General features: G+C 35.7%; 6 protein-coding genes and 4 pseudogenes across 13 annotated transcripts in view; 3 read left to right on the top strand and 7 right to left on the bottom strand.

Annotated features, from left to right (window-relative positions):
* LOC132181411 (uncharacterized) overlaps nt 1-941 on the top strand; it is a 2,803-nt gene extending 1,862 nt beyond the window's left edge. The window contains exon 5 of the mRNA XM_059594618.2: nt 506-941. Coding sequence (XP_059450601.2) covers nt 506-605 — 100 coding nt within the window. The 3' untranslated portion in view covers nt 606-941. The remainder of the gene's footprint in view (nt 1-505) is intronic.
* A 3,602-nt stretch (nt 942-4,543) lies between these two features.
* Nucleotides 4,544-10,245, bottom strand: LOC132183413 (zinc finger CCCH domain-containing protein 18). 2 transcript variants are annotated; one of them, XM_059596843.2, is made up of 8 exons: nt 10,055-10,245; nt 7,890-8,856; nt 7,638-7,805; nt 7,371-7,547; nt 5,970-6,046; nt 5,684-5,857; nt 5,467-5,593; nt 4,544-5,057 (listed from the first exon to the last, which is right to left on the bottom strand). In XM_059596843.2, exons 2-8 carry the CDS (start codon nt 8,840-8,842, stop codon nt 4,985-4,987), a joined length of 1,749 nt encoding a protein of 582 aa, XP_059452826.1. In that variant the 5' UTR covers nt 8,843-8,856; nt 10,055-10,245; the 3' UTR covers nt 4,544-4,984. The 2 variants fall into 2 exon arrangements, with proteins under 2 accessions (XP_059452826.1, XP_088372602.1); XM_088516476.1 differs by lacking the exon at nt 10,055-10,245 and having other exon boundaries at nt 7,890-8,922.
* Nucleotides 10,246-15,724: 5,479 nt separating this feature from the next.
* Nucleotides 15,725-16,585, top strand: LOC148585185 (uncharacterized). The gene has a single exon (XM_088516345.1). It carries the CDS (start codon nt 15,725-15,727, stop codon nt 16,583-16,585), a length of 861 nt encoding a protein of 286 aa, XP_088372471.1.
* A 2,198-nt stretch (nt 16,586-18,783) lies between these two features.
* On the bottom strand, nt 18,784-28,354 carry LOC148585184 (receptor-like protein Cf-9). Its single transcript, XM_088516344.1, is given in 7 exon segments — nt 18,784-19,385; nt 19,733-19,853; nt 23,257-23,844; nt 24,279-24,468; nt 25,748-26,988; nt 26,990-27,255; nt 27,391-28,354. Coding segments are annotated over 7 exon segments (3,972 nt in total).
* Nucleotides 28,355-37,423: 9,069 nt separating this feature from the next.
* Nucleotides 37,424-39,892, bottom strand: LOC132180626 (receptor-like protein 9DC3; annotated as a pseudogene).
* Nucleotides 39,893-44,269: 4,377 nt separating this feature from the next.
* On the bottom strand, nt 44,270-46,882 carry LOC132180623 (receptor like protein 27-like). The gene is made up of 2 exons (XM_088516915.1): nt 45,609-46,882; nt 44,270-45,314 (listed from the first exon to the last, which is right to left on the bottom strand). Exons 1-2 carry the CDS (start codon nt 46,876-46,878, stop codon nt 44,377-44,379), a joined length of 2,208 nt encoding a protein of 735 aa, XP_088373041.1. The 5' UTR covers nt 46,879-46,882; the 3' UTR covers nt 44,270-44,376.
* Nucleotides 46,883-50,776: 3,894 nt separating this feature from the next.
* On the bottom strand, nt 50,777-53,230 carry LOC148585183 (receptor-like protein 6; annotated as a pseudogene).
* Nucleotides 53,231-54,635: 1,405 nt separating this feature from the next.
* Nucleotides 54,636-59,896, top strand: LOC132180290 (Tetratricopeptide repeat (TPR)-like superfamily protein). 7 transcript variants are annotated; one of them, XM_059593059.2, is made up of 7 exons: nt 54,636-56,839; nt 56,924-57,141; nt 57,253-57,295; nt 58,059-58,199; nt 58,888-59,202; nt 59,352-59,427; nt 59,614-59,896. In XM_059593059.2, the coding sequence occupies exon 1, from the start codon at nt 54,895-54,897 to the stop codon at nt 56,467-56,469; it is 1,575 nt and encodes a 524-aa protein (XP_059449042.2). In that variant the 5' UTR covers nt 54,636-54,894; the 3' UTR covers nt 56,470-56,839; nt 56,924-57,141; nt 57,253-57,295; nt 58,059-58,199; nt 58,888-59,202; nt 59,352-59,427; nt 59,614-59,896. The 7 variants fall into 7 exon arrangements, with proteins under 7 accessions (XP_059449042.2, XP_059449041.2, XP_059449044.2 ...); XM_059593058.2 differs by having other exon boundaries at nt 54,636-56,491; nt 56,881-57,295; XM_059593061.2 differs by lacking the exon at nt 57,253-57,295 and having other exon boundaries at nt 58,071-58,199.
* On the bottom strand, nt 59,223-63,509 carry LOC132180608 (receptor-like protein 7; annotated as a pseudogene).
* Nucleotides 63,510-63,761: 252 nt separating this feature from the next.
* LOC132180620 (receptor-like protein Cf-9) lies at nt 63,762-66,569 on the bottom strand (annotated as a pseudogene).
* Between the last annotated feature and the right edge of the window lie 5,022 nt (nt 66,570-71,591).

Genomic DNA, 71,591 nt, shown 5'->3' with positions numbered 1-71,591 from the left:
ACACCATCATTATTAAGCAGAATCTTCTATTAAGCATAGTTCACTGGGGTACAAATTCAAGTTTTACTACAAAGGGTTTGTGAGTATAACTGATTGTAGTTAATCCTCGGAATAATTTTGCTTTTGAAGAGTTCTTCAAAAGATTTCTACTTCATCATCAAAATCCGTGTGTTTGATTGGTTTTTTGCTTTGGTTGATTTTGGTGATATTATGTGGTTCTTAATTTTAATTTGCCGATATTTGTTACGCTCGTATCGAAAACACTGATTCATTTTTTGCTAGGGATTGTTTGGGGTTGTTGGGCGTAATTTCACGTTGAAATTAAAACTGATTACAAATAAAAGTTTGAAACCGATGACTAAAGGGATGGGTTCTACTGTTGTTTTAGGGTTGTATATTCAGATGTCTGTCTTATGGAAACATTCTTCAAATGAAATGTTCATACTGACTTGATATGATTTCAAGGTCAATGTTGATTGTTGAAAAACACCTTGGGATTTTGTAGGTGTTATACTGTAGCACTCCTCGAGGACAGAAAGTATTCTACCTTAGCTCCATTTGGTGGCTTTGCATTTATTGCTGCTTGGGCAAGCTTGCTTTTCTAAGGATTCAAACTTCCTTAGTTGGTACCATCACTCGATGCTGCACTTATGATTTTCTCTGAGATCTTGGAGAACATAACTCCCACATGCACTTTCTCTTGGGTTTTGATAGTTACTATTGAACTTTATTGTCATATACCACTTTCCTGAGTGTCTTATCAATGTTTGGTGTTGTAAAGATCAATGTACTTATTCTGCTACTCGGTTTATATTTCGGACAAAGATTCAGTGCAATACCCCTGCCCTATTGCACTTGCATAGATCTTTATCCTTCAATTTCATATCTTGTACTTGGGATATTGGAATCATATAATAAATTGATAGTACGTTTCTGCAGAATTCTCTTTGTCCTTACTTGGAAGAAAGTGAAGATCAGCTAACTTAATTTATCAAAAATTAGAACAGATCCTAGTTAATATGTTCATGAATATCTATAGCTATATCTGAGAAAACCAAATTGCCACAAATTGTAAAAAAAGCACCAGCTCTTAGGTTGTGAATATATGATGATCATGCCTGAAAGCCCAAAATCCCATTCACAGAGGGCTCCATTTCTATTTTTCATCTGTTCAGTCTCATTCCAGTTTCATCGGACAAATGTTCCGTCTGTTCCCCATCTTCATAATATGTGATTTTTTTTTTTGTGATTCAGGGTGCAGATATTACTTGATTATTTATCAATTGAATCTTTTACGTATCAAGTTTTTTGGTGAGAACTGTATTATAAGATTGGGTTATCTAGAACTTCAAACCTCAACATGTTTGTTTTGGCATGCATTATCCGGGGGATTCAAATCACTAATCGGAAAAACAAGTAGGGGGCAAAGAGAAAATAGAATGCTTCCACTGTGATAGATATGGAGAGGCTAGTTGGCATTGCGATGAACTTTCCGAAAAGACCAACCAAGAAGAAGATTCCAGAGCTGGCGAGTCTCAAGAACTCACCAAGCTTGTGTAATCTGTCTCTCTAGAACGTTGCAATGAAAGAGATTCCAGTTTTTCGAGAAGGTGGGAATATAATTGAGCATCGAAGGAGGTGAGCCAATGCCGATTCACCCATGTAGGAGCAAAAGCATTGGAGCTAATGCTACATGGAGATTCACGTTGGTGCAATTCTTTAGTATGCTATGCCCCCTTAATAGAGAACGAAAATGCTTCAACCCAAAGAAAATATAGGCTTTCTATAAAGAAGGTTAAAAACTTCAAAGGTCCTTGATAATTACACTTTGTGCTTAGACTATGCTTCACTCCCATTGTCATGTGTTGGATTGAAGATAGTGACCATTGGGTGGATTCCTAAGGCGAAGTTTATTAATTAATTAATTTATTATTATTATTTTTATTCAATAATGGGACATGAGTTACAAGGGTACAAACAAACAAAGTGGGGTGGGTTTCTCAACAACAAGACTCAAAAACAAAAGACACTATAGAGAAGAACACAAATACAAACAGTAACAATAGGCAATGGTTCCAAAAAGGTTTCGAACCTCTCTAAAGGCCGCACAAAGCGGTATACAGGTGCAAAGGGACTCGGTTAGGGGCTCTAAACATAAAAGTTTATGTGACACTTATCACGTCAATCACTAAACAATTAAATTTAATTATGACCCACATCAGGCATGAAAGTTTATGCGACACTTGTCACGTCAGTCGCTAAACAACTAGATTTAATTATGTCCAGCGTGACACTGCCATATGAACCATAATAAAAACCATAATACTCCAAGAGTTTTCCTTGTAAACAAACATATATAGTCTAGTTTTGAACTTAGCTTTTGCATAAACCATTATTGAGAAAATCAGAGAGCGATGATCACATTGTCATTGTCACAGGGCATATAGGTATGCTGGTGATATGTGGCTCGCAGGGTATATTTTGTATTTGTCATTATTGTCTACTTTCGCTTTCATCCTCGGCAGAGTGTTTCGGGCTCTGCAATATGTGGTGAAACATTGAGATTTAAAAGACCTAGGAAGTCAACGTTTTCTGCTTCTGAAGTTTCCCAAATGACAAGCTTCCGCAGACAGAAACATATTATTATTATTATTCTATAGAGACTGCAACGGGTGAGGTGGGCTGGCTTTCTTGTTATTTAATATGATGTCTTTGATGTCACTGTCCCTTCTTAATTCTTATGCTGGTACCATCATGGGACAATAACCTGCATTGCTTAACCGGTCTCCTTTAATATTTATAAATAATTCTTTAGTCTTCAATTGCCAGCAAAATTCCCATGCTAAGTTGCTGATTGATGGTCTATGTTGCCCAAATAATTTGGATTTTATAAATCTTGAGAGTAGTGTTGGGTGGGAAGATTGATAGTTCGAGTCATGTTGGAATACCAGTCAATCCAAAAGTTTAAGTTTATAAATTTGAGCCTAATTTTACTATATTAATCACTCATTATTGTAACATCTTTCTAATCTTTTTAACGCTCACACGTATATATTCAATAATCTTTTCCTCACACGTGAGTTCATCATCCCATTGCTACACTTCCCCTTAAACGGAAGCTTTTTATCAATCTTATAGGTTGTCTTTAGGACCACTTGTGAGCTATGTGAATTTGCCGGCGGCATACACCTTTGCCCCTTCTTTAGGAACTCTTGTTTGTGCCTATGCTATTAACCTTTGTCTCTTATTCTTGGACTCTCGTTTGAGTCTTTTAGTGAGACCAAAAGCTTAAATTTATGGATTTATACTTAATTATGCTATATTAACTACTCACTATTGTACCTAATGTGAGACTCAATCTTTTTTGCACTTGTGCTTGTATACTTAAAAAGTATTAACAAGTACTATACAACATACATTAAAGAAATATAAAGTTTTTCTCCAAATTAAGTAGAAAGAAATTTCTCTAATCTAAACCGACATATATCCTTAAGAACATGTAATTCTTACCTGCCATTTTAATTGTCAAGTACATTTTTAATGGAGCATTTAAACAAATCCATAAAACTGTGGAGAGCCTCTAGTAGCAGAGTGATGATGGCTTAAAAAGGCCCAAATTATGGTATCCACTAGTAAAAAGTTTCCATTTAGAATCAACTGGAGGATTTGATTTGGAGAAATGGGTTGCTGCACAAACTTAGCTGTAAAATTTCCCCTTTCCCCCTTTGAATAGAAAAAAACAAATTTAGCTGTAAAATACAAGTTGATGATCATATTAATTCGTTCACTACCTAACAGAAAAGAGAATGCCATCAGGGGTCCACAAATCTGTGGCAAAATCAAAACCAGGTCCACAACTCTCATCATATTCATCAAAGCGGCTTTAAGAACATGCATTTCCTGCCCTCACTTATTGAAAAGTACAATACCTTATTGGCTGTCAATGGACTTTTATCATTATACAACAGCTAGACTATGATAGAGAGCCTTTGGTTGGAACAGACAGAATAATTGTATGCAAAAACAAACTAAATTATTATTTTTTTTTTGAAAAAAGGTGGATTAGACACATACACACCACACAACAGACAATAATTGTGCACCTTTGGTTCCAGCATTTCAGGTTCCTAGTACAAAAAATAGTTGGGAGTTGGTGGACCCTTACTGCCAAAATGATTTCTGTTCTGCAAAATTGTTTCTGTAGAATGTATTTTGCTTATGTTGGGATAGTTTCTTTGTTATGAATATTTTCAGAATAATTGCAGACATGATTTGAGAACTAATTCTGGCTTATCGCTATTTATGTCAAATTATCGGATGTTCTAAAAGTTTAAACTCCTTTTTTAAGCCGATAAAAAAGGGTAAAATTGAATATGTACAAACAAAAATTATAAAAAATCATTTTGACACTGTAAATTGTTTGCATGTCTTCTGGGAAAGGAGTTAGTAGAGTCATGCTCCCCACTTTGGACATGCAAAAAGAATATCACCTGGTCGGTCGAAGAAATCAACAATATCCATGGCACACCCAAAAAAAATCTGCTAATGTAAAAAGCTGAAACTATGTATAGATAAAATTTATTAGCATTTGTGTCCCAGTGTTGCAGAGATCTTTACACCTTTCTTCTTTCTCTAAACCCTGATTTTGCTTTTTATTTTCTTTTTCTCTACTTCCTTTCTTTCAGCTAAGGAGACTACATTACATAATCTTCTAAAGACCCACAAGCACTCTTGCTTGCCTTTGTGATTACATTGAAAATAAAAATAAAAGAAACTTGTTTATATATTAGCTTTTCTGTATCGTTCTTTGCAATCTCCTCCACCAAAAGTTAACATGGAGAAGACTTCTACTGTGGCTCTCACTCTAATGGAGCTGACGGACCCATCAAAGTTGAAAAGAAAAAGTTAAGTCCTGTTGTATCAAACCCTTGAATTAGTCTTGGAACTCATTCACTCTACTTCTATACTTCCTGTGTCTGAATCTCTATATAACTGCTGAAATGCCACTTCCTATAGCAGATGCAAAAGGGCTCTCTGGAAGGTTAAGTCCTTGGGTGCTGCAAGGGGTTAGTTAATATAAACTTTCAGGTCCAATTACTTGAGCAATAAATTAATTTGCCACTCTAACACTGAATATAAATAGATAAATGTTATTTAATAGACTATTATACAACTAAAATGACATGACAGTAAAAATCACCCGTTAATTTTTCTGTGAGTAATGCTACTCTTCACACCCATTTATCACACTGATTTCATACCAATCGTAATAGAGTGTTTTAAGTGGCTTATCAAATCAGCTACTTAAAAACGCATTACATTAGCTATTGTGAAATGGGTGTGAAGAGTAGTATTACTCTTTTTCTTTTTACAATCTCTTGTCATCCTAATTATATGACAACTGTATAGCAGTCTACTAAATAACATTATTCATCTAAATATAACCAAAATAATACGTCTTCATACCTATCTTGGTCGTTGTAGTTGGTGTTTATATGCCTCCTATTGTCCTCACTGGTGGAACCATTGTTCAAAACATCCAGCAAATAATTAAAATGTTCAGCAGATGGAAACTCTGCTTGTTCTGCACAGGCTGCAGTGTTGCATAAGAGAGTTTTTGTCATCAAGAAAAAAACAGGAAAAGGAATTTGCTACATGTATTATGTACACAAAGAGATTAAACCTTCTGAGAGCTTCAATTCATCCATTGAGTAACCAAAATATGAGTGATGGGACAAGGGTTTAGAAGTTAGTTGCAACTCTGAGAGACGCCTGCTCTCAAGTTCAAGCGCTTGCTGCTCATGTCCATCAATGAGCTGCTTTCTGAGTAGCCCTGAATTATCGCAAACTCTTGCCACTAAACGGAACAGGGAAATTACACCAAACAAATTCTCTCAGACATAAGGAAGATCATGACGCAACTAAAAACGGAATATAGATTACTACACTTGTCTGAGGGATTTACTCACTAGTGTTAAGCTCACCATCTCCATCTATGAAATGTGGACTGTAATACACAGGCTGCTGCATTTTATCTGTGTACTTCCTGCACAAAAAAAAAAAAACACATCTTTCAGTACCATTGGTTGGCAAACTCAACTAGGAGATAACATGGGAAGTACACCAGAAATGCAATTTAAAGTTGAATACCTCCGACACGTTACCACTAATGACACCAATAGAGCGTTACAATACATGTTATAAATTTTTAATTTCCAACTCAGCATTCGAAAACAATTATTAATTTCATAGGTTTCAAAGGCAGGAAGCCAGAGAAGGGATATTCTCTACATATAGACCTCCCTGAAATTGTAAAAAAGTCATAATTTTGTCATAAAAAATACTGAGACAGTGAGAAGAAAATCAACGTTCAAACCAAAATAGCCTTTATCCAATGATTTTTAAAAACAGATCGGTATTGTTATTTCAACAGGAACCAAGAGGAAGCAAATTATTATTGTGAAGAAAGGGACACAAGCCAGCTGGAAACCCAAAATGATGTAAACTTCTTAAAGGTGAAGGAGCTTAGTTTATTATTGATGTTGATGACTGCAAGAAATGCAAAGGAATCAACATCGAAATAAACTATTAATTAGTGCAGGAGTGCCCAACATTTCTTTTTCTATAAAAGAAAGCTTTTTACTTTGATGTTAGTCTAGATTATCTCCTGATTTAAGCCAATACTGTAAGTGCTAAATATTAAAAGGGCGGACCCTACCGCAATTGCAATACCACCAACTATAACAAAGATGCTGTTGAATGAATGATGAGAAAATTCAATGAAAGGCTAATTTAAAATCAGCAAATTCAGGAACCAATGTAAGTAGCCGACAAAGATTAAATGATAAACACCTATTTAGAAAAAATTCAGACATGTTCAGAGGAAATCAATGGTACCAGCGGTGACACCTGTAAAACAGATGTCTTTACAACACAATAAAGGAGCTGACGTTGGGAATAAAGATCGAAAACATGTCCATAATCAAGAGGACTTAAGGCTTCGGCAGGCCCCATGTGTTTATCAGAAATGACCCCATGTGTTTATCAGAACTGATATTGCAGACCACAACCATCCATGAAAAATAACGCAATAACTATTATGTTTTGCTGGATCAAAGGAGATGTTCAAATAGTAATTAAATCATTAAATCAACAATTTCTTATCGGCTTAAGTCTTTGGAATAAATGTGATTTAACATAGTATCAGAAAAAAAAAGTCGTGAGTTCGATCCTTGTCTCTTAAGCTTTTGGAATAAATGGTAGTTTAAGAGGAGATGATAATATAGACGTATAAAGAGCCAGGAAAACTGAAAAAATCTTATCACAATTAAAGACATAGCTAATTCTTTAAACAAGCAAAAACGTTTTACCTGTCAAGCCTTGACTTTTCCCGGTAAGGTTTCACCAGAACACGAGCCCCACATACAAAATGAGGATTCCCCTTAGCTAAAATTTGCTTGACAGTCTCCGCATAAACAAAAGTGACAAAACCAAACATCCTCTTCTGCTGGCAAGGAATTCTAACATCTTGGACAGGCCCAAATTTGCTACGAAATAGAACACCAAAACATGGAAAAATTGATACAATGAAAAACTATATTCAGAAAAGAAGTTCCCGAGTAACCAAACTTCCTTACTTGAAGTAGTTAGAAACATCTTGCTCTGTGAAAGTACTCTCAGCCGGAAAGGTAAGATAAATCTGTCGAGAACCGGCAACAATTCCACCAGGATCATTTCTCTCACCAATATACTCCAAGTATTTCGGGATATCTTCTGCCAAGATTACTGAGTGCTGCCCATGAGGCCTGTAACTTAAACAACAACACTTCAAAAGTTAAGCAATGAGGTAACTACGTGTGAATTAACACATAAAAGTTGAAAAAATTGACCTGTCAATGAGACGAATGCTGGTCTTCAACCGAGCAAGAAGCTTTGTCAGACTATACCCAGCCTTACCATGCCTCTGGCTTTCTGTAAGGTAACCTTCAGCCTGAAGGGTCCTCCCAAACTTCTCATAATAGATCATTGGCAGTGAAGCAATTGAAACAGGAAACCCTCTTCTTGATTTCAAAAGCTCGGTTAACTCCATTTCAAGCTTTTCAAGAGACCTAGGAGAGAAGACATTGTCTTCAAGAGGAAGCTCATTTGAACTTGGACCTAGAATCTGAGAAAAGCTTTCTGAGATGGGATTGCCATGGAAATACCTACAGTTGTTTCCGTGTTTACAAAACCCCTTATTGAAGTAATGGCAGACCTTGACAGGAAATTCAGGCAAGCTCGGAGACCTTCGAGTATTTCTAACATCAAATGCAGGTTCTTGGTAATAATAATTGCTTGAAATATCTGAACCAACAGAATTAGCAGATTCTATTTGATCTTCCAAAGTCAAGAACTGCATTTGATTCTGAAGACGATAATCTTCAACAGCAGAATCCGAGTACGCAGGTGGGACAAAGTCTATATTATGCAATGGTTGCTGCTCTGCAGCCACTTGGGGATCCCAGTACGAGTACTTTGCACCTCGGAGAGTCGCCGGAGACGAAATTGGACGTGACAAAGCCGGCGAGTAGGGTGTGAACTGTAAAGGCAGGTCTGAAATGGGTACTTGGTTCACCGGAGATGGTGAGATGGGAGTAGAAACCGGGGGTTTGGATAAACCAAGCTCAGTTTTGGCTTTGTTGATCAAAGAGTGGATCACATTGTCAGGGCTGAAGGCCAACCGGATCATTTCGCGCTCACCATGATCTTGTAATAGAAGATACCCAATAATCTTCGAGACGTTTTCAGGCTCTACTCTCTGAATTCTATTGTAAACAACTTTCGTGGACTCAGAAAAATCCATCTCAATCCACTCCCCTGGAAATGCAAAACTACTTGTTACAAATCACTATGGAACATATATGGAAATTTGAGTTACACCCTGATGACAACCACAAAAGTAGATATTATTCAAAAAAACAAGAACCCCCTATATATATATATATATATATATATATATATATATATAAGAGGAAAAAATCAAAACGTAACCTTGCTGGTTCTGACATTACTATACTTTATATCCTTTACATGCACTTCACTATCAAACAGCAAATGCATTAACAAAGATAAGACAATAATCTGCAACTCCATAGCCAAAAAAGGAGAGACATGATCTAAAGAACATTTAATCCAAAAAGGGAAAGGGAAAACGGCAGAGCAAAGGCCTAATTCAGCATTAAAATAAAATAAAAAGGAAAACAGCAGGAAAATCACCAGTTCTAAAGCAGCAGCATAAGCAGTGGAAACAAACAGTTGTTTTTCGAGATAGCGAGAGAAGTAGAATGAATTATAGCCACAAAGAGCATAGATATAAACCATCAAACAGAAGAAAAATCATGTTATTTTCTGCTGACAAAAGTTGAAAGCCATTGTTAAATAAGACAAGTAAGTACCTTTCTGAGAGTTAGAACCAGAAAATAGAGCTTGTGATCAAATTTGATGGGAAAATGACCCAAAGCGGACATTTTTTTTTTTATGTGAAACAGAAAAGAGGATAAGTTTTCCCCAAAATCAACCTCAAAACAAAAGTTCATAATATATTCAACCAAAAAACCCATGTTAAACAGTTCAAGCTTTTCATCCCGAATTTTTTGTTACATATATTATCTCCAGCTAAGTTAATATAAAAGCATAAGCAAGGGATACAAAGTTTTGACATCATTTCAAAAAAAATCTAAACAAATCACTTCTTAAGCACTGAATTAAATGCTTTAAAACCATTATGCATGAGGCAAGCCTATAATCCAATATCAAATTTATTATGAAAAAAAATTAACCACTCAAAAGGCACAAGCAACATAATACCAAATTTACACATAAGAATTATAAAAAGACTCTAAATTCAAACTCAAAAAGCCATTTTTGAGCACTGAACAAGAATTTGCAACATCTCTGACAAAACCCATCTTCCCAAAGTCAAAAAATTCACCACATTGACTACCATCACAAGGGAGCAAACACAACAAGAAAGGGACTTCCTAGCCATTATAGAGTAAAGATCTGAAATACCCACCAAATCCAACAGTACTCTGAAGATGAAACAAAGTCAGACAAACCAATCCAAGGCGTCAAACTCCTCCATAGCTATGATTGATTTTTCACTCTCTTCCTCTCTCTCTATGCTTTTTTTTGCTATTTTTATCCTCTCCCATGCCATTCAGTATCCTATTTCTCCCTCAAAAAACGACACCATTCTTAAAAAAGCAAAAATGACAGAAAGGATAGCTTTAAAGGGCGCTTGTCTTTAGTTCAAATCAATCAACACACTAATTTATGCAAACACATACAACACAGCCTCATCACTAAAAAAAATATTTATATATTTATTTATTTTTGAAAAAACAAAAAACATATATTTATTAATTATATAATTCAACAGACATGTTCTCACTCTCATCTTTGATTTCTTCAAAAAAAAAAAAAAAAACAATCGTAAAAAACGTGTTCCTAAAGATTACAGCTTGGACTTCTTGTTACAGAAAATTGAGGGAGTTTTTATAGGCAACGTGAGCCATTTCCGAAATTATCCTTCAGTTTGAAGAAAAAGTCAATACTCAGTTCATGTTACGGATTGGCTTTACTATCTGACAAAATTAACCAAAATCACTTCACCGTTGGATCAAATCAAAGTTCTTTTATCTGCATTACATGGGACAATAGATACACATTCTGGGCCCACTAAAGGTGAAAGCTTGAGTGAACTGTGGAAGGGCCCACTTCCATCAGAATAAGCTTAGCGGTGGTTGTTAGAGCAAAATCTATCAACGACTTCGCATGGAGGACACGTGTCGATTCGGCAGCGAGCTCACGGAATTTGTTTTTATTCCGGTGGTTGCTAATCCACGGAAAGATTGCGAATCACAACTGCAGTCTGCAGCGAAGTAGTAGTGCTCTGCTACTACTACCATCATTTTCTCTTCTCTTCTTATATTTTCAGATGGGTACCACGTCATCCGCACTCATATCCTATCTGGATTGTTGTGGGTCCCGATGACTAAAGGAATTAGTTATACTTCTTTCTTATTGGTGGTTGGAATAATTTTTAGATTTTTTATTGTTATTTTAAAGCAAAAATAGATTTTTTTTTTTTTTTTTTTTTCAATCTGTAGTACGAATATGTTGTTTTCTATTTTGAGAGTGCTCTTGATATTTTAGGTTTTACAACATAAATAAATAAATAAATATATATATATAAATATATATAAAATTTTGGGGCAACTAGCCTATGGCTTTGGGGTTGAAAGTTCCGCTCGCAATTTATTACGTTAGCCGCAATTATTTGTATTTACAAATTAATATGACAGTTCATATAATATCAATTTATAAGAAATTATAATAATACTTATAGTATTCTAAGTATTTTCCATAACCAATATTATGAGCGCAAATCTTCTATATCATGTTTAAGCAATTCATAACACTAAAACCAATTATTGGATGGATTTTCATATGTAATAAAGTTAGAAATATTTGACTGTATAGTCATCAAAATGAACCACTTTTTTATTGTGCATACAATTTTCCAAACACTTATTAAGGTAACCAAACAATAATATAATGTGATATCATGAAAAACAGAGAAAAAGAGAAAAAGAAAAGGAACTAATTAAATATTAGCAAATATTATATATAATTCATTCTTCGATATGAATTAAAGGGAAATTCTTTGGACACTAATCTATTAAACTGATATTTATTCTTAAAATATTTAATTCTTACATAATTTTTTAATAAAATTAACTGGATATGTCATCTGTTCTTATAGTATTAGACTAAATTATAAGAATTTCCTTTATCTCAATTTAAAAAAAAAACTAATTCAGTGTTTGCTCAGCAAGCTAGTCAGCATGGTGTAGATGTATTGACCGGTTCAACCGGCGGGAAATAGGAGCTAGATATCGCCGGTTACCGTAGTTTGCGTTGTAGTTGTTGTAGTTTGCAAGTGAAAATAAGACGAAATTAGCCAAATGTTAGGTGCGTTTTAGTGTTGACATTTGAGCTTATCCGGTTGTATATGATTTGATTGTTGTAACTTGTAGCACGTAATGAATATTTTAATTAGATGATTAGATCCCACTAATTGAATTTAGGATACTGATAAGTACGATCCTTTCAAGGACTAGTTATTAATTTCTTTTTTTTTTTTTGGGTATTTTATTTTAAATTTTTATACACTTGAATGCCAGCAGGACTTAATTAAGTTGTATGTTGGTAATGTCGACATTGGAGCTATATGATTGGTGGGCCCTATTTTAGAGAAAACCATGTTTAAAATGGACATTAGAATAATTAATGGAGGTTTGAATGGGTTTTGATGCAATCAATTTTAAAGGGAAATTGCTTCATAGAATATTAACAAAGAACTTGCTCTTTGTTATTTTTTTTTTTAGGAAATCTTTCATATTCAATCTTTGAAAAGCGATCAAGAGCATAAATCTCTAATAAATCATAATCATAGCTATGATGTTACAACATCATAGAGACACATAAAAATTTTACAATCTAGTCCTATTTATGACTTCAAACATTTGCTAACTCATGTCCAAACTTTAGTTATAAAATACATTTGTTTCAGGCAGACTCAATCTAATACATCGGTAGCCAATATTCCTAACTTTTATTTTCTCGATCATGGGAGTAAAATCCTCATACCAAGACTAATCTTCCTCGACCCAAAAAGCCATAATAAAAACCTTCACAAAACATAATAAAAAACTAGCAAACAACTACAACAGCCGGCGCGAGAGAGGCGAAGCGCACTGGCTGGTGTGTGGTGGACAAGATGGAACGAAACCAGTTGAAAAGATTAGATCTAGATTTGTAAAACTAGATCTAAAGCCCAACTAATTTCGAGGAGGTGAAGAGTGGCGCAACATAGTGGAGGGCGGACAGACGCAGTGCAACATAAGTAAAGGGATAGCTGGAACAACTAGATTAGTCGAAGAAAAAAAAAATGAAAGAAAAAAACAAGAAGGGGAGAGGGAGGAAAGAAGAGGGGAGTACAGGGGAGGGGAATGGAGGAGGGAGCAAGCTAGCTCCTTCCTCCCCGCAGGTTTGTTTTCTCTAGGTTTTCTCCTACTTGCTCTTTGTTGTTAGGGTGACAACTTGTTCTTTTTGTATTTCTATGCCAATTTTAATAAAGTTTTCCTTCATACTGAGTGAGAAGAAATTTTTCCCAGTTTGGAATATTTTTATTTTTTATTTTTTTTTTGCCATAATAAATAGAAGGTTTTAAATATGATGAAGAGCTAAAGAACTAGCAAAATGTGATTCTGCTCCTTTTTTAATGTATCTAAATCAAAGCTCAGGGCCATTTTTATTTGGAGGGAAAGGAGGTTAGTTTGGAAATTTTAGACATATGGACCTATTTTATAATTTGAATTGGAATTTGGAAGGTTCATTCAAAGGTCAGGAGCTCAATATATACAATGTTAACTAGTATTTCAATGTTATTAGAAAAAAATAATAATAACAATAAAAAAAACTAGTACTTTAATGTTTTTTTCGTTAGTTTATTAATGTTAAATACCTTCTTCCTTTCTAGCTAGAGTTCATTTGCATTGGTACACCGTTGCAATGATCAACTTATACATAATCAATTAAATGGGAAAGAAGATGACGTCGTTGCATGCTTTTCCTTCTTTGTGATTCTCATCACAATAATACGCATTAAAATAATTTTTTTTTTTTGACATGGCATTAAAATAATTTAGAATTATCAATATCACATTAGTGAACTGTGCAATATGCTGATTAGTGTTAAATAAAGATTACATAATCATATTGTGTTTATTTCCTTTTGAGTAGACTCGTATAGCCATTTTATTAGTGGGTCTCTAATGGGTTAGGCCATTCTCTAAGCACTTGAGGGAAGCATGAACTCTCACCCTAAATATAATTAGAATTGGCCCATTAAACTTGGCCATCAAAAAAATTAAGGTTGAGAGACTGGTCTCCTCTACACACGCGCATGTAGTGATATGGCTATTAATCATAGCTAGAGGGAAAACCCGTTGTCTAATAACGGATGTACATTTATCTCTTTCATTTGTTTATTACATGCTATGAAGAATAAATTTATTTAATTTAATTCTAACAAATCATGCTTATGAACTCTGACTTTGTTGCTATACCTTGATAGATTTCACTACCGACATAAAGAAATCACGAGATTATAAAATTATAATCCCGAAATTCCGCATCCATAAGGCACCACTGAAGAGGAAATCTACACCTATGAGGCAGCGCGTCCAATACACAAGGTGATTCACCTGTGCGCATATACCAGCCTTGCAGCAATTGAAGAGGTCCCTTGTTTTGAGATGCGCATGGGCACAAGAGTGGAGCTGGGGGAGGCACTTCAAAATTGGCTTCACAGAGGATGAAGTTTTGAATCAGATTTTTTATTTTCAAGGTTGTTTGAAATAAGGAAAAAAAACAAAAAACAAAAACACATACACAAGCAAACTCACGCATAGAAACAGAGTTGTGTTTCTACCGAGCACCATATAATAATGATAGAAACATAAACATTTGTACTTTGTCTATAACATTTTATTTAACTAAATTCAAATTCATAACCTTCTCCAATTCACCATTCTTCAAGTTTGCAACATCTGTCTAAAAGTCTTCACAAACCAATCATACTTCATTGCAATCATAATTTGACCAATTACAACTCCTATTACAAATCCACATCCATACCCTATGACAACCACTTTCCAACCAAATTCAAATGAGGATTATGAACTTTGTTTCCTTTCAAAGGGGAGAAGGTGGAGTTGGTGTGTACTTAAAATCTCTACATTTCTTTGATAATGGGCTTCCACATAATTTAGGATTGCCTCCAAATGAACTATTTTATGTGTCAAATTAATTTCCATGTGGTATAGGTCCGGTGAGACGGTTGTTAGAGACATTAAAGGATTCAAGGAAAAATAGTTGTGTTAGTTGTGGAGGTATCTCTCCAATCAACTTGTTTTGTGAAAGGTCCTTTGATTCTAGATTAGTTAAGTTCTCTATGGAGAACAGGATATGACTAGTGAGAGCATTATTAGAAAGATTTAGCAAATGAAGTATCAGCCAACTCAAACTCAATTGAGAAAGAGTTGGATGTACATGTTCAGTTGTAACCATTTTTCAGTTTTAAGTTTAGTTGGTTATTTCAGTTTCCTTGTACAGTTAGAGTTAGTTAACTGTTAGCTGCAGATTAGTTGAAGTAGTGGTTAATATCTGTTATGTAGCCGAGTATATAAAGAGGTTTGATTCCTCATTGTATCTCCTTCTTCTTCTCTTCTTTTCTGCATTGCACTCACGGATTGCATGCTTGACATGTTATCAAAGCCATAATCACGATTGTGATTCCTCTGCAACTTTTACTTTCTCTTCAATGGCAGATCATCCATCCTCTTCCGCTTGTCCAAACATTCCATCTGAATATTCAGTTTCAATGGAAAATCAACCACCAAACAGTCACACTCTTCCAAATAATTTGGAAGAGAATCCTCCAAACAATCTGAACAGTTTACCAAGAAACTATCCAAACACTTTCTCAGATTCTTTTGCTAATTCTCGCCCCATTGATCCTTTTAGTCCTCTTTTCCTCCATAGTGGTGACAATCCAAGAATTATATTGGTTCCTCAACCACTGACAAGAGAAAACTACAGCCCTTAGAGCCGATCAATGCTTGTTGCATTGAGTGCCAAGAACAAGGTGTGCTTTGTTGATGGCTCTTTGCCAAAACCATCAGTTTTTGAAAGTTATTTTAATGCTTGGGTTCGATGTAATGATCTTATGGTTTCATGGATCCTCAACTCTGTATTCAAGGAGATTTACAACACTATCATCTACATCACCTCTGCTAAGGATATGTGGCAGGATATTAAGGATCGTTACACACAAAAGAATTGCCCGAGAGTATTTCAGCTGCAAAAGGCCATCTTTGTTGTTGCTCAAGAGAATTCCTCTGTAAGTCATTACTTTACCATAATCAAAACCCTTTGGGAAGAACTCAACAATTATAGACCTGTTTCTATTTGCAAAAAACGAGTTCTACAATTTTTAATGGGTTTAAATGATTCATTCTCTGCTGTTAGAGCTGAAATCTTACTAATGGATCCTCTTCCTCCCATAAACAATTTTTTCTCTCTTATTATTCAAGAGGAGAAACAAAGAGAAATCTGTGTAAGTTCTTTTAGTCATGACACTTCTTCTGCACTCATGACTAGATCACTCATGCCTAAGCCAACTTCTGCACCTCCCACATTCATTCATAAACTTGCTGTATTCATGACTAAAACCACACCAGGGCCTAGGTTTTCCAAGCCAAACTATAGGAGAGATTGTCCTGTTTGTTCTCATTGTGGAGTGGCAGGTCACACTGTTGAAAAGTGTTATAAGGTGCATGGTTACCCACCTGGTTTCAAGTTCACTCGAAGTAAACCTGCTCCACATTCAGCAAATCAAGTGCAGCAGCCTGACTTGTCTAATTTTCACCGGTTGAATATGAACAATCCTCCTCAGTTGAGAGAGATTTCTGAGTAATGTCCCAATTTAATTTGTACCTACCAAACGGTGGGGCCTTCCAGTGTATCGGGGTGATTATAGTATTGGCCTGAATTGAAGTTGGTGCTCATTTGCTACTGAGAATTGACGTAAAGCTTCCTCTGCATCCAAGACAACCTTATTTGGGTGAATTAAAAACTCACCATGCAAGACCCCATTTCGGCGATGCCAAATCTTCCATGCAATAAACACAAACAAAGCCAGCTCTTCCCCTTCACATCGCAAAATCATTCCCTCCATTATAGCCATGAATGAAGGCCCCGTAGCTGAACTCTTTTGGAAAGCACAATTATCCCCATACATCCACTGCAGATGGACACTCCCAAAGAATGTGACTTACTGTTTCTCTACACAATCCACAAATAAGGCATAAATCATCCGTGACAACCCTTCTCTTGAACAAATTATCCTTCGTCAGTAGAATATTGCTACAAGCTCGCCAGAAAAAAAACTTTCGTAGCATTTGGAACCTTTAAACTCCAAAGCGTTTTCCAGAAAGTATTATTTCCAGACTGATTTGAAACTTCCCCCATTGCTCTTCCCATTCTTTCTTTTTATAAGTGATAAGCACTTCTTACAGTGAAATCACCTGTTTTAGTGGCCCTCCAAATCAGACTATCTGGAGAATTGTATTTACTAAAAGGAAGATTGCGTATAATTTCAGCTTCAGGTGCTTGAAAAATAGTATGTATTAGTGCCACATTCCAGCCCCCAATGCCAACATCAAATAGCTCACTCACCGTGGCATCCTTTCTCAACAAGCTATGTGGAGATTGTATAGCATAAGTTGTAGGTCGAGGGATCCATTTATCCCCCATATTCGTACAGATTTTCCATCCCCAACATGCCATAACAAGCCTTCCTGAACCAATTCCCTTGCTGCCAATATACTCCGCCATACCAAAGTAGGCCGACTCCCCACTTTCGTCCCTAACAAACGTTCAAAATTACTATCAGGTAATGACACACAAACGTTCAATTTCTATGAGATTGTCCTCATTAGTTACTGATAAAAATAATAATGTATACACAATAACATTTATAAGAATAAAAAATCTTTCAATGAGTATTATATAGGGCTGACAATTTAACCCATGACCCACAAAGAATAGGAAAGACTGCCACATTGTATTTGTTGCTTTGTTTGCTAAGATTTTGCTATTTTGGTTAGGTTATAAAAAGTTAAAAACTAAAATTACTTTACATTCGTGTCGGGTCGGGTCATGTCGGGTCGTGTTGGAACCTATTAGCTCCTAACCATGTTGTGTTCATGGGTCGTGTCGTGTCAACCCGACACGACCCGTTTATCTAAACAGGTTACACGTGTCGTGTTGTGTTATCTGTTTAAAAAACGTGCCGTATTCAGGTTTGGGTATTCGACATGTCTAGCTAAACGAGTCGTGTTCGAGTTGGGCTTAAACATGTCATGTCGTAAACGGGTTGGAAACGAACATGACACATGAACACATTTTGCCAACCCTAGCACCATTCAAAATCAATGAAATGATAAGATATAAATTGCGTATTCGAGTTCAAGTCATTGGAGGCTTAGCCTAATTAATTTGAGCTGGTTAAAAATATAGTTCTCTTAGCTCGACTCGGGCTTTAGTATTATACCTAGCCAAACTTGAGCTCGAGTTTGGTTACAATGCCCGTTCGATCCATTATTTGATAGCTTGACTTGGTTCATGCTCATGAATGTATTTTTTTTTTTTTTTAAATGTGTTAAAAACAAAAATTAATAAATATATTTTCACTTGCTCTCATTAATTCCCAACTCCTCATGTGTACATAAAATGACCCTTTCCATTTCAAATCCTCTCTATTTCCTCTATTTAATGCATTTTGGAGGGTAGTGCATTTAGATATTTATGAATGAATTTTAATTTGAAGGACACAAACTATATAGGGACAAAGCCAACAAACAAAGTTACTTAAAATAAGGAAAAAAAAGAAGAAGAAGAAGAAGAAAGAGAAGTGCAAAGTACTCACACACACAAAGAGTAAGATTACATTGACATTTTCATATGCTTACAATTCCATCAAGCAGCATACACTAATTATAAAACTTAAACAACATTTATACTTTCTTAAAAGCATTTTATTTAACTAAATTCAAATTTATGACCTTCTCCGATTCACCATTCTTCGTGTTTGCTACATCTTTCCAAAAATCATCACATAGCACTCATATTCCTTGAAATCACAATTTGCCCAATAACAACTCCTATCACAAATCCACATCCGTACCCTATAGCAACTACTTTCCACCCAAATTGAAATGGAGACTCTGAGCTTCGATTCTCTTCAAAAGGAGTAGGTAGAGTTGGTGTGTACTTAAAATCTCCACATTTCTTTGATAACGGGCTTCCACACAATCCTGGATTACCTTTAAATGAATCATTCTGAAATGTATCAAATTGATTTCCATATGGTATAGGTCCAGTGAGACCATTGTTCGAGACATTAAAGTATTCAAGATAAAAGAGTTGGGTTAGTTGTGCAGGTATCTCTCCAAGCAATTTGTTTTGGGAAAGGTCCATTGATTCTATGTGGGTCAAGTTCCCTAAGGATGATGGGATATCACCGGTAAGAGCATTATTAGAGAGATTTAGAAAATGAAGCCCTCTAAGACTCCCCACAAGTTTTGGAATTTTTCCTTCAAATCTATTGCTTGAGAAATCAATGACCCTTAACATGTCTTGGATTTTCTCATACTCCAACTCTATGCCTTTGCTAGTCACACTAACCTTGAATAGGACATCTGAAACCCACCAGACTTCGTTAAAAGAGGAGAAACAAAGAGAAATCTGTGTAAGTTCTTTTAGTCATGACACTTCTTCTGCACTCATGACTAGATCACTCATGCCTAAGCCAACTTTTGCACCTCCCACATTCATTCATGAACTTGCTGTATTCATGACTAAAACCACACCAGGTCCTAGGTTTTCCAAGCCAAACTATAGGAGAGATTGTCCTGTTTGTTCTCATTGTGGAGTGGCAGGTCACACTGTTGAAAAGTGTTATAAGGTGCATGGTTACCCACCTGGTTTCAAGTTCACTCGAAGTAAACTTGCTCCACATTCAGCAAATCAAGTGCAGCAGCCTGACTTGTCTAATTTTCACCGGTTGAATATGAACAATCCTCCGCAGTTGAGAGAGATTTCTGAGTAATGTTAGCATTTGATGGAAATCCTGAAACATTGTCAATCATCCCAATCACAGTCTCCATCTCCTGCTGCAAATTCTGTTGCCATCATATCAGGTCCAACTCAATATCTTGATCCTAAGTACTCTGTTTTTTCTGTTTCTTTTATTAATATTGTGCCAAAACAGAAATAGAAAAATGATTCTTGGAGTATAGATACTGGAGCAACAGAACACATGATTAGTTGTTCATCCCTTTTCACTTCCATTACTGCTATTGTTTCATCACATGTGAAATTATCTAATGGTTCTATAGCATCTGTCACACACATAGGTACTGTCACACTTTTTGAAAATCTTATATTGATTGGAGTGTTGTGTGTTCTCTCTTTTACCTTCAATCTCATTTCTGCTAGCAAGCTTATTAAAAATCTAAGATGTTGTCTCATCTTCCTTGCTGGATTTTGTTTTATACAGCGTTTGGGGTGGCTAAGGAGGAAGCTGGATTGTTTTATCTGCTGGAAGATAGCAAGGTTTTTGTTTGTGCTTCTTCTCAAGTTGTTCCCATTCCCGCCTTTCATCAACATGCTTCCTTAAGCTCCATCAAACAGCCGTCACATGATGTTTGGCACTATAGACTAGGGTACCCTTCAGCTTCTAGAATTAGCTTGTTACATGAATGTATTCCTGAAATTTCATGTAAACCAGAAATTGTTTGTCCAATATGTCTTATGACAAAACAACATAAGCTTCCCTTTCCCATTAGCATTTCTATTTCTCAGTCACCTTTTGATCTCATTCATTGTGATATTTGGGGCCCTTTGGCCACCAAGTCAATAAATGGTTCAGTTTTTTCTTGACAATTGTGGATGATTATTCAAGGTTTACTTGGGTACGTTGTTATGCAACACAAATCAAAAACTAGTTCCATTATAAAATCTTTTTTTCAACTTGTTCAAACTCAGTTCAACACTAAGATCAAATGTCTTAGATCAAATAATGGTGCTGAATTCAAATGAATGATTATTTTTCTGATCAAGGCACCATCCATCAACTTAGTGTAGAAACTCCACAACAAAATGCCATAGTTGAGAGAAAACATCAACACCTATTGAATGTTGCAAGAGCTTTACGTTTTCAGTCACATCTTTCGATAATTTTTTGGGGATATTGTATACTTACAGCCACTCATGTCATAAATAGAATTTGTACACCTCTTCTTTCAAACAAATCACCACATGAGTTACTGTTTTCTGCTATACCATCTTATTCTCACCTTAAAGTCTTTGGTTGCTTAGCTTATGTATCAACTTTATCTGGAAATAGAACAAAGTTTGATCTAAGAGCTATTCCTTGTGTTTTCATTGGATATCCATATGACATGAAAGTTTTCAAATTCTTTAATCTACATACTCATTCTGTATTTGTTTCTAGACATGCCATCTTTCATGAAACTATATTTCCATATGCATCCCATTCAGATCTTTCCTCATCTCCATCTCATGATAGATTTTTTTTTTTTTTTATTGTTTTTATTGATTTTTTGTTTTTTCAGTTTCTAATTCAAATATTGATTCTGTTCCAACAGTGTCAATTCCTTCTTCTTCTCAGCCAGTTTTTGTTTCCCCTTCTCATAAAATTACATCATCACCTTTAGTTCCTCCTTCTCAGTTAGTCACAACACCTTCTCAATCACAGACAACCCTATTACCTTATGTTGTTCCAACAAACTCTCCTAAATTAGATGTTTCATTAGGTTCTACTTCATCTTCTAAACCAATGGACTCTAATCAAATCCCTTGTCCTCCTCTTAGAAGATCAACTAGGGTCAAAACTAAACCTGGTTACTTGCAGGATTTTCATTGTCAATTGGTTTCCTCTTATCCACCCCAATCTTCTACAATGTCTACTAACTCAGGTAATGCATACCCATTGTCTTCTTTTCTTTCTTATGATAACCGGTCCTACAGCCCTAAACAATGGACTCTAATTAAATCCCTTGTCCTCCTCTTAGAAGATCAACTAGGGTCAAAACTAAACCTGGTTACTTGTAGGATTTTCATTGTCAATTGGTTTCCTCTTATCCACCCCAATCTTCTACAATGTCTACTAACTTAGGTAATGCATATTCATTGTCTTCTTTTATTTCTTATGATAACCGGTCCTAAAACCCTAAACAATGGACTCTAATCAAATCCCTTGTCCTCCTCTTAGAAGATCAACTAGGGTCAAAACTAAACTTGGTTACTTGCAGGATTTTCATTGTCAATTGGCTTCCTCTTATCCACCCCAATCTTCTACAATGTCTACTAACTCAAGTAATACATATCCATTGTCTTCTTTTCTTTCTTATGATAACCTGTCATCATCTCACAAACACTTTTGCCTTTCTCTTTCCTCAATCATTGAGCCTAAGTTCTATCATCAAGCTGTCAAAGGCATTCATTGGCGTGAGGCTATGCAGGCTGAGATTTCAGCTCTTGAAGCAAATCAGAGTTGGGTGGTTTCTGATTTACCTCCCAGCAAAAAGGCCATTGGTTGCAAATGGGTGTATAAGGTAAAACAAAAGTCTGATGGTAGTATTGAGAGGTACAAGGCTAGATTAGTAGCAAAAGGGTACACTTAATGTGAAGGATTGGATTATCATGAAACTTTTTCTCCAGTTGCAAAAATGACTATAGTGAGGTGTTTTCTAGCACTTACAACAGCCAAGAATTGGATTCTACATCAATTGGATGTAAACAATGCTTTCCTACATGGGGACTTTGATGAAGAAGTCTATATGACTATGCCTCTTGGTTTTGGTGCTTTCCTACATGAGGACTTAGATGAAGAAGTCTATATGACTATGCCTCTTGGTTTTGGCACTAAGGGGGAGAAGAAAGTTTGTAGATTGATAAAGTCTTTGTATGGTTTGAAGCAGGCATCCCGACAGTGGTTTTTCAAGTTTTCTGCTGCTCTAGTTGAACTTGGTTTTTTACAGTCCAAGGCTGATTACTCCTTATTCACAAGACTCAAAGGTTCCTCTTACATTGCTCTTTTAGTCTATGTTGATGATTGTTAAGTGTCAAAATATTCATATTTTAACCCTTAACTAACAGTTGTTAATCCTTTAGTTTTGATTAAATTCTGTCATTTTAGCTCTTTTATGTGCTTTCTTTATTTTTGTAGGCTTTTGGAAGAAAATGAAGCAATTTTGGAAGTTTTGGGTTTAAAGAGTTATTTTGGATAAATTTTTTTTATTTTTTTATTTCTTGAGAAGAATTATTCATCTTTTATTTCATAACAATGAGAAAACATCCAGAGTTATAAAAACTTTAAATTAAAGAGCTAAAAGCTCTAAATTAACAATATCATAAATACAAGGAAGTGTCTCTTCTATCCAAATAGAATCTATTGGATCTCTTATCACTACCCTTGCAAGTTCATGTGCCACTGAATTTGCTTCCCTTTTCACATGATAAATCATCCAAGCTCCTCCTATGATTGAGAACCACTCTTACATCTCTCAATATTTGTCCAAGTGGGCACCGAGAGGGTTCTGGGTCTGTTATAGCTTTGACCACTTGTAAACAGTCCCCTTCCACAATAATATCTTGGATCCCCAGATCCTTACTAAGTTCAGCCGCCACTAGAGCTCCTACTGCTTCCGCACTCCCTGGCTCCGGGACAACTTGAATGGTCCTGCTTAGAGCAGCATGCACATAACCCTGGTAATCTCGGACTAAGACTCCAACACCCATTCGTTTCTGTTTCACGCCAATAGCAATGTCCCAATTTAATTTGTACCTACCAAACGGTGGGGCCTTCCAGTGTATCGGGGTGATTATAGTATTGGCCTGAATTTGGGGCTCATTTGCTACTGAGAATTGACGTAAAGCTTCCTCTGCATCCAAGACAACCTTATTTGGGTGAATTAAAAACTCACCATGCAAGACCCCATTTCGGCGATGCCAAATCTTCCATGCAATAAACACAAACAAAGCCAGCTCTTCCCCTTCACATCGCAAAATCATTCCCTTCATTATAGCCATGAATGAAGGCCCCGTAACTGAACTCTTTTGGAAAGCACAATTATCCCCATACATCCACTGCAGATGGACACTCCCAAAGAATGTGACTTACTGTTTCTCTACACAATCCACAAATAAGGCATAAATCATCCGTGACAACCCTTCTCTTGAACAAATTATCCTTCGTCAGTAGAATATTGCTACAAGCTCTCCAGAAAAAAAAATTTCGTAGCATTTGGAACCTTTAAACTCTAAAGCGTTTTCCAGAAAGTATTATTTCCAGACTGATTTGAACCTTCCCCCATTGCTCTTCCCATTCTTTCTTTTTATAAGTGATAAGCACTTCATACAGTGAAATCACCTGTTTTAGTGGCCCTCCAAATCAGTCTATCTGGAGAATTGTATTTACTAAAAGGAAGATTGCATATAATTTCAGCTTCAGGTGCTTGAAAAATAGTATGTATTAGTGCCACATTCCAGCCCCCAATGCCAACATCAAATAGCTCACTCACCGTGGCATCCTTTCTCAACAAGCTATGTGGAGATTGTATAGCATAAGTTGTAGGTCGAGGGATCCATTTATCCCCCATATTCGTACAGATTTTCCATCCCCAACATGCCATAACAAGCCTTCCTGAACCAATTCCCTTGCTGCCAATATACTCCGCCATACCAAAGTAGGCCGACTCCCCACTTTCGTCCCTAACAAACGTTCAAAATTACTATCAGGTAATGACACACAAACGTTCAATTTCTATGAGATTGTCCTTATTAGTTACTGATAAAAATAATAATGTATACACAATAACATTTATAAGAATAAAAAATCTTTCAATGAGTATTATATAGGGCTTGACCCACAAAGTATAGGAAAGACTGTCACATTGTATTTGTTGCTCTGTTTGCTAAGATTTTGCTATTTTGGTTAGGTTATAAAAAGTTAAAAACTAAAATTACTTTACATTCGTGTCGGGTCGGGTCAGGTCGGGTCGTGTCGTGTCATGTTGGGTCGTGTTGGAACCTATTAGCTCCTAACCATGTTGTGTTCATGGGTCGTGTCGTGTCAACCCGACACGACTCGTTTATCTAAACGGGTTACACGTATCGTGTTGTGTTATCTGTTTAAAAAACGTGCCGTGTTCGGGTTTGGGTATTCGACATGTCTAGCTAAACGAGTCGTGTTCGAGTTAGGCTTAAACAGGTCATGTCGTAAACGGATTGGAAACGAACATGACACGTAAACACGTTTTGCCAACCCTAGCACCATTCAAAATCAATGAAATGATAAGATATAAATTGCGTATTCGAGTTCAATTCGTTGGTGGCTTAGACTAATTAATTTGAGCTGGTTAAAAATATAGTTCTCTTAGCTCAACTCGGGCTTTAGTATTATACCAAGCCAAAGTTGAGCTCGAGTTTGGTTACAATGCCCGTTCGATCCATTATTTGATAGCTTGACTTGGTTCATGCTCATGAATTTTTTTTTTTTTTTTTTTTTTTTTTTTTTTAAATGTGTTAAAAACAAAAATTAATAAATATATTTTCACTTGCTCTCATTAATTCCCAACTCCTCATGTGTACATAAAATGATCCTATCCATTTCAAATCCTCTCTATTTCCTCCATTTAGTGCATTTTGGAGAGTAGTGCATTTAGATATTTATGAATGAATTTTAATTTGAAGGACACAAACTATATAGGGACAAAGCCAACAAACAAAGTTACTTTAAATAAGGGAAAAAAAGAAGAAGAAGAAGAAGAAGAAGAAGAAAGAGACGTGCAAAGTACTCACACACACAAAAAGTAAGATTACATTGACATTTTCATATGCTTACAATTCCATCAAGCAGCATACACTAATTATAAAACTTAAAACAACATTTATACTTTCTTAAAAACATTTTATTTAACTAAATTCAAATTTATGACCTTCTCCGATTCACCATTCTCCCTGTTTGCTACATCTTTCCAAAAATCATCACATAGCAATCATATTCCTTCTAATCACAATTTGCCCAATAACAACTCCTATCACAAATCCACATCCGTACCCTATAGCAACTACTTTCCACCCAAATTGAAATGGAGACTCTGAGCTTCGATTCTCTTCAAAAGGAGAAGGTAGAGTTGGTGTGTACTTAAAATCTCCACATTTGTTTGATAACGGGCTTCCACACAATCTTGGATTACCTTTAAATGAATCATTCTGAAATGTATCAAATTGATTTCCATGTGGTATAGGTCCAGTGAGACCATTGTTCGAGACATTAAAGTATTCAAGATAAAAGAGTTGGGTTAGTTGTGCAGGTATCTCTCCGAGCAACTTGTTTTGGGAAAGGTCCATTGATTCTATATGGGTCAAGTTCCCTAAGGATGATGGGATATCACCGGTAAGAGCATTATTAGAAAGATTTAGAAAATGAAGCCCTCTAAGACTCCCCACAAGTTTTGGAATTTCTCCTTCAAATCTATTGCTTGAGAAATCAATGACCCTTAACACATCTTGGATTTTCTCATACTCCAACTCTATGCCTTTGCTAGTCACACTAACCTTGAATAGGACATCTGAAACCCACCAAACTTCGTTAAAATGTACGACCATGTATTCCAACTTATTTGCTTCAACAACTTTCATGGCATTCCAATGTCGGAAATACTCTGCAGGCAAATTTCCAGAGAAACTGTTTTGAGAGAGATCAATGATATGCAACTCGGGGAATGTATAATTGGCTTCAGGACTCTTTATTGCTCCTTGAAAAGCATTAGAACGGAGGATGAGAACCTTCAACCGAGGAAGAGATCCCAACCAAAAGGGAAAGGTGTCATTGATCTGATTGTTACCAACATTAAGATACTCTAACATCGTACAGTTGGCCATTGATCTTGGTAGCTGACCTTGCAATTGGTTTTCACTTAAGTCAATCATCTTTAAGCCGCTTCCCTTTGACCATGTTTTTGGGATGGTGCCATGGAAGTTGTTGCTTCGTAGTTGAAGTACTGAAAAAGGAGAACTGAAGTTTCCTAAACATGGAGGAAGCATGCCACTCAATTTGTTATAGGACAAATCAAGTACTTCAAGTGAACTCAGATTGCAAATCAACGGTGACATTTCTCTTATCAAGTTCCTTTCAACTTGATAAATCTTGGTAGAAGGCGGCGGAATCGGGAGTGATCCATGCAGCATGTTATTGCCAAGATCTAAACTTTCTAGATTAGACCATATATGGGAGAACAACGGGAGATTTTTCAAACCCTATTAAAGAATTGTTATAAAGGATTATAGCCTCAAGAGATTCTATACTTACATTATACATCCATCTGGGTATTAAGCCTCGAAGATTGTTGTCTCGCATCCCAAGCCACCTCAACTTGTTTTGGTTGCGTAAAAAATCTGGGAACTTTTGTAAGTTGCGAGCACCCAATCCTAGAACTTTAAACTGTGCAAGAGTATCATTTGAATTGGCCTTGCTTAGCAATGTCAAATTGTTGTCTTGTAGCGCAAGCCAACTTAAACTTTTGAACTTAAGAAACATGTCAAACTCTAGCATCCCACTGAATTGATTGGCTGTAAGGTCCAGATAAGTTAGCCGAGTCAGGTTAGCTAAAGATGAAGAAGAGATATGACCTGTAAGAGTGTTATATGATAGATCCAGCTGAGTGAGTTTGGTGAGACTACTGAATGAAGGTGGGATAAATCCAGAGATGTGGCATTCCCGAATAGTTAAAAAATGTAAAGAACTTAAGTTTCCAATTGAAGTTGGTAGTTTACCAGAAAAATTTGTGTCCCGAAGTATCAAAACCTCAAGAGAACTGCTTGAGTAAAATTCAGGCAAATGACCAATGAGATCTCTATTGTATGGTACACTAAGGAACCGTAGGTTTGGTAGTAAAAAAATTTCGGTTGGAAATTCTCCATGGACGGAGCAGTTTTGTAGATCAAGGGTTGCCAAAGAAGATAAATTTGCCAAACTTTCAGGTATAGTGGATGAGATATTGACGTAAGAGAGTAAAAGATGTTCTAGTCTAGTTAAGTTTTGGACTAAACTTCTCAAGTCACTTCCAGTATATAAACCATAATTACCTGACAGATCAAGAGAAGACAATTTGTTGAGATGTGACATCTCTGAGGGGATTTGTCCAGAAAACATGGAGAAGGAGAGGTTCAGATAGGTTAGCCTCGAAAGATTGCCAACTCCAAATGGAATTTGAGAATAATTAAAGTGATTATCAGCAAGATTAAGCTTTTGAAGTTGAAGAAGGCGAAATATGCTGTTGCTAGAGTTGATAGAACCATAGAGAAAGCTGCTACTGATATCAAGGCTGATCACACGACCCGTGTCCTCATTGCAATCAACTCCATCCCATGAACAGCAATCACTATTCCCTCCTTCTAGACTCCATGATGCAACATCCTTATAAGGATACCCAAAGGGATCAGAAGAAGCATTCTTGTCTATGATAAAGCTATCCTTGAATTGCAACAAGGCAGATCTCTCATCTTCATGACAAAGTGGCTGTAGAGAAGACAAAGAGCCCGTGAGTAAAACAAGGAACAATATTGAGAGAAGAAAAAGCAAGCGCATGAACATGGAGTGAGACAAATAGCTATCCCTCATCTTTAATTTACTATATATGTTTTTCGCTATTTAATTTGATAAGGCCAGAACTACAAGTGAAGGGCTTTTATAGCCTAGTAAGTTTGGAGATTCCAAATGGGATTTTAAAAAAGTGTGACTCAGATGCTTCCATTATTGAGTACTGCAATATGATTTCACATCACTAGCTGTTGTGGTGGTTTAACTTTCTCACTTTTTATCAAGTACGCCTTCCACTTGGTAGTTAAGTGACGACAATGCGTTTTGGAAAAAGATGCCAAAATGGCAGCTAGAGGATGACGAAAAGACTCGGAAAGTTGTTAACCAATAACCGTCCACAATGTGTTATAGACAAAATCAGAACACTCCAATAAGCATCGGTACCCTTAGGGCCGGTTTGAAATTGTGTTATAGAGCTTAAAAAGTACTTTTAGTATTTAAAATGTTGTACCAAACAAGAGTTGACATGTTTAGTAAAAAATACTTTTAGTACTATATATTAATCAAACGTACTATTAAAAAGTACTTTCAATATGTGAATAGCAACGTTTGAAGGGTGTATTACTATTCAAATGTCTCCAATTTTGATAATATTGGTGCTCAAAATTTGCATTTACAATAACTACTCAGATCCAAAAACTTCAAAATTTCTCAATCTTTCACACACACAAAACAATAATTTTTTTTTTTAAAAAAAAAGAAAAAAAAGAAAAAAAAAAAGAAATAGAGGGGTGGCTTCCACCCCTGGGGGACAGGGTGGCCCACGAGCCACCCAAGAGGTGGTCGGGGGTCGCGTAAGGCCAAAACTACAAGTGATGGCCTTTTATAGCATAGTAAGGATTTAAGTTCGTAGACCCAACAAGAGTAATGACTCAAACCAGAGTCGGCTCGAGATATTAATATATTATTTGATTTTCTTATTTAATACTATTAATTATTGTAATACTTTTTTTCAAGAATAGAATGTTGGATATTTTAAGAGAATCAAACGATATTAATGTCTTTCTCAATTACTTATTTACCATAATTTTGGGCCTTAATTAAATAATATCGACAGTAATTAAGGCCTTAAATATTTTTTTTATAAAAATAATCTTTATTAATATTTATTAATTGGGGGCCTTATTAAATTAGGGGCATTATAATTAGGCGCCTACCGCTCCAGCCGGCCCTGACTCAGACATCAATTCGAGCGCCTGTTATATGGTGGTTTCACTTTCACACTTCTTTTTTGAGTGGAGTAGAAAAAGTAGTCCTAAGCAAAATCAATTTTGTTTCTTCCTATGAAAAACAAGTACTATATATCCTAGAAAGACCACGAGCGAAAGCACTCTATTACCTCGAGAAAATCTTGCCTGAGGGAGTGAAGCACCTTTCACACTACAAGATTTTCATTTGAAATGGAATGGATCTTATTCCTGCTTCATTTTCTGGGTGTGGTTTTTTTTTTTTTTTTTTTCCTGTAATTCGTTAAGGCTTGAATGGGCAATCTCTGGACATGATTGACTAGCTAAACAGCATTCATGTGCCCAATCTCAAGCAATAATTGACACATTTGTTTTATGAAACCCATGATTCATGGGAAATTGGGAGGAATCAGCAAGTGGAAACCAATTCCAGCACCCAACCGAACAGTCCCCGAGTTCAGAGATTATCGTTTTCACACGACCACCTTAATTCACTCTGATTGGGCTAAGCTCAGTTCATTAATTATTAATCGGTCAGAGGGAAACATTTTGTCAATATGACAAAATGTTTAGCAGTATTAGTGGATCAAAAAATGACAATAATCCTTTGCAGTATTCACTTAGTGGTCTTCATTATAATGTAACAATTCCATCCTGTGCTAGCTAGAAGCATATATAAGCATACATTTATTTTGTTTGAAAACACTTCATCCAAATAACTTAAAAAATATTACTTCCTGCTATATATATATATATATATATATATATTCACCCTTCTTGGAGTTTAATTTGTTAGCCTCTTTCCAAAAGTCTTAATGAACCAATTATACTTCCTCACTCATAGTCACAAACTTTTTCTTTTTTATTTTCAATTTTTTATTTATTATTTAAAAAAAAAAAAAAAAAAAAAAAAACCGAAAAATAAATACAACAGATGAAGACTATCAAGCTACATCCATACCCCTTCACAGCTACTTTCCAATCAAATTCAAATGAAAGACTATAAGCCTTAATCTCTTCAAAGGTTGAAGGTGGCAGTGGTAAATACTCACAATTAACCTCCTTATTTCCACAATCTCATATTACCACAAGATGAACTATTCTCAAATGTGTAAAATTGTTTTTCATGTTGTATAGGTCATGTATAACATTTGTTAGGAGACATGAAAATATGAAAGAAAATTGAGCTCGGGTAGTGTTGGAGGTAATGTATGTGTTATGACTGGTAAGAGCATTGTTGGAAAGACTGAGTGAACAAAGTCCTTTTAAACTTCTCGTGACATGGAATTTCTACTTCAAATTTATTGCCAGAGAAATTAAAGACTGTGAAGACATCTCGGATCTTTTGAACTTTCTGATTTTATGCTATGAGAAGTGCTACACATCTCAATTTTTTTTTCCAAAAGTTGGTTCCCAAATGATATGTCAACACCTCATGAGATTTATTATTTTTGAAAATGTGTAACCAACTCATGAGATGGTGACACATCATTTGAGAACCAACTTTTGGAAAGAAAATTTGGGAAGTTTAGCATTTCTCTTGTGCTATACATCTTTTTCTGCTTCTTTTCTCATTCTCCCACTTTTCAAAATTACTATTGGATATGTGAGGTTCATATGTGGAACCCATATAGCCCCACATATCCAATAATAATTTTGAAAAGTGAGGATGTGAGAAGAACAAGGGGAAGAGAAAAGTGCATTGATGTGGAGATACGTTAAAAATTTGGACGGAAATTTGATGGAAGTACGAAGGTGGTATCTTTAATAATTACATATACTAGTTGTGCCACTTTTTAAAATTGAGGGATCTGTTTGACAAGTACTAAAATTACATTTAACCCTAATATATTTCAAATACCTCAAACATCCACAACAACGCAGTTAAGCCTTATCTTAAGCCGCAGCGGTGAAGATGACTAGGAGTTCTATCTGAATATTAATTACCGCAACCCATACCATGATATGTACTTCGGAGTAATTTTTATTTGTAATGTTATAAAGTATATTTAAGAAATAGAAATAAAGAAAATATATATTTCAGAAATAGAGTGTGAAACTGTGGAAGAGTGTCATTTGAACTGGTCCTCGTTAGCAATGTCAAATAGTTGGATGGTAGCACAAGCACACTTAAACTTTTGATCTTAAGAAACATGTCTAAGTACTCCAACATCCCACTCAATTTATTGTAGGAAAAGTCCACAAAAGTTAGTTGAGTCAGGTTAGCTGACAAGGAAGGGATGTGCCCCATAAGAGTGTTCCCTGACATATCTAGATAAGTGAGTTGGGTAAAATTGCTCAATGAAGCTGGGATAGATCCAGAGAAATGGCAATTCCTAAAATTTAAAACGTGTAAAGAACTTAAGTTTCCAATTGAGGTTGGTAGTTTACCATAAAAACTTTTGCCCTCAAATGTCAAAACCTGAAGAGAACTGCTAGAGTAAAATTCAGGAAAATGACCAATGAGGTCTTGATTGTACGCTACTCTAAGAAACCTTAGGTTTGATAGCAGAAAAACCTTAGGATATAAGCTTTAAATAAGTTTGGAGACCAAAGAGAGACTCCCCAATCCTCGTTCAGTCAAGATGTGAATGATGACTAATTATTTTGTAACCTTGGATTCAGATTCTTCAATTAATTGGTATAATATTCTTTGTTGGCAAAAGATGATGTGTTTGGGTGTATCTCCAACGAATCTGTGGTTTCACTTTTCAAATAAAGCTGTTGTTCTTATATGATGACAAACAATTGTTAGGGTTATCCCATATCTATTGTGGAAGAGTTTGATGATCAGTTTATAAGTGTGAGGAAAAGTTTTACTTTTTAAGCTAACTTTTACAGTTGAGAGAGACTCAAGACCACCTAACACTGATATCAAAGCCAGGTTCAACCAACAAGTTTTTGCCCAACAATCTTCGAGAGAAACGTGTTGTTTCTGCTCCGACCAAGGGTCTGATGTGTTTGGGGGGAATTGTTAGGATTATTCCGTATCGATTGTAGAAGAGGCTGGTAGTCACTTTATAAGTGTGAGGAAAAACCCCACCTCACCCGACAACAATGAACAACATACTAAGATGATTTTGCTTACACCTCTTCCATTAAATATATATTAGCACTTCTATTAAATTACTTGTCATGATTTTATTTATTTATTTAATCCCATTACCATTATCTTTCTTAGCACTAAATTTCTTTTGCTAAAGTAGGTGCTCCTCTTGCTGATTAAGTGGTTAGGCTGTTTCCCATACAAAAAAATAAAAAATTGAAAAATAATAAACGTGGTTTTAGACTGTTGCAAAATCAGGCTTGAAGAGAGAAAAAGATTTTAGAATCTTCTTAAGAAAGGAAAAAGTGTTTAGTAATATTTATCCCTAATTTATCTTTGTTAAACATTAACAATTTATAATATGGGGTTCTGATTTACCAGACTTTTTGAATTACAATTTAAATTTTTAACTCAAACATATATATATATATATTCAAAAATTAAAAAGCTTTAAAATTGATGTTGGAATTATTAAAACAAAGAGTTTCGTTGTTGCTACTGCATAGGTCGAGTTGACCATTTTTTTCCTATCACTTCTGGTACGAATAACTAAGACAGACTTTACAACTAGTTGAAGGTTTGTTTTACACACTTTTCTGATTCATTTATGAATGATTTTTAATTTGCAACTGATAATAGCTTCAATGTGAACAATTTTTTTTATTTTTTATTTTATTTTATTTTTTTTTAAGTTAGCATTATCATACCTTAATTATTTTAGAATAATTCTTGTATTTTAGAGTTTATTATGGAATATTGTTTAATTATTAATCTAAAGCTTAAATAGTGTATTAATGTTAAAATTCATCTCTTGTAGGTGCTAAGCAAGATTAAATAGTGTATTAATTATTAACATATTTGCGTGCAGATACACATCCTTGCGCATTGCACCTAAATATATTAGCTTAAGAAGGAACTAGCTAGAGACACTACAAAAAAAGAGTCAATTAGTGACGTTTTTTTAAAAACATCGCCTTTCACGCGTGAATAGAAACGTTTGAAGAGTGTGTTACTATTTAAATGTCTCCAATTTTAAAAATATGGGCGCTCAAAATTTGCATTTATAACAATTATGTACTTAAAAACTTCAAAATTTCTCTATCTTTCACCAACACACATAAAACTATATATATTTTAAAAAATAAAAAATAAAATGAAATAGAGGGGTGGCTGCCACCCCTGGGGAGGGGTTGGCCCGCGAGCAACCCAAGAGGTGACTAGGGGTGGCGTAATGCCAGAACTACAAGTGACGAACTTTTATAGCCTAGCAAGGATTTAAGTTTGTAGACCCAACAAGAGTATGACTTAGACCAGAGTCGGCTCGAGATATTAATATATTATTTGATTTTCTTATTTAATACTATCAATTATACTTGTTTTTTCTATTTTAATGTAATACTTGTTTCAAGAATGAAATGTTGAAGGATTGTGCTATGCGGCTCAAGACTTACCATTACACCAACAATGGCCTCTTCTGAGGTATAAAATTATGAAACCCTAGCCGTCTCTTTTCTCTCTAGCCGCTAGAGAGAAAAGCGAAACCCTTCAGACACACAGGGGAGGAGGGTTGGCCGTTTAGCTGCCTCCCTCCTCCCCTCGTCCTCCTCGTTCCGGTGCTAGTTATTAACCTGATGCCCTAGCCCTGGTGCCTCCTCTCTTCTCCTTCCTTGCCGCTCATTTCCCCCCTGTTTTCTCCGTTTTTACCCATTCCTTGTCGCTTTTCTTCTCCCGCCTTCATTTTCTGCAGCGGGCTCCTTATTTTGGCTCTTTGTGGGTTTGGATTTTGTTTGTGGTCGCCGCCAACCTGTGTCGTCGCTTTGCTGCCCGCTATTAGGGTTTTCTTTCATGCATCCCCACTGCGTCGAGCTCCCACGCCCCTTACGCGGCGGTTTTTGGCCTACACGGGTCCGGCTCCCTTCCGGCTACCATCTTCCCACTTTGTGCTCATTTTCCCTGTTTTTTCTCTGTTTTGGTGGTTCCTTGCTGCTTTTTCCGTTTTTTTCTTGTTTGTGGTTGTTTTCAGGTCATACTTTGCCGGTCTTCTCCGCGCCTGTTCGCCGCCCACCATCCACTGTTGGGCCTTTCGACGCGTCCCCGCCGTGATGAGCTTCTAACGCCCCTTCGGTTTTCGGTTCCCGGCGTGTGCGTGATCGGAGTGTGCCGTTTCTTTTCTTGTTTTATTTCCCTGTTCTGTTGCTTCTTTAAGATGTATTTGTGTTTTGGCATGTGTTTTTTTGCCCTGTATTGTTTAATTTCCCTGTTTTGTTCGGCTTATAATAAGACTCTTTCCTCTCTCACTCGATCTATGTCGCCTTCGGGTTAATTAGTTTTGGTCCAGACCTTTAGGTTGTGGATGTGATCATTATCCTGGCCTTCGGGTCGATGAGGAAAAGTTTCGGCATGAGAGTCTTTATGCTCTCAGGGTCGAGGAATAATTGCTATTCATGCATTTGGTTGAGTTTATCTATCACAGATCTAGTATTAAATCTGATTTTAGTCATGGGTTAGCGGATTGGTTTCGAATCTTGTACTAAACCTGGTAATCTTCTAACTTTATGCTATGGTTGCTTCAGAACTTTGCTCTGTGATGTAAGAGCTTTATGCTCGTGGTATTATTGAATGAAATGTTGAAGATTTTAAGAGAATCAAACGATATTAATGTCTTCCTCAATTACTTATTTACCATAATTTTGGGCCTTAATTAAATAATATCGACGATAATTAAGACCTTAAAAATATTTTTTTTATATAAATAATTTTTATTAATATTTATTAATTGGAGGCCCTATTAAATTAGGGGCCTTAGGAGCCTCCAGCCAGCCCCGACTCAGACGTCACTTCGAGGTCCTGTTATGGTGGTTTAACTTTCACGCTTCTTTTTTGAATGGAGTAGAAAAAGTATTCCTAGGCTCTTAGCTAGGCAAAATCAATTTTGTTTCTTCCTATGAAAAACAAGTCCTATATATCCTAGAAAGACCACAAGCGAAAGCACTCTATTACCTTGAGAAAATCTTGTCTGAGGGCCAAGTCAAGTGAAGCACCTTTCACACTAACAAGATTTTCATTTGAAATGGCCTATTGCCTTCGTTTCCTGGGTGTGTGTTTTTTTGTGTTTTCTTTCCTTTTCTCTGTAATTCGTTAAGGCTTGAATGGGCAATCTAATAGCTAAACAGCATTCTTGTGCCCAATGTCAAGCAATAATTGACACATTTGTTTTATGAAACCCATGGTTCATGGGAAATTGGGAGGAAGCTAGTGGAAACCAATTCCAACACCCAACTGACAACCCCCGAGTTCAGCCGTCCTTGATTACATTAAGTAAGGGTAACGTTGTCCAAAAAATTTAACCTCAAAAATATTTGGACAATTTTGCCCTTCTAAATGCACTAACTAGAAGAAATAGAAGAAATTTAAAATGGAGAGGATCATTTTCCTTGAAGCTTTATGCCTTTGTGCTATACATATTTTTCTGCTTCTTTTCTCATTCTCCTACTTTTCAAAATTATTATTGGATATGTGAGGTCCTTGTGTGGAACCTATATAGCCCCACATATCCAATAGTAATTTTAAAAAGTGAGGATATGAGAAGAACAAGGAGAAGAGAAAAGTGTGCTGACGCGGAGATACTTTAAAAATTTGGACGAAACCTGGATAGAGGTACAAAATTGGTATTTTCAATAATTACATGTATTAGTTGTAACACCTTTTGAAATCGAGGGATCTGTTTGATTTTGGCCTCAATCACAAGTACTTAAATTGCATTTAACCCTAATATATTTCAAATACCTCAAACATCCATAACAACCTAGTTAAGCCTTATCTTAAGCAACAGTGAAGATGAGTAGGAGTTCTATCTGAATATTAATTACCGCAACCCATAGCATGGTACTTCGGAGTAATTTTTATTTGTAATGTTATAAAGTATATTTAAGAAATAGAAATAAAAAAAATAATAATAAAAAAATCTTATTTCAAGTACTACAACATATTTTTTAACGTCGTCTTTCCTATGATGTTTGAAGGAAATGTTTGAGAGATCAATGGCTCCTGAATCAGGCAGCTTATCAGAGATTTGTAGTCGGCTTAACCGGTGTGGGAAATTTCAAGAGGCAAAGATATGATGTAACTGAGTATGAGAAGAAAGCATTTGGAGGTAACTGCTAAGGTTGTCTGCACCTTATTCTATCCATGTAACGTACGTATAAATTAAGGTTGTGTTGTTGTAAATTGACCTCTTCTTGCACCTGATCTCACTTTCTATAATATTCCATTGTTTTATTTTTTCCTGAGAAAAGCAAGTGTAATGATTTCTTACATTAAGGTTGCAAATTTGGTGCTCTGCTTCACAAAATTACTCTGTTCTTTATACTAGGGCTAATACATGGGATCGGTTCCAAACTTCCATAGTATATATCAACGACAGTCGTCTATCCCATTCATTTTTCCCGCGTCTGAACATAGAACTCAATAAGAAGTTCCAGCTTTTGCTTTTACTCTCTAATTCTTCATCTTCTTGCTTGGAGAAATGCAGTGCAATCTAAAGGGTGGAGCTTTTTATGTTATGCTGGATTATTTTTGTGATAATGCCACGCTGAAGGGTCAGAGCTCAGAAGCAGAGCCAAATGAGCTCAAGAGCTCCATTTTCTTTGGTCTCTGCATTCGACGAAGGTTGGTACCATTGATTTCATTGAGACCCACTTCCATTTGGCTGAATATATATGAAGTCAATAATGTGATATAAATGCTAGAAGCATATATAAACATATTCATCCAAAAAAAAAAATCATTTATTTTGTTTGCGAACATTTTATCGAAATCACTTGAATTTTATTACATCCTCCGGTTCACCCTTCTTGGAGTTTGTTGCCTCTTTACAGAAGCCCTCATGAACTTCCTTATAGTCACAAATTTTCCTATAACAGCTCCCACTACCAAGCCACATCCATATCCCATCACAACTACTTTCCAATCAAATTCAAGTGAAGACTCTGAACCTTGATTCTCTTCGGAGGTTGAAGGTGGCAACGTGTCACATTGCTTTGATAATGGTTTTCCATGCAATCCCAGATTACCACTGAATGAACTATTCTCAAATGTATCAAATTGTTCTCCATGCGGTATAGGTCCTGTAAGCCGATTGTTGGAGACATTAAAAGATGAAAGAAAATTGAGCTCCGCTAGTTGTGGAGGTATAATTCTGGACAACTTGTTTCAAGAAAGGTCCATTGATTCTAGTTGTGTCAAGTTCCCCAGGGACGATGGGATATGACCAGTGAAAGCATTGTTGAAAAGATTGAGCAAATGAAGCCCTTTCAGACTCTCTAAGAGATATGGGATTTCTCCTTCAAATCTGTTGCTTGAGAAATCAATGACTGTGAAGACATCTTGGATCTTTTGATATTCTATCTCTATGCCTTTGTTTGCTATTGCAATCGAGTAAGCGAAATCTGAATACCACCAATCTCCAGTAGTCCTTGCAATCATGTACTTTAATTGATTGGCATCAGCAGCTTTCATGGCAGTCCAATGTAGGAAGTACTCTGCAGGCAAATGTCCAGAAAAATTGTTGCAAGAGAGGTCAATGATACGCAACTTGGGGAATGTATAATTTGATTCAGAACTTCTTATTGCTCCATAGAATCCATTGGACTGAAGAACAAGAACCTTCAATTGGGGAAGGGTTCCCAGCCAAAATGGGAAAGTACCAATGATCTTATTGTTACCAACATGAAGATACTCTAGCATTGCAGAATTTGCTAGTGATCTTGGCAGAGGACCCTCTAATTGGTTTTGAGTTAAATCAATAACCCTTAAGCTACTACTGTTTGCCCATGTTTTGGGGATGGTGCCATGAAAGTTGTTACTTCGTAGTTCAAGTACTGACAAAAAAGGACTAAAATTTCCTAAGCATGGATGGAGAATGCCTCTCAAGTTGTTGTGGGACAAATCAAGTTCAGAAAGTGAACTCAGATTGCAAATCAATGGTGAAATTTCACTAACCTTGTTCCACCCGACTTGATAAATCTTTGTAGATGCTGGTGGAATCGGGAGTGCACCTTGCAGCATGTTAACGTCAAGTGATAAAACTTCTAGCTTAGACCATGGGAGAACAATTGGAGATTGTTCAAAACCTATTAGAAAATTAGAAGAAAGGATTATAGCCCGAAGAGTTTCTATACTGGTATTATACAACCATTTGGGTATTAGGCCTTGAAAATTGTTGTCTGGCAGCTCAAGCCAACTCAATTTGTTTTGGTTGCGTAGGAAATCTGGGAACTCCTGTAAGTTGCAAGAACCCAATGTTAGAGTGTGAAACTGTGGAAGAGTGTCATTTGAACTGATCCTCGTTAGCAATGTCAAATAGTTGGATGATAGCACAAGCACACTTAAACTTTTGATCTTAAGAAACATGTCTAACTCCAACATCCCACTTAATTTATTGTAGGAAAGGTCCACAAAAGTTAGTTGAGTCAGGTTAGCTGACAAGGAAGGGATGTGACCTGTAAGAGTGTTCCCTGACATATCTAGATAAGTGAGTTGGGTGAAATTGCTCAATGAAACTGGGATAGATCCAGAGAAATGACAATTCCTAAAATTTAAAACATGTAAAGAACTTAAGTTTCCAATTGAGGTCGGTAGTTTACCATAAAAACTTGTGCCCTCAAGTGTCTAAACCTGAAGAGAACTGCTAGAGTAAAATTCAGGCAAATGACCAATGAGGTCTTGATTGTATGCTACTCTAAGAAACCTTAGGCTTGGTAGCAGAAAAATTTCGGTTGGAAATTCTCCATGTAACCAGCACTTTAGTAGATCTAGAGTTGCCAAAGAAGATAAATTTGCCAAGCTTTTAGGTACTTGTCCCCAGAACATAGAATTAGAGAGGTTGAGATATGTAAGTGTTGAAAGATGGCCAACTCCAAATGGGATTTGAGAGTGATTGAAGTTGTTAAATGCAAGATTAAGCCTTTGAAGTTGAAGAAGGTGGAAAAGGCTGCTGTTAGAGTTGATAGGACCATAGAGACAGCTGCTACTGAGATCAAGGCGTATCACATGACCTGTGTCCTCATTGCACTCAACCCCATCCCATGAGCAGCATTCACTATGCTCTTTTTCTGGAGTGCATGATGCAACCTTAGGATATGCAAAAGGATCAAAAGAAGCAGAGCAGTCAATGATAAAACCATCCTTGAATTGCAACAAGGCTGATCTCTCGTCTTCACGACAAAGTGGCTGCTGAGAAGACAGAGAAACAGTGAGTAAAACAAGGACCAATGAGAGAAGAAAAAGGAAGCGCATGAACATGAACTGATACAAATAGTTATCCGTCATCTTTCACTCTGTTTTTTGGTATTTTGATAATCCAGAACTACAAGTGAAGGGCTTTTTTATAGACTAGAAAAGGATGTAAGCTTTACAAAAGTTTGGAGACCAAAGAGAGACTCCCTAATCCTCGTTCAACCAAGATGTGAATGATGACTAATTATTTTGTAACCATTTGATTCAGATTCTTCAATTAATTGGTATAATATTCTTTGTTGGCAAAGGATGATGTGTTTGAGTGTATCTCCAACGAATCTGTGGTTTCACTTTTCAAACAAAGCTGCTTTTCTTATATGATGACAAACAATTGTTGGGGTTATCTCACGTCTGTTGTAAAAGAAGCTGGTAATCAGTTTATAAGTATGAGAAAAAGCTTCACCTCTTGAACTAACTTTTGGAGTTGAGAAATGCTCAAGACCACCCAACACTGCTAATAGAGTCAGGTTCATCCAACAAGTCTCGGCCCAATAGTCCACGAGAGAAACGTGTTATCTATACTCCAACCCAGACTCGATTGTTGTGGGATAAGTTATCCCATATTGACGATTGTGAAAGAGGCTAGTAGTCACTTTATAAGTGTGAAGAAAAACCCCACCTCACCCAACAACAATGAACAACATACTAAGATGATTTTGCTTACACCTCTTCGATTAAATATGTATTAGCACTTCTATTAAATTACTTGTCATGATTTTTTTTTTTTTTAATCCCATTACCATTATCTTCTCTCTGCACTAAATTTCTTTTGCTAAAGTAGGTGCTCCTCTTACTGATTAAGTGGTTAAGCTGTTTCCCATAAAAAAAACATAAAAAAATAGAGAAATAACGCGCAAACGTGGTTTTAGACTGTTGCAAAATCAGGCTTGAAGAAGAGAAAAAGATTTTAGAATCTTCTTATGGAAGGAAAAAGTGTTTAGTAATATTTATCCCTAATTTATCTTTGTTAAACATTAACAATTTATAATATGGGGTTCTGATTTACCAGACTTTTTGAATTACAACTTAAATTTTTAACTCATATATATATATATTCAAAAATTAAAAAGCTTTAAAATTGATGTGGGAATTATTGTTCCTACTGCATAGGTCGAGTTGACCATTTTTTTCCTACCACTTCTGGTACGAATAACTAAGACAGACTTTACAACTAGTTGAAGGTTTGTTTTACACACTTTTCTGATTCATTTATGAATGGTTTTTAATTTGCAACTGATAATAGCTTCAATGTGCACAATTTTTTATTTTTTATTTTTAAGTAAGCATTATCATACCTTAATTATTTTATAATAATTCTTGTATTTTAGAGTTAATTATGGAATATTGTTTAATTATTAATCTTAAGCTTAAATAGTGTATTAATGCTAAAATTCATCTCTTGTAGGTGTTAAGCAAGATTAAGGGGAATGTATCCAAAAGAAGGGAACCGAGGTTCATCTGATGGAGTCTCTGAGCATCATTTGCTCATACTGTGCACCCACGAATACAAAAAAAAATGGGCATTTAGTGACGTGTCTACAATAATAGGTTTTTTTCACACTTCACTAATTTGATCAAATTGCGAGGATCTCATTCAACAAAAGGACAATAATTGTTAAAGTGGAAAACTTCTTTTTGTTTCTCTGAAAATAAGAGAAGAAGTGAAGCATAGTGGAAACAAGTGAACGTGTGGGACCAAATAGGAGTTTTCTTTTGTTTTATATTGTTGCTTCAAGTTCAACAAGAAAAGGTCCAAGAATTTGAAAGAAGGGAACCAACCAACCCAGTGAGATTCAGCAACGTGACATTAATGGGGCTATTAACTAATAATAATAATAATAATAATAATAATTATTTATTGTAGCTTATTAAGAAAGCTGTTTACAAACAAAGAAAGCTGTTTAAAATAAGGAACAAAAAAAAAAAAAAAAAAACATGCAAACTCACACACACAAATACTTTACATATTACATTGAATTTTTTATAGGTTTACAATTCCACCAAGCACCATACAACAATGCTAAAAACGCAAACATATTTATATTTTTCCTAAAACATTTTATTTAACTAAATTTATATTTGAGACTTTCTTCGATTCACCATTCTTCTTGTTTGCTACATCCTTCCAAAAATTTTCACAAACCAACCATACTTTCTTGCAATCACAGTGTGCCCCATAATAACTCCTATCATAAATTCACATACATACCCTATGGCAATCAGTTTTCAACCAAATTCAAATAGAGACTCTTCAGAAGGAGAAGACGAAGTTGGTGTGTATTTGAAATCTCTACATTTCTTTAATAATACGTTTCCACACAATCCTGAATTGCCTCCAAATGAACAATTCTGAAATGTATCAAATTGATTTCCATGTGGTATAGGCCTTGTGAGATGGTTGTTGGATACATTAAGGGACACAAGGAAAAAGAATTGTGTTAGTTGTTGAGGTATATCTCCAAATAACTTGTTTTGAGAAAGGTCCATTAATTCAATACATGTCAAGTTCCATAAGGATGATGGGTAAGACCAGTGAGAACATTATTGGAAAGATTTAGCAAATTAAGTTCTTTAAGACTCCCATGAGTTCTGGATTTTCTATTACTTGAGAAATCAATGAACGTGAACACATCTTGGATTCTCTCATACTCAAACTCTATGCCTTTATTTGTCATTGTAAATGTGTAATGGAAAGAACCACCCCACCTGTCTTCGCCAAAAATCGCCTGCATGTATATCGACATGATTTGCACGAACAATTTTTATGGAATTCCAATGTACGAAATACTCAGCGGGCAAATTTTCAGAGAAACTGTTTTGAGAGAGATCAATTTTACGCAACTTTGAGAATGTATAATTGATTCAAGGACTCTTTATTGCACCTTAGAATGCATTAGAACGAAGGAGGAAAACCTTCAACCTGAGAAAGATTCGCAACCAAAAGGGCAATGTATCATTGATTTGATTGTTACCAACATAAAGGTACTCTAACATCATACAATTACATCAGCACCACGCGGCGTTGTTGACGGCAACAATCCTACTGCAGCAGCCAGCTGGAGGCAGATCCCCAGCACCGTTACTTCTAATGTAGGATACGCAAGGCATCAGGCTGGTTTGAAAGCAAACAAAGAATTTACATTTGCTTGTCAATTCTTGCGGCTTCGAATTAATTTTCAAAAGCAGCTCCTACACTTCATTTCCTATTATGCGAATGAAGTAATTTGTTATAATATGTCTCTTAGCCTCCAACTAGACTTCTTGTGAAGGGAATAAAGGCTTTTTATTCTTTATTTTAGAGAATGATCACTTATTTTTTATTCTTCCTTAAAGCTTAAAGAAAAAATAATTAAGGAGAGAAGCAGAGTTGCCCACCCATTTTCTGTTTATTTTCATTGTAATTCCCTTTTCCCCATCCCCATTGATTAGATAAAAAATGAAAAAGGAAAGAAGCAGAGTTCATCAAGAACACTATGCTATAAAGTAAAACAAAACAAAAACTACCACCCGTTTTAATTTCCAACTAAATAAAATCAAAATTTTTGTAACATTATTTAAAGATTTAATGTCATTTTAAGAGATTGCAAACATTGAAAATGGCTTATCAGATATCATTCCAAAAAAGAGACATTTCTTACCCCCAACATCTTTGAGAAAGTGAGGCAAGCGGTAAGTCCAAAATTACCTAAACGAAAAAAAAAAAAAATAGAGGGAAAGAAAGAAGAGTATAACCTCCATTCTCCAATCCCCTTCCTTAAGATATCCTCCGCAATCCTCAGGGAAATTTTCCTGAAAGCAACGCTGCATTACAGCCCTCCGTATCCTCCTACTAAAACCACAACCCAGAAAATAAAGGGTGGGGGCTTCCAATTACACTCCCTGCAAAACAGTCAATTAGCATCTCCTTTTGAGCGATCTATCCATGGTGATAAGCCTATCATTCATAGCCACCCGTAGGGTGAATGCATGCTTAGGTTTTGCCACTGAAAACCAATCCACCTTGGACTGCTTCACCCTCAACTCTTCCCAGGTTTCCCTGCTAATGAATTTCTTTGATTTGGAAGCTACCCATATTGGAGTACAAATGTCCACTCTATATCATAGCTATCATAATTTGAATTGGAACCCTATCGATGAACAATAACGGGGTTGGCGAGAGAGTTTCTCGTACGTGTGTTTCTCAGCCGTTACCTTGTTGAAGGTTTACCTTTACACACTTTGCTGATTCATTCATCAATGGTTTCTAATTTACACGACACAAACTAGGAACAGAACCAACGAACAAACAAGATTGTTTAATATATGCTAGAAAAACATACAAACACAAATAGTAAGACATGCATTACATTGAAATTTGTATACGCTTACAATTCCATCAAGCACCCTATAATAATGCTAGAAACATAGACATTTATACTTTCCTAAAACATTTTATTTAACTAAATTCAAATTTATGACATTCTCCAATTGACCATTCTTCAAGTTTGCTACATCTTTCCAAAAATCTTCACAAACCAACCATACTTCCTTGTAATAACAATTTGCCCAATAACAACTCCAATCACAAATCCACATCCATACCCTATGACAACTACTTTCCACCCAAATTCAAATGGAGACTCTGAGCTTTGATTCTCTTCAAAAGGATAAGGTGGAGTTGGAGTGTAATTGAAATCTCCACATTTTTTTGATAGCGGGCTTCCACACAATCCTGGATTACCTCCAAATGAATTATTTTGAAACGTGTCGAGTTGATTTCCACGTGGTATAGGTCCTGTGAGACGGTTGTTGGAGACATTGAAGTATGCAAGAGAAAAGAGTTGGGTTAGTTGTGAAGGTATCTCTCCAAATAACTTGTTTCGGGAAAGGTCCATTGATTCTAGATTTGTCAAGTTCCCTAAAGATGCTGGGATATGACCTGTGAGAGCATTATTGGAAAGATTTAGCGAATGAAGTCCTTTAAGACTCCCCACAACTTCTGGAATTTCTCCTTCAAATCTATTGCTTGAGAAATCAATGACCCTAAACACATCTGGGATTTTCTCGTACCTTAACTTTGTGCCTTTGTTCGTAATTGTGATTGTGCATTGGCCAGAACTACCCAACCCATCTCCTGTAGAATTCACCTCCATGTAATTCAATTTGTTTCCTCCAACAACTTTCATGGCATTCCAATGTTGAAAATACTCTGTGGGCAAAATTCCAGAGAAACTATTTTGAGAGAGATCAAGGATATGCAACTCGGGGAAAGTATTATTGATTTCAAGACTCTTTATTGCACCTCGGAATGCATTAGAACGGAGGACGATAACCTTCAACCGAGAAAGAGTTCCCAACCAAAAGGGAAAGGTATCATTGATCTGATTGTTACCAACATGAAGAAACTCAAGCATGAGACAGTTGGCCATGGATCTTGGTAGCTCACCTTGGAATTGGTTTTCACTTAAGTCAATCACCGTTAAGTTGTTCCCCACTGCCCATATTTTTGGGATGGTGCCTTGGAAGTTGTTGCCTCGTAGTATAAGTATTGACAAAGTAGAATTGACGTTTCCTAAACATGGATGAAACTTGCCACTCAAGTTGTTATAGGAAAGATCAAGTAGTTCAAGTGAACGCAGATTGCAAACCAACCAAAAGGGAAATATGTCATTGATTTGATTGCTACTAACATTAAGATACTCTAGCATCATACTATTAGCCATTGATCTTGGTAGCTGACCTTGTAATTGGTTTTCACTTAAATCAATCACCGTTAATTTGCTTCCCTTTTCCCATGTTTTTGGGATGGTGCCACAAAAGTTGTTGCTTCGTAGGTTAAGTACTGACAAATGAGAACTGAAGTTTCCTAAACATGGATGGAGCTTGCCACTCAAATTGTTATAGGATAAATCAAGTTCATAAAGTGAACTGAGATTGCAAATCAACGGTGACATTTCTCTTATCAAGTTCCTTTGGACTCGATAAGTATTGATAGATGGTTGTGGAATGGGGAGTGATCCTTGCAGCTTGTTATTGTCTAGATATAAACTAGCTAGATTAGACCATGGGAGAACAACCGGAGATTGTTCAAAGCCTATTAGAAAATTGTTAGAAAGGCTTATACTCACTAGAGATTCTCTACTTGCATTATACATCCATCTAGGTACTAGGCCTTCAAGATTGTTGTCTCCCAGATCAAGCCAACTCAATTTGTTTTGGCTGCGTAAGAAATCTGGGAACTTTTGTAAGTTGCAAGAACCCAATCCTAGAGTGTGAAACTGTGGAAGAGTATCATTTGAATTGGCCTTGGTTAGCAATGTCAAATTGTTGGATGATAGATCAAGCACACTTAAACTTTTGATTTTAAGAAACATGTCAAACTCCAGGGTCCCACTCAATTTATTATGTGAAAGGTATAGATAACGTAGTTGAGTCAGGTTAGCAAAGAAGGAAGAAGGGATGTGGCCTATAAGAATGTTCCATGACAAATCTAGAACAGTGAGTTTGGTGAGATGTGACAACTCTGAGGGGATTTGTCCAGAAAACACAGAGTCGGAGAGGTTTAGATAGGTTAACCTCAAAAGATTGCCAATTCCATATGGGATTTGAGAGCCGTTGAAGTCATTATTAGCAAGATTAAGCCTCTGAAGTTGAAGAAGGCGGAAGAGGCTATTGCTGGAATTAAAAGAACCGTAGAGAAAGCTGCTACTGAGGTCAAGGCCAATCACATGACCTGTGTCCCCATTGCAATCAACCCCGTCCCATGAGCAACAATCACTATTCGCTCCTTCTAGAGTCCATGATGCAACGCCTTTTGGATACCCAAAGAGATCAAGAGAAGCAGACTTCTTTATTATAAAGCTATCCTTGAATTGCAACAAGGCAGATCTCTCATCATCATGACAAAGTGGCTGCAGAGAAGATAAAGAGGCAGTGAGTAAAACAAGGAACAATATTGAGAGAAGAAAAAGGAAGCGCACGAACTTGAAGCGATACAAATAGCTATCCATGATGTTTTAGTATGTTTTTGGCTGTTTAATTGGATAAGGTGAGCTGAACTACAAGTGAAGGGCTTTTATAGGGTAGGAAGGATATACGTACGCTTTACATAAGTTTGGAGACTACGTACAAATGGGATTTGAAAAAATAGTGACTCGATCAAATGCTTCCATTATTGAGTACTGCAATATGATTTCACATCAGCTGTTGTGGACCTTGTGGTGGTTTCACTTTCACACTTTAATTTATCAAGTCTTGTTTTCCCATTAATGCTTTTGCTTTTCTATGTCTTCCACTTGCTACATATAAGTTAGGTGGCCACTGTGTGGGTTAGTGGAAATATTGTGTGAGGACCAAGTCAAGTCAAGCAAGTTCCTCTCTATGAAAATACTTTTCCTCGAAACAAACGGGCTAATTAAGACCACAAGTGATTTTGTTCATAAATCCAAAATGTATGCTAATTAACTTGGAGAAAATATTTTATGAGGGCCAAGTCGAGTACGTTTCACATGCTTTCCTACGCCCAAATAGAAAAACTGATGAAGAGCCCGTTTGGGAGTGCGATTTCAATAAGTGCGATTTTAAAAATTGTGTTTTTAAAGATTGCATTTTTAAAATCGCTATTTTTTAAAATCGCACAGGCGTTTGGTAAAACATACTAAAAAGTATTTTTTTTATCAATTGAGTGTTTTGATAACATTAGCATATAATTGCGGTTTCATGACGAAATTACCAATAATGATGAACAAGACAGAGAGGATGAAGAGAAAAAAAAGAGAAAAGAAGGGTTTTAATATATTTTAAGTGGGTATTCTTGGTATTTTTTTATTTCCGTTATAAAAAAGGTAACTATTGAGCCAAATATCTTTTTAATAGAAATCGTGATTTTGTTTTAAATTCGCACTTTTTCAAATAAGCACCCTCTAATCAGCTTATGGAAATCGCAGATTTTTTTGCGATTTTCAAATTTGCGTTTTTAAAATCGCAATCCCAAACACCCTAAAATTGCGATTTGGTTTAAAATCGCAAATTATTTTTTTAAAAACGTACTCCCAAACGCACCCGAAAATGATAATTAAAGCACTTTCTATAATGTCTTATTTTCGCATTTCCTAAATGCTTTTGTGAAAGGAGTAATGTTATCTCCACTAATTTATCACATATTTTATCATTGACATAATGTGTTATAAGTAGTTTAATTTTTTGATTTTTTTTGTGTTTGAAATAAAAAACTACTTAAAATATGTTACATTAACCGGTTTAACTAAGGGTGAACAGTAACATTAACCAGGTTTTTGGTACTAGAAGCATTACAAGGTCCTGTTTTTTGGGAAGCTAGGAACAATCAGTGAAGAACAGAATATTCTTTCACTCTAATAATATGTTCACATTTTATGGAAATAGTGGCTAGTGGAAAATAGCATGCAACCAAACAAATGAATTGTCATTCTATATGAATAATCATTCCAATACAAGGGTTTATATATACTAATTAAGAGTAATGTTAGATACTATAATTTTATCCAACCATCATCGGACAGTGCTGATATGATACCCCTAATTAACCATTTGATTAATCCTTGTTAAATAAAGATAAACCCATTCTATCTCGTACATACAACAATGCTAGAACCATATATATATATATATATATATATATATATATATATATATATATATATAAAAGCAATAATAATCAGAAGTGTATGTGGCCTTTTGGGCCTACTTAATGGGCTTAATTTAGATGTTTTTAACACTTTCAAAAAAAACATAGGGTTCAAGAAAAAAAAAAAAAAAAAAGGATTTTTTTGGTTCAATAAACTGAGTTTTGTTGTGATTGTTAAGAAAATAATAATAATAATAATAATGATAATGATGTTGCTTCAGAAGGTTATGTCGTGGACCACGCGCTTGTAGAAAAAAGAAAAAGGAATTGTAATAGTTCATAAACATAACACGTTGTGGAAAAATTATATATAAAAAGTAAAGCTAAAAGTATACAAGATGAGACTAAAACAAAGTTAGAATTGTTGATAAAGATAACACGTTGTGGAAAAATTATAAAAAGTAAAGTTAAAGGTACAAGATCAGACTAAAACAAAGTTGCAATTGTTCATAAAGATAACGCGTTGTGGAAAAATTATAAAAAGTAAAGTTGAAAGAATACAAGATCAGACTAAACAACGTGGAGAACGTTTTCCAAAAATTAGAAAGTGCTTTCATTATTGGATTGCATTGTTTGTTCCAAAACCAACGATAAAAAAGTTATAAGTAGAAATACATAATATTACAAGCTGACTTGGATTGCTGTTAATTATAGGGTACATAGAACTGATTTTATATAGGACAGAAATTTCTTCCAAACCGATTCGGAAGAAATATCCCCCAACTCATTTAAAATAGTACTAAATATCAATAAACATTAAATTTAGTTTAAGTTAGTAAACTGCTATTAACGGTTTTAAATGTTTATAGACACTTGATACTATTTTAAATGGGTTGAAGAATATTTTTTCCATACTAGTTTGGAGGAAATTTCTATCCTTTTATATATATATGAGCTCTTTATAAAAATTATTCTCATATTTGAAAAATCAAATAAGGTGAAAATAAAGACTACAACACAAAAAGGGCTCTATCTTATGCTCGTAAGGATAATCATTTGCAGGGATTTTGTTAAATTAAAACATGAGACGCATTCAAGTCTTTTTTTTATTTTTTTTATAATTTTTTAAAGTGGCATTCAAGTCGTATCAATTAGCACGTAGCAAGTATGTCTTATTATGAGAGAACCAACGCACACCACTAAACTCTCTTTACAATTACTCTCTTTTCTCTTTTAGATTTTTTTTTAAAAAAAAAAATAAGAAATTAAAATACTTTTTATTTTACTATTCAAATAAACTCTACAATAATTTTCCTTATTTTTTCAAATAAATGCTAAAGAAAAAGAGAGAGGAAACAGACAAAAGAAAAAGCCTTTTTTTATATTAAAATAATATTAAGATAAGCAAAAGTATTACCCTACCCTAAATTTAGATAACACTTTTGATTAACTTAGTGTTCCCTAATTAATTTGGAGAACACCACGAGAGTTTGTTGCATGTGGTATTTTAAGAATTTTCCATACATTTAAGGAAGAGAATAAAATTTAGAAAAGCTACTCCTAGTGCTTACGTCAATCTTTTGCAGTACAATGACGAGTTGTCTTCAATATGCCTATACAACTTACGGTCTTTTAAGTATTGAGAGCACCCAATACATACCAACTGGCAACTACAGTAGTTGGTTCCGTTCGTCCTTCGACTTCTGTTGTATTCTTCTTAAAAATGATTCCCTTGAAAATATTTTCTGGTGTTTAAGGTGTACGAAAAATCACACACACATATATATGATTTTCTTATCAGACCTAGCTGAACTTCCATTAATGTCCATCGATCATCCAACTATGTGAAGTACTTAATTAAAGACTATGGGCTGGTCCAAAAAATGTAACATGGAGTATTGAGGTCACTACAAGAATCTGTTTCATTAGCATCTACATTATTAATTAGCGGTGATATTTGACATATGGTTTATTACAATTTTTTGATTAATTATGAGTCTTAGTCTTACTAACCACCAGTGTCTTGAGAAAAATGTTTGATATTATTAACCGTTTTCAATTTTAAGAGAATATAATATTTGATGGCACTGTTCGCTATCAATTGTTAGTAAAACAAAAAAACTCATACACATGCAAACTCACACAAATGGTGAGATATTACATTTAAATTTTTATAAGCTTACAATTCCATCAAGCACCATACAATTATGCTAAAACTTAAACATTTATGCTTAATTCCTCTAAAACAATTTATTTAACTAAATTTAAATTTATGACTTCCAATTCACCATTCTTGGAGTTTGCTACATCCTTCCAAAAATCTTCACAAACCATTCATATTTCCTTGTAATCAGAATTTGCCTAATAACAACTCCTATTACAAATCCACATCCATACCCTATGACAACTATTTTCCAACCAAATTCAAATGGGGACCCTGAGTTTTGACTCTTTACAAAGGGAAAAGGTGAGGTTGGAGTGTACTTGTAATCTCCACATTTCTTTGATAAATGGTTCCCACACAATCCTGGGTATATTACCTCCGAATGAAGTATTCTGAAATGTGTCAAATTGATTTCCATGTAGTATAGGTCCTCTGAGACGATTGTTGGAGACATTAAAGGATGCAAGGAAAAAGAGTTGTGCTAGTTGTTGAGGTATCTCTCCTAGCAAATTGTTTTGGGAAAGGTCCATTGATTCTGTATCTGCCAAGTTCCCTAAAGATGATGGGATATGACCAGTAAGACCATTATTGGAAAAATTTAGCAAATGAAGTCCTTCAAGACTCTCCACAAGTTCTCGAATTTCTCCTCTAAATTTATTACTTGAAAAATCAATGACCGTGAACGCATCTTAGATTTTCTCGTACTCCAATTCTATGCCTTTGTTTGTCATTTTAATTGTGTATTGGACAACTGAAGCCAACCCGAATCCAATAAAATATAAATCCATGTATTTTGACTTATTTTCACCAACAACTTTCATAGTAGGAAATACTCTACAGGCAAATTTCCAGAGAAACTATTATGAGAGATATCAATAATATGCAACTTGGGGAATGTATAATTGGCTTCATGACTCTTTATTTGACCATAAAATCCATTAGAACGAAGGACAAGAACCTTCAACTGAGAAAGAGTTCCCAACCAGAAGGGAAAGGTGTCAATGATCTTATTGTTACCAACATGAAGATATTCTAGCATCATACAATTTGCCATGGATCTTGGTAGCTGGCCTTGGAATTGATTTTCACTTAAGTCAATCAAGGTTAAGTTACTTCCCTTTGCCCATGTTTTTGGGATGGTGCCATTATATTGAAGTTGTTTCTTCGTAGTTTAAGTAATGACAAAGAACTGAAATTTCCTAAACATGGATGAAGCATGCCAGACAAGTTGTTATAGGACAAATCAAGTACATAAAGTGAACTCAAATTGCAAATCAATGGCGACATTTCCTTATCAAGTTCCATTGGACTTGATAAATCTTGATAGATGGTTGTAGAATGGGGAGTGACCCTCGCAGCCTGTTACTTCCAAGTAATAAAACTTCTAACTTAGACCATGGGAGAACAACTGGAGATTGTTCAAAGGCTATTAGAAAATTGTCAGAAAGTAATATAGCTAAAAGAGCTTCTATACTTGCATTATACATCCATTTGGGTATAAAGCCTGTAAGATTGTTGTCTTGCAGCTCAAGCCAAGTCAATTTGTTTTGGTTACGTAAGAAATTTGGAAACTTCTGTAAGTTGCAAGAACCCACTCCTAGAGTGTGAAAATGTGGAAGAGTATCATTTGAATTGGCCTTGGTCAACAATGTCAAATTGTTGGATGATAGCATAAGCACACTAAAACTTTTGATCTTAAGAAACATGTCAAACTCTGGCATCCCAACCAATTTATTAAATGAGAGGTCCAGATAAATTAGTTGAGTTAGGTTATTTAACAAGGAAGAGGGGGTATGACCTGTAAGAGTATCCAGATCATTGAGTTGAGTGAGATTACTTAATGAAGGTGGGATAGATCCAGAGAAATTGCATTTCCGAAAATCTAAAAAATATAATGAACTTAGATTTCCAATTGAATTCGGTAGTTTACCATAAAAACTTGTGCCCTAGAGTGTCAAAAGCTCGAAAGAACTGTTAGAGTGAAATTCAGGCAAATGACCAATGAGATCTTCATTGTATGCTACAATAAGATTCCGTAGATTTGGTAGCAAAAAAATTTCAGTTGGAAATTCTCCCTGTAAGTAGCAGTATTGGAGATCCAAAGTTTCCAAATAAGATAAATTTGCCAAGCTTTTAGGCATTTGTCCATAAAAAAAAATGAATCAGAGAGGTTGAGAGAGGTTAACCTCAAAAGAATATTGCTAACTCCAAATGGAATTTGAGAGTTACTGAAGTCATTATCAACAAAATTAAGGCTTTGAAGTTGAAGAAGGCGGAAAAGGCTGCTGCTAGAGTTGATAGAACCATTGAGACAGCTGCTACTGAGATCAAGGCTGATCACATGACCTGTGTCGTCATTGCACTCAACCCCATCCCATAAGCAGCAATCATTGCTCCCTTCTTTTAGAGTCCACGATGCAACCTTAGGATACGCAGAAGGATCACCAGAAGCAGACATGTTAATGGTGAAGCTATCCTTGAATTGTAACAAGGCTGATCTCTCATCTTCAAGGCAAAGTGGCTGCTGAGAAGAGAAAGAGCCTGTGAGTAAAACAAGGAACAACAAGAGAAGAAAAAGGAAGTGCATGAACATGAACCGATACAAATAGTTATCCATCATCTTTTACTGCTCTTTTGATAAAGAAAGAACTACAAGTGAAGGGCTTTTATAAGCGTTACATAAGTTTGTACACCCAAGAATACGACTCATTCAAAACAAGATGTATTTTGAAAAAGTGTGACTCAATTATTGTAATCTATATGAAACAACCATGTAATCTAATCTTATACTACTTGTTGTTTTTCACTTATTGTTGAGAGAATTAATGAAAATCATGTGTAGACGAGGGCTGGGAAACGCGGTTTGAAGCGAAAGCACCTTGTTCCTTCCTATGAAAATATCTTACAAAGAGATAAACGAGCTGATGAGACCCCATGTGATTTTGTTCATGGATTCAAAATGCGCGCCTTGTAATTTCAAGAAAATATTGTACGAGGGCCAAGTCAAGTCAAGCACCTTTCACATGCTTTCCTGACCTCCAAATAGAGAAACAAAATAAGAGAGACCGAGAGCCAGTTTGTGTTATCTTGTAAATAAATGACGATTATATGATAATTATAAATAGGTATTATCGAGAATATAAGAGGTTGGAATGGATAACCATCTCTTATTCTTTGTTTAGTGTGCAACCAAACAAATGAATGGCTATTTCATATGAATAACCATTCAATTCTAGATACTATAATTTTATCAAATCATTATCCAAAAATGATGACGTAGCACTCTCAATTAACTATTAAATTAATCATTGTTAAACAATAATAATAAAAAAAAAGTATTTAATAGTTGGTTATGAGTGCTATGTTAGCATATTGTTGGCTGAATGTTGTATAAAATTATATAGTATTTAGCATTACTAATATATACCTTATATGCCCAAATTTTGTGGTTTTCAACTGAAGTTGGTTTTGTGAAGATCTGTGCTCGAGTCAACAAATGTGTCGAGTCTATCGACAAAGGCATCATGGCATGGTCACCTTAAGCGAGAGCCTTGTCAACAAATATGTCGGATGAACATCCTATACCATATCTTCAAGTAGCTAGTACTCTTACGGCGACACAATTAGGACTATAAATAATTCAGTTCGTTCGAGAACTCGCTCAATATCCATTCAATTTAACTCTGCTCAAATTGTTACCGTAAAAATCTGCTTATTACAGTAAAATCTCGCAGAATTAGTAGGTGATAAATACCTCACACAACACACGAACAACAACTTGTTATCACACGTCAAGCTTATACGACTTGTGGTTTGTTAAGTATTGAGAGCACCGAATAAACCAAATCTAGTCGTTTACTCAATCAATAGGGAAAAACCACTATCCTCGACTACGTGCCAATACGACCGGTTAGTTGGTATATATCAACGACAGTCGTCGGTCCCATTCCTTCTTCTTCTTCTTCTTTTTCATTCAGTGCAATTTAAAAGCCGTTTCTTTGTTTTTTTATGCCTCAGTGAAGTTCAGAGGTCTGAAGCAAAACGAAGTGAGCCCAAAAGCTCCATTTTCTTCGTTCACTGCATCCAAAAAAGGTTAGTCCCATTGTTTTCATCAAGACCCACTTCCATTTCATTTACATTTCGTTGAATTTGGACGAAATAATTTGAATCAAACAATCGCTTTGGTTATACACCAAAGTTGTTCGGCTTGTTCGCGTACCAAAAGGAAACCCATTTTATCTGTTTTATGAAGAAATTATGAATAACAGTTTTCCACTCCGTCGATTTTCGACTTTGCTGAATTCCTCTGTGAAACCCACGATCCCTGCGAATTTTGGAGAAAGGAAGTGGAAACCAATTCCAATACCCCACCGAACAGTCCCTGAGCCCAGAGGTCAAGACCTTGATTTCATAAACGTTGCACACAGCCACCTAATTCACTCTGATTGGGCTAAGCTCAGTTCGTTATCAACCGATCTAACACCCCTCAGAGTGAAACATGTATTGCTCAAGATTCAGAAGGACCATGTTCTTTCCCTCGAGTTTTTCAACTGGGCTGGGATTCAAAAGCCCAGTTGCCATTCCCTCGAAATTCATTCCATAATTCTCCACATTCTCACAAAAAACCGGAAATTCAAATCTGCAGAGTCCATTTTGAGGAACATTATTGTATCTGGTTCCACAGATGTACCCTCCAATCTGTTTGAAGAAATGCTACACTCGTACCGCTTGTGTCATTCTTCGCCTCGTGTTTTTGACTCACTTTTCAAGACTTTTGCGCATATGAAGAAGTTTAGGGATGCCACTGATACTTTTTGTCGAATGAAGGATTATGGATTTTTCCCTACTATTGAGTCGTGTAATGCCTACATGAGCTCTTTGCTTGATTTGCACAGGATGGATATTACTTTGGCATTCTACAGAGAAATGCGGCGTCATAGGATTTCTCCAAATGTTTATACTCTTAATATGATCATGCGCGCTTACTGTAAATTGGGAAAATTGGAGAAGGCTGTTGAGGCATTTAGGGAGATGGAGAGCATGGGTTTTAGACCGAATACTGCATCTTATAACACATTGATTGCAGGACATTGCAGTAAGGGTCTATTGAGCTTTGCAGTAAAGTTTAAAAACTCAATGGAAAGGAGTGGGGTGCACCAGGATGTGGTTACATTTAACACGCTTATCCATGGATTTTGCAAGGAAGGGAAATTACATGAAGCTAATAGAGTTTTCATTGAGATGAAGGCCGCAAATGTTACTCCTAATATTGTGACCTACAATACCTTGATAAATGGGTATAGCCAAGTGGGTAATAGTGAGATGGGCAGCAAGCTTTATGAGGAGATGTTGAGGAATCAAGTTAAGGCTGATATTTTAACGTATAATGCCTTGATATTTGGACTATGCAAGGAGGGTAAGACAAAGAAAGCGGCATATCTGGTTAAGGAACTTGATAAGCATAACTTAGTGCCAAATGCCTCAACGTTTTCTGCCCTTATTTGTGGTCAGTGCATGAGAAAGAACTCCGAACGTGCCTTTCAAATATATAAAAGCATGTTAAGGAGTGGTTGCCATCCAAATGCACATACTTTCAAAATGTTGGTATCAACTTTCTGCAAAAATGAGGACTTTGATGGAGCAGTCCAAGTCTTGAAGGAAATGTTTGAGAGATCAATGGCTCCTGATTCAGGCATTTTATCTGAGATTTGCAGTGGGCTTTGCCAGTGTGCAAAAATTGAAGAGGCAAAGATGTTATGTAGTGAGATGGAAGCTAGAGGTCTTATGCCAGCAGGCTTTGACAAATCTGAAACCACCAACTTTGGTGCCTAGTATGAGAAGAAAGCATTTGGAGGTAAATGCTAAGGGTGTATGCACCTAAGCTTTCCATGTAACTTATAAAGGTTGTGTTGTTGTAAATTGACCTCTTCTTGCGCCTGATCTCACCTTGTAACTTGTAAATCTTAGCTTTTAGTGGGAACTACACTTTTTACTTTGAGAGCAAAACTAAAGCAAGCTGTATAATCTTCCATTGTTTTATTTTTACTGTGAAAAGCAAGTATAATGATTTCTTACATTAAGGTTGCAAATTTGGTGCTCTGCTTCCTAAGATTATTGTGTTCTTTATTTACCTTTTATCGAGGAGGAGGTACTAGGACCATTTTTTCTGAATAGCACTAGGATGAATGGCAAAATTTTCCAGGTAGGACCACTTGTAGTTTGATGTCTATTGCTGTCATCCAGGTGTTTAAGGACCATTTCATGATTAATTTTCCGATATTGCAAGACTATCCTTACCCTGGGGGAGCTATTGAGTCAATTAGTGGAGTAACGGAAGTTCCTATTCACAACTCTGTAACTCCAGCTACTCCTACCTTGGCTACACCAAACCAAATCACCTTAACCTCTAGGAGGTAAGTTCAGTTCAGGAGGGTTTCACGTTAAGAAGCAAGGAGGCAAGGGCTCCAATAAAGGGGCCATCAAGTCAAACTCTCCATGAAGGAGGTACGGTTCAGTTACTTTCCCTCTTTTTGCTCATGCATTTTGTTTGTTACAATATCAGGAGTCTAAATAATCCCATTGAACAAAAATAAGTCTAAACTCTCCATCAAGGAGGTAGGGGTCAATAAAGCGAGGTGCGACATTGGAATTTGTTCAGGTAATTTTTTGTTTTTGCATTTTTTTTTTTTGTCGACATATATTGGTCCTTTTCGGCACATATATATGTATAGAATACTAGAAATAGCTCTAGATTCATGCAAGGTGATGATGATGGTTTCTCATCGTCCCCATGGGAGCATGTTGTCAATTGCTTCTCTATTGGAGACTTCCCCTCAACAAGATGGATGGTGGTGGTCCCTATAAGAGCATATGTTTTGATTGCTTCTCAATTGGAGACTTGCCCCACGTTGGATAGAAATCAAAATAGGATTCAATTGGAAACTTGTTCCACATTGGATAGCAACCATAATAGGATTCAATTCGAGACTTCCCAAAATATTCATCTCTCCAACACTTCAAACTGGGTAATCGTTTGACCCTTTTTTTTTTTAATTGTAATTGTACCAAACTGATCCTTAGGTGTTAAAACTATCTTAAAGATCCATGGAGTAAGCTATTTCTCCAAAATGGTCCCCGCCGTTAGCTGTTTGACCGAAACCATTAACACGCGACATAACTGATAACTTAGTCTATTGTAAAATAAAGTTTTTACCTTTAAAGTTAAAAAATAAAAAAGTGGTCACCCCTCCATAGGGTGGGGTGGTCAGCCACCTTTCCCCGTTACATTGGTACTCAGATATGAGTTCTTCAATTTAGTCCTTTTTTTATTTCTTTCTTTGGGTTTATTCAGTTGGGTCTCTTCAACTCGGAAATGGTAAGAGACCTCACAATTGGCTAACGTCATTTATTTTTTTTGCAAGTCCTATGATCAGATTCAATCTAATGCAAACTCAAATTAGAGAAACAATGTCGTTTCGATTGCTGTGAACAATTTGCACTTACCAAATCACATTGTCCATTGGTACTCCAAGAACAGAGGCCGGCAGCACTATCAGGGCAAGGTATATCTACAACATCTCTCATAAACATGCCATAAAACTGTTGGTTCTTAGATCCAAGCGTAATGGGACATTTGTTTCTCGAGTTAGATCCTTTTTTTTTTTAATATTTTTTTTCTACGTTTGATTTGGCATTTGTTGACGTGGTATTGACATTGGATGCTGTTAACTTTGACGGTAAAGTTATAAAGAGACCTCCTTGAAGCTTGAATAAAACTTAAGGACTTTATTCTTTAAATTGGAAACCCAATTGAGTAAACCCAAATTAGGTAAAAACCTTGGGGCATTTTCAAATTTATTGAAGGACTGAGGAGTTTTTTTTTTTTCACTTTTCTTTTTGTGGGGGCGACTCGGTCTTCCTCTCTTCGCAACTGGCATGGTAGATGATGCTGGTCTCTCCTCTTTTCCAAATGAACATGCATTTCTATTGCTTCTCAATTAGAGACTTCCTAACATATGTTGTAATTAAAACAAGACTCAATTGGAGATTTTGCCGAGGTGAATGATGGTTGTCGGGAACATGCATGTTGATTGCTTCTCAATTAGAGGCTTCCTCACATTTGTAGCTGTGAAAACAAGGCTCAATTGGAGACATCCCCATATATTTATCTCTCCAACATTTCAAACTCTAAAATGGTTAGGCATTTTTATTCATTTATGTATTTATTTATTTATTAAGCTACCTTTCCAGGGAGCAGAATCAGGGAATAGAAGATGGAGTTGTTTGGTGACAGTGGTAGAAGGGACAAGGCACGACCAGTTAAAGCATGTGCTTAAGTGCTAACACATCGGTCCCTTCCTGTTGTACTGCTCAAATTACTGCATGAAAATCCAGCTATTCTCATGCTTGGAGCACAGCAAAGTTTGATAGGAGTACTTGCTTTCTAAAACAATTTCAAGTAATCTTGTGAGCAGGGAACCTCTGGTTGAAAGCAATCAGCATCGATCCAACATTCTGGGTCTCTCCCTATTGCCCCCACATTAATGATGACTTTTGTCTTCGTTGGTATGTCATATCCACTCATTTTACATCTTTCCTTGGATTCTCTTATTAGTAAGGGAACAGGAGGATGTAATCTTAAAGTTTCTTTGATCATATTTCGCGAAATCTAACTGCTGCATGTCTTTCCCTTCCAATTTTCTCTTCCCTATCAGGACCTGTCGCACTTCTGCCTGTGCCTTCTCCATTATTCTTGGGTTTCTTATCAGCTCAGACATTGGCCATTCTAAGGTAGTTGCTGAACTCTCACCTGCTCCAATATAGATGTCCTGAAAAAGATTGAACTAACATTAAGCCATATCAACATCATCGAGTTGGTATGCCCATTCTGTTTTGTTGACTGTTTTGGGTGGGCTGCTGTTATTTGGGTTGTGTGGTTGACAAAAGTGTACTTATATTGTTTCTGTTTTTGTGCAGATTTGTTTGTGGTATAGTGTGCTCCAATGGTATAGATTGGGAAGATTTTTGTATATATGTTGTTTTGCTTTAGTTCTTTGTAACTTTGTTCCAGTGAGTTTTGCTTGCCGGAGAGAGTTTTTGTTCGGGTTTGTGGAATGGAAAATTCATCCAAAATAAATAAATAAATAAATAAAAGACTGTAAATCTCGTAAGTATTCATTTTGACTTCTGCACTTTTCTCCAAATGCTGCCCTAGAAATTGAAGTGTTTGTGAGGGACAATAACTTGTTGCTGAGATTAATGGGAAGTCCCTAAGATGAGGACATGGATTCGGTAAGATTCCATACCTCTTCTTCTGTTATTGATCCATCTAAATAAGTGGTGAATGCATAGGTAGACCTACCAAAAATGAATGCAACGATATGATTCTTTCAAAGTTTTAATGAACATCTAAGTTATGTTTTTTCCTCTTATTTTCTTGTGGGTAAATATATGATCACCTTAAATGGACAACCTACTGTAAAGTTGTGGTCTTCCAAAATTAAAAATCTCTAAATTCATGTGAGAATTATTAAAATAAGGAAAGGAAAATACAGACACATGCAAACTTACACACAAATTGTAAGATATTACATTGAAATTTTTACTGGTTTACAATTCCATCAAGCACCACATAATAATGCAAGAAACATAAACATTTATACTTTTCCTAAAACATTTTATTTAACTAAATATAAATTTGAGACTTTCTTCAATTCACCATTCTTCGAGTGTACTACATCCTTCCAAAAATTTTCACAAACCAATCATACTTCCTTGCAATTACAATTTGCCCCATAACAACTCCTATCACAAATCCGCATCCATATCTTATGACAACTACTTTTCAACCAAATTCAAATGGAGACTCTGAGCTTTGATTTTCTCCAAAGGGAGAAGGTGGTGTGTACTCGAAATTTTCACATTTCTTTGATAGCGGGCTTCCACACAATCCTGAATTACCTCCAAATGAACTATTCTGAAATGTGTCAAATTGATTTCCATGTGGTATAGATCATGTGAGACAGTTGTTGGAGACATTAAAGTACTCAAGGGAAAAGAGTTGTGTTAGTTGTGGAGGTATCTCTCCAAACAACTTGTTTTTGGAATGATCCATTGATTCTATATTTGGCAAGTTCCCCAAGGATGGGAGGATATAACCAATGAGAGCATTATTTGAAAGATTTAGTGAATGAAGTCCTTTAAGAGTTCCTAGGAGTTCTGGAATCTCTCCTTCAAATTTATTGCTTGAGAAATCAATGACCGTGAACAGATCTTGGATTTTATCATACTCCAAATTTAAGCCTTTGTTTGTCACTGTAACTGTGCAAAGGACAGTACCATCGAAGGAGCCGTCTCTGCTAGTAATATCGAGCTCCATGTATATCAACTGATTTGCACCAACAACTTTCATGGCATTCCAATATAGGAAATACTCGGTGGGCAAATTTCCAGAGAAACTATTTTGAGAGAGATCAATGATATGCAACTTAGAGAATGTATAATTGATTGGAGGACTCTGTATTGCACCTTGGAATGCATTAGAACGGAGGACGAGAACCTTCAATCGAGAAAGATTTCCCAACCAAAATGGAAAGGTATCATTGATTTGATAGTTACCAACATGAAGGTACTCTAACATCATACAATTAGCCATGGATCTTGGTAGCTGACCTTGCAATTGGTTTTCACTTAAGTCAATCATCTTTAAGCTACTTCCCTTTGACCACGTTTTTGGGATGGTGCCATGGAAGTCGTTGCTTCGTAGTTGAAGTACTAACAAAGGAGAACTAAAGTTTCCTAAACATGGAGGAAGCATGCCACTCAAGTTGTTATAGGACAAATCAAGTAGTTCAAGTGAACTCAGATTGCAAATCAACAACGATGACATTTCTCTTATGAAGTTCCTTTGGACTCGATAAATCGTGGTAGATGGTGGTGGAATTGGGAGTGATCCTTGCAACGAGTTATTGCCAAGATCTAAACTTGATAGTTTAGACCATGGGAGAACTATTGGTGATTGTTCAAAGCCTACTAGAAAATTTTCAGAAAGGTTTATAAACTCAAGAGATTCTATACTTGCATTATAAAACCATTTGGGTATTAGGCCTTCAAGATTGTTGTGTGAGAGATGAAGAAAGCTCAATTTGTTTTGATTGCGTAAGAAATCTGGGAATTTTCGCAAGTTGCAAGAACTCAAATCTAGAGTTTCAAACTGTTGAAGAGTATCATTTGAATTGGCCTTGGTTAGCAATGTCAAATTGTTGGATGAAAGGTCCAACGAAGTTAAATTTTTGAAATTAAGAAACATGTCAAAATCCAGCATCCCACTCAAGTTATTTTCATTTAAGTAAAGATACTCAATACTCTTGAGTTCAGAGAATGAACTCGAAATGGTACCTTCCAAGTTATTTCCTCCTAAGCCAAGAAGCTCAACACTCTTGAGTTCAGAGAATGAGCTCGGAATGGTCCCTTCCAAGTTATTTTCCTCTAAGTAAAGAACCTCAATACTCCTGAGTTTAGAGAATGAGCTCGGAATGGTACCTTCCAAGTTATTGCTTCCTAAGTCAAGCAACTCAATACTCTTGAGTTCAGAGAATGAGCTCGGAATGGTACCTTCCAAGTTATTTTCTTCAAGCTTGAGAAAAGTTAGTTGGGTCATGTTACTTGGCAAGGAAGAAGGGATGTGACCTATAAGATTGTTCCATGACAAAATCAAAAGAGTGAGTTGGGTGAGGTTACTCAGTGAATGTGGGATAGATCCATTAAAATGGCATGTGTCAAAATCTAAAACATGTAAAGGCCTTAGGTTTCCGATTGAAGTTGGTAGTTTACCATAAAAACCTGTTTCGTAGAGTTCCAAAACCTCAAGAGAACTGTTAGAGTGAAATTCGGGCAATTGACCAATGAGATTCTCATTCTCTGCTATGCTAAGATCCCGAAGGTCTGGTAGCTGAAAAATTCTGTTTGGGAATTCCCCAAGCAATCCACAAAATGTTAGATGTAGAGTTTTCAAAGAAGATAAAATTGCCAAACTTTCAGGTACAACAGACGAGATATTGACATGAGAGAGTAAAAGTTCTTCTAGGCTTGTGAAGTTTTGGACAAAACTTCTCAGATCACATCCAGTATATAAACCACCACTGGAAGACAGATCAAGGGAAGACAACTTGGAGAGTTGTGAAACTCTTGAAGGGATTTGTCTTGAAAACATGGATTGGGAGAGGTTGAGATGGGTAAGCCTCGAAAGATTGCCTACTTCAAATGGGATTTGGGAGTAGTTAAAGTCATTGTAGGCAAGGTTAAGACTTTGGAGGTGAACAAGGCTAAAAAGGCTACTGGTGGAGTTGATAGAACCGTAGAGACAGCTGTCACTGAAGTCGAGGCCAATTACATGACCTGTGGCCTCATCGCACTCCACCCCATCCCACGAGCAGCAATCACTTTTGTCTCCTTCTACTGTCCATGACACAACCTTTTCACAATTAGGATGAGGAGGATAATAATAATAATAATAAGAAGAAGAGGCATCTTCTTTGATGATAAAGCTTTCCTTGAATTGCAACAAGGCAGAGCTTTCATCATCATGACACAGGGGTTGCACAAAAGGAGAAGAAAGAGGGAGTATAAGATTCAACAGTGAAACTAAGAAAAGCAAGCGCATGAAAATGAAGAGAGAAAGCGATAAGAAACCCCATTTTGTTGGATTTAGTGTTTCCTTAGATATGCTTGGAGGCTGGGGGTGAAGGTAGGAGAGAGCTTCAATTTATAGGCTGCACACAGATATAGAGTGTTGTGCACTTAATAATATGAAAGCTCAGGAGTCGCAAGCTAATTACAAATTGAGAAATGCTTGGTTTCATTAAAAAGTTCATCTTTTGGCCATTTTAATCTTAGGTGGCATGGTCAATTTTTCAGAAATTTATTAATGTAGTGTTTAAAATCTATTAATTTTAAAATAGACCATGCCACCTAAGAAAATACAAACACATGCAAACTCACAAACACAAACACTAAGATATTACATTGAAACTTGTATAGGCTTACAAAAACATAAACATTTATACTTCAAAAAAAAAAAAACATTTATAATTTATCTAAAACATTTTATTTAACTAAATTTAAATTTATGACCTTCTCCAATTCACCATTCTTCGAGTTTGCTACATCTTTCCAAAAGTCCTCACAAACCAATCATATTTCCTTGCTATCACAATTTGCCCAATAACAACTCCTATTACAAATCCACATCCATACCCAATAACAACTATTTTCCAACCAAAGTCAAATGGAGACTCTGAGCTCCGATTGTTTTCAAAGGGAGAAGGTGGATTTTGAGTGTAGTTGAAATCTCCACATTTTTTTGATAATGGGTTTCCACACAATCCTGGATTACCTCCAAATGAATTATTCTGAAATGTGTCAAATTGACTTCCATGTGGTATAGGTCCCGTGAGACGGTTGTTGGAGACATTAAAAGATGCAAGGAAAAAGAGTTGTGTAAGTTGTGGAGGTATCTCTCCAATCAACTTGTTTTGGGAAAGGTCCATTGATTCAATATGTGCCAAGTTCCCCAAGGATGATGGAATATGACCATTGAGAGCATTATTGGAAAGATTTAGCACATGAAGTCCTTTAAGAGTCCCCACAAGTTCTGGAATTTCTCCTTCAAATTGATTGCATGAGAAATCAATGACCCTTAACTCATCTTGTATTTTTTCATAATCTAACTTTATGCCTTTGTTTGCCAATGTCACTGTGTAACCAAAAGTATCAACCCAGCCGTCTATTTCAAGCTCTCCCACCATGTATGATAAGTTATGTGGATGAACAACTTTCATGGCAATCCAATGCAGGAAATACTCGGCGGGCAAATTTCCAGAGAAACTATTATGAGACAGATCAATGATACACAACTCGGGGAATGTGTAATTGATTTCAGGAATCTTTATTGCACCATGGAATGCATTAGAACGGATGATGAGGACCTTCAACTGAGAAAGAGTTCCCAACCAAAAGGGAAATGTATCATTGATTTGATTATTACCAACATGAAGGTACTCTAGCATCATGCAATTAGCTAATGATCTTGGTAGTTGACCTTGGAATTGGTTTTCACTCAAGTCAATCATCTTTAAGCTACTCCCCATTGCCCATGTTTTTGGGATGGTGCCATGAAAGTTGTTTCTTCGTAGTTGAAGTGTAAACAAAGAGCTGAAGTTTCCTAAACATGGATGAAGCTTGCCACTCAAGTTGTTATAGGACAAATCAAGCTCATAAAGTGAACTCAAATTGCAAATCAACGGTGACATTTCTCTTATCAAGTTCCTTTGGACTCTATAAAACTTGATAGATGGCTGTGGAATGGGGAGTGATCCTTGCAGCATGTTCCTTTCAAGGAATAAGCTTTTTAAATTAGGCCATGGGAGAACAACTTGATATTGTTCAAAGCCTATTAGAAGATTGTCAGAAAGGAGTAGAAACTGAAGAGCTTCTATACTAGTATTATACAACCATTTGGGTATTGGGCCTTGGAGATTGTTGCTTCTTAGATCAAGAACACCCAATTTGTTTTGGTTGCGTAGAAAATCAGGGAACTTATGTAAGTTGCAAGAATCCAATCTTAGAGTATCCAACTGTGGAAGAGTGTCATTTGAATTGGCCTTGGTTTGCCATGTAAAATTGTTGGATGATAGCAGAAGCACACTTAAACTTTTGGTCTTAGGAAACATGTCAAACTCCAGCGTTCCACTCAAGTTATTGTATGAAAGGTCTAACGAAGTTAGTTGAGTCAAGTTAGCAAACAAGGAAGAAGGGATGTGGCTTGTAAGAGTGTTCATTGACATATCTAGATAAGTGAGTTGGGTGAGATTACCCAGTGAAGGTGGGATAGATCCAGAGAAATGGTTATCTTGACAATTTAAAACACGTAAAAACCTTAGGTTTCCAATTGAAGTTGGTAGTTTACCATAAAAACTTGTGTAGTCGAGTTCCAAAACCTCAAGAAAACTATTAGAGTGAAATTCGGGCAAATGACCAGTGAGATTCGAATTCCATCCTATCCTAAGTTCCCGTAGGTTTGGTAGCTGAAAAATTCTTGTTGGGAATTTCCCATGCAATTCACAATTTTCTAGATTTAGAGTTGTCAAAGAAGACAAATTCTCCAAACTTTTAGGAACAGGGGACGAAATATTGATGTCAGTGAGTAAAAGGTCTTCCAGGGTAGTGAAGTTTTGAACTAGATTGTTCAAGTCACTTAGAGTATATAAACCATAATTACCAGACAGATCGATGGAAGACAACTTGGAGAGATGTGAAAGCTCTGAGGGGATTTGTCCTGAAAACACAGAGTAGGAGAGGTTAAGATAGGTTAGCCTCAAAAGATCGCCAACTCTAAATGGGATTTGAGAGCCATTGAAGTTGCTATGTGCAAGATTAAGCCTTTCAAGTTGACGAAGGCGGAAGAGGCTATTGCTGGAATTAATAGAACCATAGAGAAAGCTGCTAGTGAGCTCAAGGCCAATGACATGACCTGTCTCCTCATTGCACTCAACCCCGTCCCATGAGCAGCAATCACTATTCCCTCCTTCTGGACTCCATGATGCAACATCCTTAGGATACCCAAAAGGATGATGAGAAGCAGACTTGTTTAGGATAAAACTATCCTTGAATTGCAACAAGGCAGATCTCTCATCATCATGACAAAGTGGCTGCAGAGAAGACAAAGAGGCAGTGAGTGAAACAAGGAACAATATGGAGAGAAGAAAAAGGAAGCGCATGAACATGAAGCAATACAAACAGGTATCCATTATGTTTTAGTATGTTTTTGGCTGTTTAATTTGATGAGGCCAGCTGAACTACAAGTGAAGGGGGTTTTATAGGGTAGGAAGGATATACGTACGCTTTACATAAGTTTGGCGACTCCAAATGGGATTTGAAAAAAGGGTGACTCAAAAGCATCCATTATTGAGTACCGCAATATGATTTCACATCACTAGCTGTTGTGGTGGTTTCACTTTCACACTTTTTATCAAGTCTTGTTTTCCCATTTCTTTTAATTGCTTTTCTATGTCTTCCACTTGCTACTTATATGTTAGGTGTCCACAGCGTACGTGTTGTAGAAAAGATTGGAAAAATTGGGTTAGAGGATGACGAAAAGACTTGGAAACTTGTTAACCACAATATAATCGTGTTGTAGAATTAAATATTGATGCGAAAATTAGAATAATTCAGGAATTGGGACTGATCCTTGCAGCATGTTACTGCCAAGATCTAAACTTTCTAGAATAACCAAGGGAGAACAATTGGAGATTGTCCAAAGCCTATTAGAGAATTGTCCTAGAGGGTTAGAGCCTCTAAGCGATTATGTACTTTCATTATGTACATCCATCTGGGTATTAAGTCTCGAATATTGTTGTCTCACAACCCAAGCCAACTCAATTTGTTTTGGTTGCATAAGAAATTTGGGAACTTATGTAAGTTACAAGCACCCAATCCTAGAATGTTAAACTGTTCAGGAGTATCATTTGAATTGGCCTTGGTTAGCAATGCCAAATTGTTGTCTTGTAGCTAGGGCAAACCAACTTAAACTTTTGAGCTTAAGAAACATATCAAATTCTAGCATCCCACTCAATTTATTGGCTAAAATTTGGTCCAGCTAAGTTAGTTGAGTCAAGTTAGCTAAAAATAACGCAGGGATGTGACCTATAAGAGTGTTTTATGACTGATCTAGCAGAGTTAGTTGTGTGAGATTATCGAGTGAAGGTGGGATAGATCGAGAGAAATGGCAATCCCAAATAGTTAAAACATGTAGATAACTTAATTTTTCAATTGAAGTTGGTAGTTTACTATAAAAAATAAAAATAATAATAATAAAAAAAATTAAAAAAAAATAAAAAAATAAAAATAAAAACTTGTAAGCCGGAGTATCAAAACCTCAAGAGAATTGATTGAGTAAAATTCAGGCAAATGACCAATAGGATCTTGATTGTACGTTACTCCAAGGAACTGTAGGTTTGTTAGCCCAAAAAAAAAAAAAAAAAAATCGGTTGGTAATTCTTCATGTACCGAACAGTTTTTTAGGATATTGACGCGAGAGAATAAAAGTTCTTCTAGGCTAGTTAAGTTCTGGACTAAACTTCTTAGTTCACTTTCAGTATATAAACCATAATTACCAGACATATCGAGAGAAGACAACTTGGAGAGGTGTGAAATCTCTGAGGGAATTTGTTCTGAAAGCACGGAGATTAAGAGGTTGAGATAGGTTAATTAGCCTCAAAAGATTGGCTGTTGTAGGACCACTTCTTATCATGAACTTCTCATAGCATTAATTTCCATAACCAAATTAATGTCAAAAAGTATGACATATATATATATATACCTTCTTCTCTCATCACACCCCTTGATCTCCTTCTAATCATAGCTGAACCTCCATTAATGTCCATCATCCAACTATGTGAAGTACTTTAAGGACTATATGGGCAGGTTCAAAAAATGTAACATGGAGTATTGGAGTCACTACAAGAATCTGTTTCATCAGCATCTACATTATTAGTGGTGATATTTTACATATGGTTTAGGATAAAGTTCACATACTCTCTTCAAATTACCACGCTTCTAAACTTTTAATTGTGACAATATTCTCCTTAAACTATCAAAATATTGTCAACATCCCCCCAAACTTAGCAAAAAGATAAAAATGCTTCTATATATTTCTCAATAAGACAAAAATGTCCATATAAATTAAAAAAATTAAAATATTTTTTTTAATTTAAAAAAAAAAACGAAAATTTTAATTTAAAAAGAACAATTTTTTTTTAAAAAAAAAAAATTTATTAGTTTTTAAACTGATTTTTTTAAATGAATATTTTTTTTTAAAAAAAAAAAAAACACAAACTTTTATTTAAATTTTTTTTTTTAATTTTGTTTTAGAAAATGAAAATTTTTATTTTCTTTAATTTTTTTTAAAACATAAAATTTTAATTAAAACAGCTATAAAACAAACGGTAGTCTCGTCATTGCCACCCTTTGGATTTTATTTATTTTTATTTATTATTATTTTTTTAGTTTTAATTTTTTTCTAGAAGTTTTAGTATTTTTTGTTTTTATTTTACTAAGGGTAGTCTCATCATTGGAGGGAACATTAACAATTTTTGGTAGTTTGGAGGGAAGGAATATTGTCACAATTGAAAGTTTGGAGGGACATTGTCAATTGGGTGGTAATTTGAGGGAGGGTATGTGAACTTTTCCCTATGATTTATTACAATTATTTGATTAATTATAGGTCTTACTAACCACTAGTGTCTTGAGAAAAATGTTTGATATTATTAACCGTTTACAATTTTAAGAGAATATAATATTTGATGGCGTTGTTTGCTATAAGTAATATACTGTATTTTTTTCTTATATATTATCTCACAACGATGATGATGTGATAATATCAATCAATTCTTAATTTTTTTTAATTAACAAAAACTGGTTTAAGAGTTAGTAAAAACGGTTACATTAATATTGTAAGATAATTATAAAATAAAAATATAATTTTTAACTTTACTTATTCGGTATATATATGCCTAATAATTAAGGTCGTGTATCTGCTTGTTATGTACCAATTACCAAATACGAATGTCAGTCCCATTGGGCCATTGATTTGGTCAAGACCCACATCTATTTCATTTACATTTCCCTAGATTCAGAGGAAATTACAATTTGATATAAACAATCACATTGATTCTACACAAACCATTCCTGCTTGTCCACATAACAAAAAGAAAATAAAAAAATAAAAACAAAAACCATTTTACGCGTGGTACGTACGAGGAAATGATTATGTGAATATTAGTGTTAATGCGGTCATGTTTGCTTATAATTAACTGTAAATTGGGAAAATTGGAGAAGGCTGTTAAGGTGTTTAGGAAGATGTAGATCATTATTTTAGACCAAATGCTGCATTTTAGAAAGAATATGGATGTTGGCATAAATCAATAGGATCCATTTCTCCAGTAGTTCACTCTTCACACGTTGTTCTTAATTATTAGACCTTGATATATTATGAATGTAAAATACGATTCACTTTTCGGGCGGGCACGCGAACCAATCTAATTTATGGCTTATGGGATTGGTTCAGCCGTCTCAAGTGTTAATTTTAAAGTTTGATAACCTAAGCGTCAAATATGGAGTAAGTTAGGGAGAGCAAAGTGTATTTTTCTCATTAAAAAGTCAATTGTTAGTAAATACAAAAAAAACTCAAGACACATGCAAACTCACACAAATGGTGAGATATTACATTTAAATTTTTATAAACTCAAACACAGTCAATTGTTACGTTTGATGACGTCGTTCGGTGCCTCCGAAGCTGGGTTACCTCTTAGTAGGCCCACATGAAGTCGCTGGGCTTTTACCTGGGTGAACAGGCCGTGGGCTTGATTGTCGGATACCAGGCCCAATGGCTTTAGGGCAAATTATGGTATAACATATACCAAGCTTTTTTCTGCATCTTACACAAACTAAAGAGAAACCCATTTTATCAGTTTTTTGAGGAAATTACGAATAATACAGTTTTCGTTCCATACAAAAAACACATACTCGTAGACGGTGGAAACACGGAATTTGAAGCAATAAAGCAATAATTAATGTCTAATTTACGTACCACTTTTTTGAGTGTGGAGTAGAAAAAGTAGTAAAATATATATTAACTATGAAAAAGAAGTCTAACCTTTCGCAAAAGCACTTACTTCGTTACTTGGAGGAAATATTATGTGAGGGGCCAAGTCAAGTCAAGTCAATTAAGCACCATTTTGTGTAACACTTTTCAAATAATATGAAGGGGAAACAATATTGTTCCAATTTGAGTATCTCGCCAAAGAATATGTGTTTTCGCAGTTATTCTTATTTGATGGCAAATAAAGAACAACGTGTGAAGATGGGTTTGCTTCCACCACTTCAATAATTTATTTATTTATTGTCAGCACTTCTATTAACTTAATTACTTGCTATCATTTTTATTATTATTATTATTTTGTTAATCCCATTACCAGTATCTTTTGCTAAGCACCAAATTGCTTTTGCTAAAGTAGGTGCTCCTCTTGCTGATTAAGTGGTACGTTAGGCTGTTTCCCATTAAAACAATAAATAAATGCAAAATAACCTAAGTTGTTTTAGACTGTTAAAAAATCAGGCTAGAAGAAGAGACAAAGTCTTAGAATCTTCTTAAGGAAAATGTGTTGGGAAAAAGATATAGGAATTGCAATAACAGATAATGTTCCTTACAAAAACCAATAAAAAGAATTAGGGTAAAGCCCATAAATGATTTAAGGCTATCATATTTATCAGAATATTCATTGAATTTTAGAAAGTGATAAAATTGTTCTTTAAGCTTTCGGAGTTTATAAGACTAGTCCTTCCATCATGTACAGTACTTAGGCCACTCGTTACCTGTACAAAATGCGTCACGTCTCACCCTATCAAATGTTGCTACGTGTACATTCAACAAATCTCCTAAAACTTTTTTTTTTTGCTAATATGGTTTAATTTTTCTAAAGTAGGTGCCCCTGCTGATCAAGTGGTTAGGCTGTTTCTCAGAAGAAAAAAAAACAATGGAAAGTAACAAACGCGGTCTTAGCACTAAGTTGCTTTTAAATTTCTTATGTATTCATTACTTCAGACTGTTTCTGGTCATTTGACTTCCTTAACAAACACTCTGTTTCTATCAAATATAAACACAATCGTATATGCTCTTTTTTGGATATCCACCACAAAATATTCTCAAAACTTTCATTCTAATCATGTGTTCTTATATAGAGGTCCCTCAGGCATTCTAATTCGATTGACAGGGATAAGATACTCTTGTTTAGATTTTACGCATAAAATTTCTACTCACCCACTGTAGTTTCTCTCTCTGTTTTTTTTTGTTTTTTTTTTTTCTTGGTTAATATTGCATAGGATCCTTTAAATTTAAA

This window comes from Corylus avellana, chromosome 5 (genome assembly GCF_965113065.1).
Source record: "Corylus avellana chromosome 5, dhCorAvel1.hap1.2, whole genome shotgun sequence".
Taxonomy (NCBI): Eukaryota; Viridiplantae; Streptophyta; class Magnoliopsida; order Fagales; family Betulaceae; genus Corylus; species Corylus avellana.
This window is presented reverse-complemented; position numbering and strand designations above follow the sequence as displayed.

Bases quoted from the DNA above. Each gene is read 5' to 3' on its own strand.
- LOC132180290 (XM_059593062.2), top strand. From the start codon at position 54,895: ATGAATAACAGTTTTCCACTCCGTCGATTTTCGACTTTGCTGAATTCC.
- LOC132180623 (XM_088516915.1), bottom strand. From the start codon at position 46,878: ATGGATAGCTATTTGTATCGCTTCAAGTTCGTGCGCTTCCTTTTTCTT. The intron at 45,315-45,608 runs GTCAGCTACCAA...ACCAATTCCAAG, and splicing joins AAGTGAAAACCAATTACAAG to GTGAGCTACCAAGATCCATG.
- LOC148585185 (XM_088516345.1), top strand. From the start codon at position 15,725: ATGCTTGTTGCATTGAGTGCCAAGAACAAGGTGTGCTTTGTTGATGGC.
- LOC132183413 (XM_059596843.2), bottom strand. From the start codon at position 8,842: ATGGATTTTTCTGAGTCCACGAAAGTTGTTTACAATAGAATTCAGAGA. The intron at 7,806-7,889 runs GTCAATTTTTTC...TTTAAGTTACAG, and splicing joins AGCATTCGTCTCATTGACAG to GCCTCATGGGCAGCACTCAG. The intron at 7,548-7,637 runs GTAAGGAAGTTT...TCTATTTCGTAG, and splicing joins GATGTTTCTAACTACTTCAA to CAAATTTGGGCCTGTCCAAG.